A 72,089-nucleotide genomic window follows, 5' to 3' on the forward strand; every position below is an offset into this window, starting at 1 on the left:
ATTGCGACAAATTTACCTCATACAAAAACAAAGTGAAGCATTTTCTTTTAACTGTCGGGCTGTCTCAGACCCCCCACATTGGAATGGTTAAAAGAAAATTAGTTTTATTTGTTTTTGTATTGGGTAAAATTGGGTAAACACAATGATGGTTCGTTATGAACCTTTGGGTCATGTGACCCGAAGGCAGCACGAGGGTTAAAGTAAAACTGCAGAAGCGTGCTTTCCTACAGAAAACTGAAGTTTCTTGGTCACGAGGTGTCAGCAGAGGGTGTGGGGACAGACCCAAGTAAAATCTCTGCTGTTAAGAAGTGGGAGATCCCATCCAGTGTCAAAGAGCTTAGGTCCTTTTTGGGATGTTTGCGTGAAGGAAAAGTAGATAAGGGGAATCGTATGTTTAACCCTTGTGCTGCCTTCGGGTCACATGACCCAAAGGTTCATAACGAACCATCGTTGTGTTTACCCAATACAAAAACAAATTAAAATAATTTTCTTTTAACTTTCGCAATGAAAAAGAAAATGCTTCACTTTGTTTTTGTATGCGTTAAAGTTGTCGCAATACGACGGTGGGTCACAATGACTGATGGGTCAGAATGACCCGAAGATAACACAAGGGTTAAGTCAATGTGGACTCCTGAGTGCAGTCAGGCCTCTGAACAGTTAAAGGAGAAGTTTACTTCTGCCCCCATACTGGGTTTTGCTGATTTCACTTTCCCCTTTGTCGTTGAGACAGATGCTAGCCAGCATGGATTGGGTGCAGTGTTATATCAGCAGCAAGGTAACACCAAACGAGTGATAGCGTACGCAAGTCGCAGGCTACGCCATGCTGAGAAGAATGACCGTAATTACAGTAGCATGAAACTGGAGTTACTTGCTTTAAAATGTGCGGTCACTGAAAAGTTCAGGGGTTATTTGCTTGGATCAAAGTTTGTGATCCTTACAGATATTAATCCCCTCTGTTACCTTCAGACAGCTAAGCTGGGTGCCATAGAACAGCGGTGGGTGTCACAGCTGTCAGTGTTTGATTTCATCCACAGGAATGCATGGCATTGGCTACAATATGCAGGGTGTCTCTCATGTCATAGTTTTTACCATAGGAATATTCACAATAAAAAAGTTAGTCCAACCGCAAGTTTGCAATGTTCACAATGGAGATGTGAATTACAAAGATAACTACAAATGCACAGATCGTGCATTTGGGTTTGGGGAGGTCTTTCAAAACATCTGTAATCCACTTAATTGGGATATTAGATTCATACTGCTAACTTTGTCTTCACACTTCTCCCCTCAGAGAAATTCTGAGGGGAGAAGCACTGAGTTTTTTCAACCCATTTCATTGCATACTCTGAGCATCTTCTTTCATGCTTTATATTTATTTAAAGTTCCTTTGTGTAATGTTTGTAATTACTCTTGTTCTGTTATGCGTGTTTGTGTCGGTTGTGAGAACACAAATTCATAACAAACACATTGGTATGGCAACAATGAATGTTCTATAAATCCATGAGTTCAAATGAAAACCCTGACATCTTTAATTTTACATGTACAGATTTTTGTAAATTCAGAAATTTACTTTTTGATCCTGGAATTCCTTTCTGCAAATAACATACATACCCGATACATTCTGTTCAGTTATATTGTCAAGATTCCTAAATGATATCAAGATTAGTCTTCATCCATTAAAAAAACCAGCATTAATCTTCTGAATTTACAAAGTAATTATTAAATACATTTCTCTCACACATTCCTGCCTCAGTTGATTGTTATTTGGTAATCAGTCATTTGTCTCAGCCCACTTATGTATAAGTGGTTTCCATGTATTTGAGTATGCCATCAAATTAATCTACATTAGTGTTCATGGTCTTGCAAGGACCATGGTCCTTTTTCACAGAATAGCCATTATATTCTATTAATGACCTCTACGCATGAAAGACAAGGAGAAAAATATGGATGAGTTTATTTACTTCCACATTCAGCTCATTCCTGCATCGCTCAGACAAAGCATATTTCACAGCTCAAAAATCATCCTATCTTCCAACACGTGTCTAACTCCCAAATAATGACAATTTACTGTTATATTTCCACATACAAAATTACTGGAAACTGTTTTAGCTTTGACCTGATTACAGTTGGTAATTATCTGGACTTCAACTTCATATAACAGGAAAAGGCAACGCCTGAAAGCTGACTGTCGGTTTTCACTTGGAGGAGACTTCATCCAATTTAGGCTCTGAAAAGCACAGGGGATTAGGTTAAAGACCAATTGAAATACATGTGTCATTAATTATGATAAAATTGTCAACCGTTCAAATGGGTACAGTTTTAATAATATACTTTAATACATGACATGCCAACTAATTTAAACTAAATTAAATCACAAATTGGGTTGCTGATCAGTCTCTTAAAATCAGTAAATTTGCATCAATGTGCACGAAACAGGCATGAATTTGCCATTTCTCCTGTGTCACTCCATCACACATCAACCTGTAAATAGGCTATACTTCTCTATGTGAAATAATTGCCGGAGATTTTAGAATCACGGACGGATGGAGTCTGTCTGACAGTCTGTCTAAGAGGCAAGGCATGCCACTGCCCTTTACTTTGTCAGTTCTCAGTGACCCTGTCTTTTTAACTTGTAGGCTATCAGAGAAATAAAAACAAACTTGCATGGCAAACGAACACTCAAACTTTGAATTGAAAGCTTTAAAAAATGAAAATGAAGGAGTTGGTAGCGTGTGGAGCAGACATTGACTTCACAGAGATTTACTCTGTTTTGAAGAGTCTTTCGAGTCTCCTTGGTAATCTGGTCCAGATTTGACTACTTACTATGAATTGAAATGGTAATTTGTTAAATTTTCGCTACTGGAAATTGTTTACCATTACCAGCAGTCTCCATATTCAGGATTTTTCCTGCTTAAGAAAAAAACTCAGACAGGTGTCTTCATGGAAAACAATTTTCTAACAAGCGTTACTATCGGTGGATTTCTTTAGTTCATAACTGCAATCGCGGCATTACATCGGTGTGGTGGAGTTGTATTGTAATAAGCAAAGTGCACTGGGAAAAGCGCTGCCAGAGAACATTCTCCTAGAAGTTTTCAAAGGAAAAGCTTAAGAAACTCGTGCGTAACAGATACTTGTTATAGTGATACCCTTATTTTTCAGAAAATAAGCTGCATCGTGTATAAGCCCCCAGAATGAGCACTTTGTGTTTGTAAATCGGAGTATAAGCCGCACTGGAATATAAAACGCAGTTTGAAAGCAAACAACGATACCGTTGCGCCGGCTAACGTTGAGCAGACCAATGCTCACGATTGATTACTTGCCCAGACACACTGTTCAGCGGACACTGACGGACAGCTTGGATAGCCATCTAACTAAACAACATTCCCAATCAGGGTGAACACTCAAATTATCTAAACTTTATACCATGGTCTGGGTGAATACTCGATTCTGATTGGCTGCAGGGGTGTCCATTATCGGGTGATAACAGACACCTACTACGTAATTGCAGCAAAACTGTATTTTCACCGTTCAAAATTATTCTGCTGGCTACATAGTATATGAGCCTGTACAAAGTGTCTGAAATAAGTAACCATAACAAGAGGGACGGAGTCAAAGCCTCCATTTACAATTTTGAAATACTTTAACAAGCTAACTTGTATTTACAACAATGAGTGACTATTTATTTTAACCTATTTGAAAAATGTTACTTTTCTGAATGTAGTGTGTCAGTGTCACGTAACCGCTCATCTCATATCCCATTCGCTATTCACCTCGCTAGTCAATCTACTTCAGACAGGCTGCGGCCAACACGACAGTAGCAGCAACTCTACACATGGCCGATTATTTTCTTCTTAATCTTGATTTTATTTGGGGACAATGACATGGCTCGATAGCTGGCTAGTCATGTTGTTAAACATACTGTCAAATTATATTTACTGTTTGTCAACCGTACACAATGTTATTGCCTCTGAATCTTGCTAGCATAACGTTAGCTTTCGGGCTAATAGCTCAGCCAAGGGAAAGCCGGTGTTGGTTCTATGAGCTGAGCGGACTATAAAATATCAGAGTTGGCTAACTTTTAAAAACATTAGATTTCTTTTGCAAAACGCCTGAAAACATAAATTAATGTTTGTAAAAAAAAAAATCGTTGGCAAGTGACCATGGTATAAGCGGGATAATGCCCGACGAGGTGTCCAATATCACCTGATAGTGGACGATGCGGAGGCGTGAACTGTCCGACGCGCACCTGATAATGGCTTCCGCGGAGGCCATTATCAGGTGATATTGGACACCTGGAACCATATTATTAGGTGCATTATTTGTTGGCAGCAGCACTATTTTAATATGTGGAAGAGGACCCTGGAGGGGCGCAGCGTTGCGTACCAATGTACCAAAAAATGTCGCTCGCACACTCTGCGCGCTCGCATTAAGTGTGGAATTCCTTTCTGGCAAATCAAACCCAGAATACGTTGTTGTTTGGGCTAAGCCCCGAATGTTTACAACGTATGGCTCCGCGCCTGATTAACACTCAGATCGATAAGCAGTCTCAAAAATGGTAGCAAGATAAAAAAGTAATACGATCCCTTTCCGTAATCATGATACCCCCCAAGAAATGTTTGATGCACCCCTAGTCAAAGCAGGCTGCATCCGTGCCAGCTAACATCACAAACCTCACCAAAGAGAAGCAGTTCCAGCCATCACATTAGGGGTGAGTTAATTAAATGTTTGACCAAATATAGCAGGCACATTTTTAAGTTGATAATTCTGTACGGCCCCCGAATGATTTTATAAATATCCAAATGGCCCTTTCAGCTTGCCGCAGGACATTCTGGGTACCAAGAGCAATGCACGAGTATAGGCGATCTTTCAGCACTGTGTAACACACTTCGTTTGTGGATAGTATGTCCAGAAATAAAGCCAAGTCACTCATTTAGTGGCAGAATCCATTGTTACGTCTATATAGTATAAGTTTAGCTTCTATGTGACGGACAAGGGTGTTTTGTCCCTCGGGAGTTGCCATAAGCTTAATGCTGAAAGCATTACGTGAAATCAGTGAGGGCTGTTCGAATGGCGATGTCAAGAAGTGGTAAAATACAAGTTATGAAAAGAGTCTGTGTCTTATTGTCCACACGATCATAAACACTTATATGTTGTTAGCGATGCTAGCGTTATTTTGCTAGCTAGCCTATAACATTTCACTGGGTCTTGCAGCTGTTTAACTGAAATTATTATGAAATGTTGTGTTCTACTAGCCATTTACCTACTTTAGCAAGTCACTGTATTTCCAAGCCCTGATAGTGTAACTGAGACGACACAGTAAATAATTCCTCTTTCAAGTAATAAGCCCCCATTCAAGTGTTGAGCATTAAATAGAAATTAAAGCATTAAATTAAAAAGACAAAGCCACTTTTTTGTTCTAAAACCGGACTATAAACCGCTTCGAAATATAAGCCACACAAGAAAACTGTAAAATCGGAGTACAAGCCGTGGCTTATTTTCCGAAAATTACGGTACTTGTTGTAATGTCGCCATCAATGGACCAGACCAGGAGGCCTTGGACTACAAGGAGTTCATGAAAAGGTTTTATAAAACAAAAAATCGGAGGCTGAAATGTTCTGCATCCTCTGGTTGTGAACTGTGTAGGGGAAAACAATGGCTTTAATGCCATGTTCAACTACCCAGTAACAGCCACATTTTGCAGGTTACGAAATGTGTAAACAAAAGTTTAATAATATTACATGTAATAGGCTTTAACGTGATAATTGTCATTTTTAATCATAACTAAAGAGGGTACAATTTCTGGTTGCCGAAGGGTCCGTTTTGTTACTGAAATTTTACAACTGATATTTCTGTATATTTTAAATAAGTATGCATACTTATTATTTATGAAGACTGCATGGATTAAAAATCATAGGCTACATTTGATGCTGCTACAAGTGTTTTCTTGAGCCAGTTGTAGGCATGGTACACATGATCAGAATGTTACCACCTCCACCTAGATTTAAGCCAGGAATATGATATTGTTCATCATGACAAAATTAATTTATCTGTTTGCAAATCATCAGCAATCATAAATATGAAGGGCAAATTACAATATAGCAATTTTCTAATATGAGGTTGTGTCACTAACAGCAGTTTTTACAACATCCATCTAATGACATTGTTTCCATTATGACTTCATTATGTAAGACGAGGTGGACGAGGTGTCCAATATAATAAAACATTACATCTGGCTGCAATGAATGCCCATAATTGGTACAAACTGTCAGGCTAGTTGTTGCGTAACCCACCATCCACACGTGAAACTGTGTCCCAATATTACAGTAATAGCCTACAGAAAACCAAAATACACATTCTCAACCAGTATGATATTATCCACTGCCTATTACAGGCTACACTGCCTGTCTTGTCATTCCGAAAGTTGTTACATTAGGCTAAGCATCAACATGGAGGCAAACATCAAGTAAGCCTATAACTTAGAATTTCCACACACACTGGTGAAAAGGGGCTGTTGTCGGCCAAGGTCATTTCTCAGTTTTTTACATATTGTGGGTGCAGATTGTAAGCTTTCAAATTATGTCATACATTGAAATCGGAAAACAGTTGAATATACGCCTATCTGAATGTTGGTAAATCTGGAATGCTCTAGCAGAGAAATCCCCCTTGAAATATTTTAGACCTTTTCACACCTTCAGACAGGGTGCGATATCATGAGAAGCACCCAGCAGTGAAGAGAGAATTTCTTTTTTATATCTTCGCACTCGATAACATTAGTTAGCCCCCCCCCCCACATATTTTTTTACAAATATTTTTATTGCAGATCTACACAAATGACCTATTTTGGATCAAAAACTGCAAATTTCGCCAAAAGGTGATGAGTTTGCACCCCTGAAACAGAGAAGCTAGTTTAAAGCTAAATTCTTCCTGTGTCTGTTCAATTGCTGCCGGCTGCGCATTTGGACATTTTCTCCCTGCCTTCCTAGGCTGTGATTCGCTTTTCTATCAGCAGATGTCGCAAGGGCTCCCTTGCACAAATATGTAATTATGACAACAAAAGTAATTGAATTATATTAAGTGCATTTGCTTTACAACATAGCCATTTGTGTGTAGATGCAATTCTTATGTTACCACATTAGCGGAAGCAATAAGGACTTCATGAAGTAGCAGCCGGTTTTGTAAAGCGGATACACAACAAATAAATGAATTTCTGAAATATTAAGAGGTATAAATGAGTCTAGTGAGTTCCAATAAATGAGTATTCTACAACATCTTAGAAAGCTAAAGGAAATGTTGGCCTATTATTGAGGTGGTGAAAGCTGTGTAAGCATTGGAGTGCTTGGAATGTTGACAGTAACTTGACTATACGTTGAAGCGATCGCTCATTAGAAGGGGGATGGGATACGCACCTTCCAAACAGCCTGAAAGATGTATTCACGGTTTACCAGGTCAAACAAATAAATGTATCATGTGCACAATGCAATGCCAGAGATAAGCTTGTTCATTCTATTTAGTCCGAATAACTAACTACTTGTGAAACAATATTTAAGGTTACTTGACTCGAGACCAAATCTTCCAATTCACTACTTGGTGATTAGTAGTCAAATGACGCGCCTTTGCTCCGTGCAAGAAGCGCATCTAGTGACCATAAAGTGTCAGTAATAACGTCCCTGTCTGAAGACTCAGGGGTCATTTGACCGCGCTTCTAGTGTTAAGTAAGCAAGGCCAGTAGGACCGAGGCCCAGTTTCAAAATAAAAGCTTCAGAAAAACAATACTGCCACATATCCATTTGAAAATGGATATGTGGCATCCCTTTTGGCCAATATCAATATGTTTTTACTAGTGGTGGGCCGTTATCGGCGTTAACGCAGACTTATCGGGCGATAAAAAAAATATTGCCGTTAATCTATTCTCAAAGTTGGGTTGGGAGCTGGGTCTATACTACGCAAGCTATGATGACTTTCACCTTGATATTTTAGCGCAGATGTATACCTAGCCAAATTGCACTGTAGGGGGCGAGAACGAGTCTTCGAACCTGTGTGTATGCCTTGTGTATGAAATTATCACCTCAAACGTGACGTGCTAACATGGATGCAGCTATGAAGCCGCCTGGTTTGCTTCAGGGAAAATGTATTTTTAAGAAGCTTCCCAATGGAAACCTCGACAAGACTAAGGTTGTTTGCACCTTGTGCTATGCGGAATTAGTTTACTGTAGGAGTTCTTTCAGTCTCAAATACCACCTAAACGCAAAGCATCCCTTAGCTAATGCAGAAGATGCCGGGCCAAGCACTGATGTAGCGAAGGGGAAGAGTCGTCGTCAAACTACGATGTTTGAGTGCAACTGAGGCAAGCCCGTCAGCACAGCTCTATCAGCCAAGCTAACTAATCTAATAAACATTTACATTTAGTCATTTAGCAGACGCTCTTATCCAGAGCGACTTACAGTAAGTACAGGGACATTCCCCCTGAGGCAAGTAGGGTGAAGTGCCTTGCCCAAGGACACAACGTCATTTAGCACGGCCGGGAATCGAACTGGCAACCTTCAGATTACTAGCCCGATTCCCTCACCGCTCAGCCATCTGACTTATCATAGTAGAACAGCTTTCTCAAGCAGTTTGTGATGCATTTTGGAAACAGGAGATGAGCTCCTGGTCTAATGCGACACCTGGCTTGAGAAACCCGTTCTCAAAGACTTACTTTTAGTCATTATTTGGGTAGCACACATATTCTGAATGCCTTTGGCAGAATTCAAATGAGCCATTTTAATCTAGATTAACGCCAAGATTACAGTGAGATTAAAAAAAATGTATCTATGCCCACCACTAGTTTTTACAAACTTAGTTCAAAGTCAGTTCATCTTGAACTTAGTTAATGGTGATGTTTGGACAAACTGTCACTGATTTGTGGCCAAATTAGCTCCAGGCCTGTGGACGTTTGAAACTGGTGGCACCACCTATTGAGCGATATCAAAATAGTTTTACGGTTCAACATTGTAATGGGACATCCTGTGACTATTGTGATTATTAAACAATTTCTGATTTACAATCAGATTTGTGTTAAGCCACACCCATTTTCTTGCATTTGCCTCGTCCCTTAGTAGTTGATTTGAATGAAACTTTTAGGGAATGTTTCAAGTACTGTGGATTTATCCTGTGGGTTTTGTGATGACTCTACACATTTTAGGAAGTATTGTCTGATGTGTTAAGCCATGTCCATGTTTTGCATTTATACTTCCCCTTTACTGTGGGAGTCGGGTGCGCTGCTACACAGGTGGCAGTGCAGGCCAGGGGCCTCGAGGACCAGACCAAGGCGGCAAAGACTGGGGGGAAGGATTTTGTAATCATGTCGTTGGATCTGAGGCCGTATTTTTTAGACACTCGGGTGAAGAGAGGGGCTGAGCTGTCACCCGATCACTATCTGGTGGTGAGTTGGGTGGGGGGGAAGACTCAACCTGGTAAGCCCAAGCGAGTAGTGTGGGTGAACTGGGAACATCTGCGAGATCTTCACCTCACAGTTTCTCAGGCATCCCTGCGGAGGCTGGGGGCATTCAAGCGGAGTGGGCAATGTGCAGAGCTTCCATTGCAGAAGCGGTGGTGGAGAGCTGCGGCCTCAAGGTCTTACGTGCCTCAAGGGGAAGTAACCCACAAACACTGTGGTGGACACCAGTGTTTGCGTCGAAAAGAGCCAGTTGAGGTGGTTTGGGCATCTGGTAAGGTTGCTCCCTGGGTGCCTCCCTAGGGAGGTGTTCCAGGCACTTCCAGCTGGGAGGAGGCCTTGGAGATTATATCTCCACATTGGCCTGGGAACACCTCGCGGTCCCCCACTCAGAGCTGGTTAATTTGGCTCGGGATTGGAGAAGTTTGGGCCCCCTGCTGGAGCTGCTCCCCCCGCAACCCAACTCCGGATAAGCGGTTGACGATGGATGGATGAACTTCCCCTATAGGTCAATTTGAGTTAAATACCTGACAAACTCAAAAGTTTGTGGACATATCCTGTCAGATTTATGATGGTTAAAATTCAACCATTTGCCTATTTGCTGAACCACACCCCTACTGAAGTTCATTGGTCAATATCTTGGAAACGAAATCAAAACAGATGAATTGTCACCAATTTAGGTCCAGACCGTACACATCTGGAACTGGTGGCACCACCTATCAAAATAGGTCATATCAAAATAGTTTTACACACATGGTTAAACCTTTTCATGAAACATATCGGGGGTCAGGTGGCTGAGCGGTTAGAGAATCGGGCTAGTAATCAGAAGGTCGCTGGTTCGATTCCCGGCCGTGCCAAATGACGTTGTGTCCTTGGGCAAGGCACTTCATCCTACTTGCCTTGGTGGAATGTCCCTGTACTTACTGTAAGTCGCTCTGGATAAGAGTGTCTGCTAAATGACTAAAATGTAAATGTAAATGTTAAAAATATCCGGCGAGGCTTGCAATGACAAAATGTACACATGCACGTTGAGGCTCGTCAGGTTAGGACCGAGGTCTACAGTAACTCAACGGCAGTCTGTGGAAGCACCATGAGCCGGAGGACGGCTAGCCTCAGTCCTCCTCTGGCTGCTTTGACTTCAAAACCTAGCAGCTGGTGGGCCCGCGTCCATAGACATGGATGGTATTTAATATTGCAACCCCAATTCTCAAAGTTGGGACGCTATGTAAATAAAACCAGAATGCTATGAATTTGCGAATCTTAAAATCATGTCATTCACAATAGATAATTGAAAACATAAAATGTTTAAACTGAGGAAAAGTACAATTTTAAGAAAAAAAAGGGTAATTGTGGAGTCAGTTGGCTGAGCGGTGAGGGAATCGGGCTAGTAATCCGAAGGTTGCCAGTTCGATTCCTGGTCATGACAACTGACGTTGTGTCCTTGGGCAAGGCACTTCACCCTACTTGCCTCGGGGGAATGTCCCTGTACTTACTGTAAGTCTCTCTGGATAAGAGCGTCTGCTAAATGAAAATGTAAATTTCCAATTTGATGGGACAGGGGCAATAAAAGGCTGGAAAAAGTAAGTATTACTAAAAATCTACAACTGGAGGAGCATTTTGCAACAAACGAGGTTAATTGCAAACGGGTCAGTAAAATTATGTATAAAAAGAGCAACTTACAAAGGCAGTCTCTCAGAAGTCAAGATGGGCAGAGGTTCACTAATCTGTGAAAACCTGTATCTACATATTGTAGATCCATTTCAGAATAATGTTCCTCAATGCAAAAAAGGCGAATACTTTGAATAACTCATCGTCTACAGTACATAATAAATATTTCTCAGAATCTGGAGCAATCTCTGTGTAAGGGACAAGGGTGAAAATAAATACTCCCTGCCTGTGATTTTCAGGCACAGGTGGCATTGCATAAAAAACAGGCATGATTCTGGATAAGAGCGTTTGCTAAATGCCTAAATGTAATGGAATTTATTGCATGGGTTCAGACAACACCTCCAGAACTCATTGTCTGGGAACACAGTTTGCCTTGCCATCCACAAATGCAGGTTAAAGCTCCATCATGCAAAGAAGCCATATGTAGGGATGCTCCGATCTGATCGGCGCCGATCTATATCGGCCGATATTCCCATTATCTTTTTTTATCGGCGTTCTCAAAACGGACAATCAAACATGGCCGATCAGATGACATAAAATCTGCGAGAACTACTGAGACGTTTCAATAAAACGTTAGATAGGCATTTCAGGCCGCCAACGGTAAGAAATGATTCTTTAACCTTTAGATGCGTGAGTTCTAAATATTTCCGACGCTTCCACCAGAGTTTGTTTTCCAAAACGGAAGCTAGCTAGCTTTAGTTAGCTTCCGTTACCTAGCAACCTAGCATAATACTCGTAGCAATGCTACTACCTGCTAGTGTTACTTGTTAGCCTCTAATTGTAAATTTTGAAGCCATACTATAGCGTTTGTCATAGTTTTTGCCTATCGGAAAATAGTCGGTTGGAATTTTCAGAATCGCACATGTGCGACGTTACTCTGTGAGACCCGCATTCGAACGAAAACAGTCACGGACAGCCACTGCTTTTTGAAAGGCCAATAAAGACCTCTTTCCTGCTCTCGCACAAGCAGCACGAGTCTTCCTCTCCGCACCTTGTACAAGTGTAGATAGCGAGCGACTTAAGCACAGCAGGACATATTTTAGATAAGAGGAATAGGTTGACTCCTAAAAATGCTGAGATGCTTATATTAATCAAGGCAAATCTTCCAGTGATGCTGCTTAATCAGAAGTAAGGTTTGAATACTCTAGTATGCACCCTCTCCGAGTGAGTGCGTGCGTGAAGTGAGTGAAGTGAGAGAGTGAGTAAAGGATGTGAGTGTGAGTGAGACACTATACAGATAGATATACGTTTTGTTTTTTTGTTTAATTGCTGACTTCCTGTGCACCTTTTATCTTTATTCTGTCTGTTATCTCCTCCTAAATGCAGACAAATTGACTTGAAACTTATTGGATATTTGGCTATTGCCTGTTTATGTTGCAGTTAAGTTTGTATTATTTTTCCACAGGAAAGCTACTGTATAAGCTCCAAGTTCTCTTGAGAGCCTCTAGAGAGTGGAATGTTGCACATGAGCAGGAGTCTGAGCGGTTAGGGAATCGGGCTAGTAATCAGAAGGTTGCCTGTTCGATTCCCCGCCAGGCCAATGACATTGTGTCCTTGGGCAAGGCACTTCACCCTACTTGCCTCGGGGGAATGTCCCTGTACTTACTGTAAGTCGCTCTGGATAAGAGTGTCTGCTAAATGACTAAATGTAAATGTAATGTGATTCTATTGTTGTGATTTTTATTTAAAGATTTATATTTGTATTATTATTTACACATTTTATAGTAAGGGAGAGAGCTTCTACACTGGAATGTTGCACGTTCCCTGCAATAGAACGGATGGTTGTCAATTCATGATACTCTCTCGTCTCGTAATTTAAATACAATACCAATGTTGTTAAGAATAATAAATTTCATAAATAATGCTACACAATAAATAGAATGCTTCAATCGACACCGTGATCGGTGATCGGTATTATCGGATCGGCAGATACTGATTTCAGTGATCGGTGATTGGCACCAAAAACCTGATCGGAGCATCTCTAGCCATATGTGAACATGATCCAGAAACTGCCATCTTCTGCAATCTGATCATTTAAAATGGACTGAGGCAAAGTGGGAAAACTGTTCAGTGGTCACACAAATTGAAATTAATTTTGGAAACCATGGGCGCTGTGTCTTCTGGACTAAAGAGGAGGGACCATCCAGCTTGTTATCAGAGCTCAGTTCAGAAGCCTGCATCTCTGATGGTATGGGGGTGCATTAGTGCCTATACAATGGGCAGCTTGCACATCTGGAAAGGCACCATCAATGCTGAAAGGTATATACAGGTTTTAGTCAACATCTGTCTTTTTCAGGGAAAGCCTTGCATATTTCAGCAAGACAATGCTAAACCACATACAACAGCATCTGTTACAACAGCATGGCTTCGTAGTAGAAGAGTCTGGGTGCTGAACTGGCCTGCCTGCAGTCCAGCCCTTTTACCAATTGAAAACATTTGGTGGATCATGAAACAAAAAATATGACAAAGAAGACTCAGGATTGTTGAGCAGCAAGAATCCTGCATCAACCACAAAAAGGACAACATTCCTCTCCTACAACTCCAGCAAATGGTCTTCTCAGTTCCCAGACAGATACAGACTTATTAAAAGAAGAGGGGATGCTACACAGATACACATGACCTTGTTCCAACATTTTATAGACGTGTTGCTACCATCCAATTCAGAATTACTACTTGCATTGCTAATAACTGTTAGCAACAACATCATACTACAGCTTGCGGTTGTGATGAACATAAGGTCGGAACAGCACCTCTTTTCAGCAACAGCTTCATAGAAAATCCTGCTTTACATTGTCCCAGGTTTTCAAAACTGTCCTCTGAAATGGTTTGAGCAAATGTGTAATTCAGGGTCGAACTGCACAGGGATCTTCTCATAGACAAACATTACAGCCCGTCGAGTGTTTGGTTCCTTAGGAAGACTCAGAAAGTGTCAGCATTCCCTGTACAGCCTTGAACACTGCATTTACGATGGTCCATTTTTAATATCCTTTAAAAACTTCCAAACTTTCTCCTTTGTAATTCCCGTGGAAGTACACAGAGCAGCGCGCAGCTAAACTAGTGTCTGAGATCCTGGGCCAGAACACCAGAGGGCTGGTCTGTATGTAAATGTTGGGGCGTGAAAGGTGATGCTACATTTGTGACTCCAGCGGCACTGATAAACAGGCATGATTCTGTAATGGAAATCATTGCATGGGCTCAGAAACACCCTCCAGAACTCATTGTCTGTGAACACAGTTTGCCGTGCCATCCACAAATGCAGGTTAAAGCTCCATCATGCAAAGAAGAAGCCACATGTGAACATGATCCAGAAACACTGCCATTTTCTCTGGGCTAAAGCTAATTTAAAATGGACTGCCAAAGTGGGAAAACTGTACGGTGGTCAGACAAATTGAAATGTGAAATTCTTTTTGGAAACCTTGGACGCTGCGTACTCCAGACTAAAGAGGAGAGGGATCAACCGGCTTGTTATCGGAGCTCTGTTCAAAAACCTGCTTTTCTGATGGTATGGGGGTGCATTACTTTTACATTTAGTCATTTAGCAGACGCTCTTATCCAGAGCGACTTACAGTAAATACAGGGACATTCTCCCCGAGGCAAGTAGGGTGAAGTGCCTTGCCCAAGGACACAACGTCATTTTGCATGGCCGGGAATCGAACTGGCAACCTTCAGATTACTAGCCCGCTTCCCTCACCGCCCAGCCACCTGACTCCCCGCATTAGTGCCTAGTGGTCAGCTTGCACATCTGGAAAGGCAACATCAATACTGAAAGGTATATACTTATTATTTATAAAGATTACATAGATTTAAAAGCATCTTTTTTTTGCTGCTCATTTACAACTCAAAATACGAGTGAAGTGTAGAATGAAATAGATGTCTTCTCATTTCCCCTCCAAGAGGCAGCCCCATAGCTGAATCAAAACGAATAAATTTGGCAGACCGGTGTAAAAATTGACCTAATCTCTATGATTTAAACGTCCTTTTAAGTTTTTCCCTTCTCGTGATATTTTAAGGAATTTAGCCTACTCATATTGCATTCATTCATGAATAAAGAACCCCCTTTGAAGATTATTGTACAACGTTACCGGCAGTAGAAGATGGAATCGCGATTCAAACAGTACCATCTGCTAACTGAAAGTATGCCCCCAAAAACGTAAATAAACTTGACATTTATTTAGTGGAAAATCGCTTTCATAAAAAGCTCACTGGTAGCGATCATTGTCAGTAACAACGCCAAGTGCGATATAGCCGTGTGGAGAAGCTGCCCCGGTAAATTGTACTACTACTGTACAGTACTAGACTACTGCTGTGTTTGTCTTGGTAGCGATTGCGTTGGTTGAATTTGATTTCAGAATCAGAAAGGGATTTATTCTCCATGAAAGTTTGCACAGACAAGGAATTTGCTTTGGCAGGAAGGTGCATACAATAAACATATACCTAAAATTTAAATATGTGGACTAACTATACTAAGGGTACATAAACTAGCAGTACTAAGTGGGATTAGAATATAATTAAATATACAATAAAATATAAGTTGCCGTAAATTACAATATAAAAATACAAATATTACAAAAAATACAAATGTACAAGATACCATGTTGTAATGCAGTGCAAAAAGCAGAGTGTTTTAAGCAAGAAGTCATTTGAGTCAGTGTGGTCCCTTGGCCTTGTTGAAGAGGCCAACAGCGGAAGGGAAGAAACTGTTTTTGTGGCGTGAGGTATTGGTCCTGATGGACCGCAGCCTTCTGCCGGAGGGGAGTGACTGAAACAGGGAGTGTCCAGGGTGGGAGGAGTCGGCCACAATCTTCCTCGCTCGCCTCAGGGTCCTCGAGGTGTGCAGGTCCTCGAGGATAGGCAGATTGCAGCCAATCACCTTCTCAGCAGTACGGATGATACGCTGAAGTCTGCTTTTGTCCTTGGCAGAGGCAGCAGCGTACCAGACGGTGATGGAGGAGGTGAGGATGGACTCAATGATGGCTGAGTAGAAGTGCACCATCATTGTCTTTGGCAGGTTGAACTTCTTCAGCTGCCGAAGGAAGTACATCCTCTGTTGTGCTTTCTTGATGAGGGAGCTGATGTTAAGTTCCCACTTGAGGTCCTGGGAGAGGATAGTGCCCAGGAAGCGGAAGGACTCCACAGTGTTGACTGGGGAGTCACACAGGGTGATGGGGGTGAGTGGGGCTGTGTACCTCCTGAAGTCCACAACCATCTCCACTGTCTTAAGAGCATTGAGCTCCAAGTTGTTCTGGCTGCACCAGGTCACCAGGTTGGCCGCTTCCCACCTATAATCAGACTCGTCTCCACCAGAGATGAGCCCAATAAGGGTGGTGTCGTCCGCAAACTTCAGGAGTTTGACGGACAGATGACTGGAGGTGCAACTGTTGGTGTACAGGGAGAAGAGCAGAGGAGAAAGGACGCAGCCCTGAGGTGATCCGGTGCTGATGGACCGGGAGTCAGAGACTTGTGTTCCCAGCTTAAACCAGGGTTTGTCGTTGTTGTAGCTAACCCTGGTGCGTGTTGGTATACAGCAGTCCTCACAGAAGCTGATGTATGATGTCACAGCCTCTGTGAGCTCATCCAGACTATTGGTAGCAGTCGTGAACATGTCCCAGTCAGTGCAGTCCAAGCACGCCCGCAGATCCTCCATAGCTTCACTGGTCCACTGTTTTGATGTCCTCACAGCAGGCTTACAGCGCTTTAGCTTCTGCCTGTATGCAGGAATCAGGTGGACCATGGCGTGGTCAGAGTGACCCAGTGCTGCTCGGGGGACCGCATGGTATGCTTTGCTGATTGTAGAGTAGCAGTGATCCAAGGTGTTTCCTTCTCTGGTAGGGCATTTGATGAATTGTCTATATTTTGGGAGTTCTTGAGTGAGATTGCCTTTGTTAAAGTCGCCTAGCACAATAACCAAGGAATCCGGATTTTCATGCTCCACACTCAGTATCTGGCTGGCGAGCATACGTTGAGCCTCGTTGACGCTAGCCTGCGGAGGCATGTAGACGCCAACCAGAATGAATGATGCAAACTCGTGGCGAATAAAAAGATCTACAGTTAATAAAAAATGATTCCAGATCAGGAGAACAGTGCTGCAGAATCACTGTCACATCTTCACACCAGCCACTGTTAATGTAAAAAAAAAAAAACACCGCCTTTCGTTTTGCCAGAGAGCACAGGGTCATGATCCGCTCTCAGCAGTTTGAAACCTGCTAGCTGTAGCGCAGAGTCTGGGATCAGTTCACTCAGCCATGTCTCCGTAAAGCACAAAACAGAAGATGAATGAAAGTCTCTGTGTTTCCACACCAGTAGCTGAAGTTCATCCAGTTTGTTGCTCAGTGAACGCACGTTGGAGAAAAATATCCCCGGTAACGCTGTGCGTGCCCCACGCCGACGGAGTCGCACCAGAGCACCGGCTCGTTTGCCTCTCCTGCGGCGCTTCGCTGCTAGGACAAAGCCGAGGGTGGCTTTGACTATAATTCCCACTAATTCCGCCGCTGGAAGCAGAAAAGTGGGAAATAAATCCACAGGAGTTGTAGTCCTGATGTTTAGAAGTACTTCTCTAGTTAGAGAACCCCGGAAATCTTGGCAGAACACTGAATTAACAGACAAAACAAGACAAAAAAGAGCACACCTAACGACCGAGGCAGCCATCATCGGCGCCATCTTGGATCAACCAACGTTTAACGTTCCGTTGTACGGTTTAGGCTGAAATTAATTATTTTTATAAACAGATTGACAAAGTTTAGGCTGTGGCAATGACGTTAAGGTTGGTAGTTAGATAGATTTTTGATTTAAGTAAGGGGAGTGCCGAACATGTTCTGTCACCGTTTGACTTCCTACAGCTGTGTAATGTTTTTGTAGCGTCTCGCGTAGGCTACAGCGTTTCAGTGAGCAACACTGGTTTGAAACCACAGGTAATGATAATTTCACCCACAAATCGTTTACTTGTAATGTAATGTCATAATAAATCCTACAACGAAAATGTATTTGGGAGGAATGTTTATTTTAACGATTGAAAACAGATGCATCATAGACCACTGTAGTATGTGTTGCCTGGGCAACAGAGGCTAATGTCATGATGCTAATACTTCAGTGACATAGTAGACTGTTTCCGAAAGTAGATGTACTTCCTTAATAAAATCAGCCTATATTGTACATTACACGTCACAACTGTGTGTCATATCACAAAGTAAAATGAGTAAATAGTTATCACCCTGGCCTCTTTGCTTGTGGCGTTTCTGCAGCTGCCTTGCAGTAAAGCAGTTAGCTTAGCTATCTCCCAGAAGTTAACGAGCTGCTAAACTAATGTTCTGCCAGAGGTAGTCACGCGAGTTTTCGTGACGTTAGTGACGCAGTGACGTTAGTAACGTCAGTGACTGTGGCTAGCAAATTAGCCACCGTTAGCTTCACTTTTCGCCACAAAAACTTAACTTAAGCCTAAACCATGCAACGGAACGTAAATTCCAATAGAAGTAACTCAATCGCTACCAAGACGAAACTTTTGACACCTACGTTGTCTATGTAGGCCAAATATTGACTGAGTTTTAGGGGGGCAAAAAGAAAAAAAAGAAAATAATATATATGTGAGAGAACAAAGGTTGTGCCCTTGCCGAAGGCAAAGCACACCCAATAATATATATGTGAGAGAACAAAGGTTGTGCCCTTGCCGAAGGCAAAGCACACCCAATAATATATATGTGAGAGAACAAAGGTTGTGCCCTTGCCGAAGGCAAAGCACACCCAATAACATAATGGGTTTATAAGATTTGTTAATCATTGTATTCTGTTTTTTATTTTATTTTACACAACGTCCCAACTTTTCTGGAATTGGGTTGTTGTATGACAAGGTAAAATCGGTTTTGCAATCAATGACCCCTTTAAAATCTCAAAGAGCCCAAAACAGTTTGAAAGCATCCCAAAGTCCCATGACCAATTTTCTGAAACATGGCTCACCTGGGAACTTGAATTCTGGGAAAACTGTGAGATCTCCACCACCATACAGTCGCTGCAGTTTAGTCAACTCCTCTCCCAAGGCTTTTTGATAGTCAGCACCAGCATCAATCAAACCACCAGCAGCCCTGAAAGAAAGAAAAGTTTAATTGTTTGCTGTATGGAAAATGGAATTGTAGGATCAGGTAAAAAGGTATCTTACTGGCTCTTGTTGGAGTAGTCACGTATTGAATCAAGGAAGAGTTTCTGAATTGGGTCCAACTGAGCTGCAAGTTGGATACATAATTAATGTAAATGTTTGCGCAATGAGAGAACATTACAACCATGCATAAGGACATCACTTCAGTATGTCTTGAACCACATGATAAAATTACAATTTGGACAAACACTCATGCACAAAATTGCCCATGGGGTATCCACAGCAAGGCATCTATGAGGGGTAAGATAGGAAAAGACTAGTGAAAGACTGGACAAGAGAATAGCTTCTCAAGTGAAGTTTCATTCTAGGCTATTCCTAGGTGGAGCTCAAAGCATCACTTGGAAAAAACTGAAATGTCCAATACAACTTTGGCATGTAATAGTCATCGTATCAGTTAAAGTCAACAGCAAAATGCATGCCAACTTCCAATCTCACAGTCATGTACTTTAATTCCACACACACACACACACACACACACACACACGTCCAAGTATACTCAAATAATCAGACTGCACTGATCACAAAGAGGGGTAGGGAGAGTTGACATTGTCATACAATAAACACCAAAGAGAGGTACTGGGACCAATTATAGATTACTGATATCATGCAACTTCCAGAGAAGGTGTAAGAGCCACAGGCTTGAAATGAACGTGTACTCGGTGGCACTGGTGCTCCCAAAAAGTTATGGGGCACTGGCAAAAGATTTGAGCACACCGAAAAAATTCAAATTGTCTTTTCAGCTCATCACATTTTTACCGCGAGTTAGCTCTTATGTGACAACAGAGCGTAGTGACATTAAGTGATTGACATTAGATAATTTTATTATCCAATTATCTAATTTCTCTTCTGAGCCAGAAGAGAAAAATAAAGAATTTCACACTGGTGACCCCAAAAGGCTTCCTGCTTTTAGACACTAAAAGGAGGAAGCACAAGGCAGGACAAAAACATAGCAATAACAACCAGTAACCTTAACATTATCTTTCACAGTAGACTAACAAGTCGTTTTGACAATTTACAAAACTTTTAAGACTACTATATATATATATATATATATATCTCATTCAGGGATCTGAAAAGAGTTTATTTTCATTTATATTCAGCAATATGAGAATATGGGGAAATGCATGTAAACAGTAACACATGGCAGGTAAAAGCACCCAACAAAATGAAGGGACAGAGGCAAAATACGACAAACAAAACCATCAGAAGGATTAGTGTCTTGTACCACAGACAAAAACAGCAAACGATGGTAAGCAGAGCAGGCGAAAGCAGAGACCCATCACAAGTGAAGATGCAGTGCAGTTGGATTCAGTGGAGGCATGCACCTTTAGATGGTCATAGTAGTATAATTATAAATTAGACAATGAAAAATGTATACGGCACCCAAATACAAAGCAGGAAGGGGATGGTTGAGATTGGATTGTATGAACTGTGTTCGCATGACTGCTAACATGCACAGGTATTAGGGATGAAGGAGAAATGGCAGCTAGATAATGTAATAAATAGGCTAGGGATTAAGTTCATATAGGCCCCAGCACTAAACAGGAAATGGAGCTTTAGGCATCTGTCAGAGAAATGTATGAGCTAGCTTCTAAACATCCCTTTTAGCTCTTCCCCGCTGCCAGGGCATTAAGGAATAAGAGAATAAGATGCACAAAGAACAAAGTGCTTTTGTGATATCAGGTATAATTGCACATTATATCTATCAAATATTTATATTAGATGGAAATGTGACTGTTGGTAGACTGCTGGTTCCATAGAGAAGAAAAAAAGGTTTAGGGGAGTGTGGTGTGTACCCTCTGACGCCTCAACCGGTTCAGGTTCCGCCTGGGCTTCTGCCTGCAGCTCCTCTCCAGCAGCTTCAGCCACAACTGAGGCGTGGTCTACAAGCTCCTCTGCGCTCTCCACTGGGGCAGCTTCAGCTATGACTTCAGCTTCAACAGGGGCAGCCTCAGCATCAACCGTTTCTACAGGTGCGGCTTCGGCGGCGGCTTCTGCGGCGGCGGCGGCTTCTGCGGCGGCGGCGGCGGCTTCTGCGGCGGCGGCTTCTGCGGCGGCGGCGACGGCTTCTGCGGCGGCGGCGGCTTCTGCGGCGGCGGCGGCTTCTGCGGCGGCGGCGGCGGCTTCTGCGGCGGCGGCGGCTTCTGCGGCGGCGGCGGCGGCTTCTGCGGCGGCGGCGGCGGCTTCTGCGGCGGCGGCGGCTTCTGCGGCGGCGGCGGCTTCTGCGGCGGCGGCGGCTTCTGCGGCGGCGGCGGCTTCTGCGGCGGCGGCGGCTTCTGCGGCGGCGGCGGCGGCTTCTGCGGCGGCGGCGGCTTCTGCGGGGGCGGCTTCTGCGGCTTCTGCGGGGGCGGCTTCTGCGGGGGCGGCTTCTGCGGCTTCTGCGGGGGCGGCTTCTGCGGCTTCTGCGGGGGCGGCTTCTGCGGGGGCGGCTTCTGCGGGGGCGGCTTCTGCGGCGGCGGGTTCAAGCACAGCTGCTACAACAGCTGGAGCAGCTTCAGCCGTTGGAGCAGCTTTAGTAGCATGGGCAGCAGTTTCAGCAGAGGCTTCAATAGCAACTGGCGCTTCTTCACCTGCAGGTATAGCAGCTTCAATGCCAAGCTCAACAGCTGGGGCGGTGACTTCAGCTGCTGGAGCGACATCGGCAGCAGCGGGAGCAACAGCTGCTGGGCCAGCTACAGCTTCAACAATAGGAGCAGCTGCTTCAACTACTGGAGCAGACTCAGTTGTGTCAACAGCAACTGCAGGGACTTCAGCCACAGGGGCAGCACTTTCAGCTGCTGAAGCAGCAGCTACACCATCAACAGCTATGGGCTCAGCAGTAACGGCTTCAATGGCAGGCTTAAAAGTGGCAGCAGATTCTGCTGCTGCAGCAACTACTGCTGGGGAAACTTCTTTCTTGGGAAAATCCACATACGTTCTGTGCTGGACAAGTTTTTCTATATCGAAGTAAGTTTTGGACTCGTTTTTTTCTGGGACGGAGGGGCAAACAGACGAGATGTTAATTTCTATAAATTTGCCATGCGGCTCAGACCACAATACACCTCACCTTTGACATACAGCCCCCCCATGTTAAGACACTTACCTAGCAGCATGTGCACCATAAGGCTACTTCCAACGAATTTTGGAGGATGTCTCAATACACAACACATAAGGTGACTAGAAAATATTTTATTTTTATAAGATTATAAGTAAATGGGGCACAATGTTTATAATTTCTAAGATCATTTCTAAATGTATGAGGAGGGACAGTGTACACATTAACCATTTATACATTACAAGCATGGTTTTATTAAATGATTGTAAAATCTTTAGTTTGTAAACATAAGCATTTCAGAGAAAATGAACAGAAATATTAAAAGTCAACTAAGTGAATAAGCTACACCTGACATCTGTGGAGGACAACGTCACATTATTCTCATCAACATAGTTGATGAGAATCAAATGTTGTACAAGCACATCTGTGGTACAAATGGAAGCTGTGTTTCAAAAATCCAGGAGTTTTGCATTAACTATGCTAAATTAGGATTTTATAAGAGTGGAAAATTAAACATTTTGCTTCATGGACCAAAAGTTATTATAGAACCTTATATATATATATATATATATGTGTGTTTGTCTTGAGAATTGAATGCATTTTTGTGGAAAACCTTTTGTGTGGCTTTGTTTTAACAATATTGTAAAATATGGAAAGTCAAATGGAATATGAACTGGAATGGTATATTCAAATCAAATAGCTTTGTAAAAATAAATTATAAATAGGCATAATTAACCTTACGCATTAACTTCTTTAAATAGTCACCATAAGACCCAATTTACAGGAACATCGAACCTCAGTCTTGATTGCAGCAATAATTTGCGTACAACTTTACATTCACTGGAGAAAGGGAGTATGTAATAAAACGAAATGCTAAGGCAGATATAGCCTACTTGTTGAAAAGTGCTTGTACCCCAATATTCATTAGCTGGTGTTACTGAAAGTGTTTTTTGTTTCTCAAATGCTAGCCTTGTGACAATTATGTGGTAGGAAGTTCAGAAACTTACTTGAGCTCTTCTTGGATGGCTTCTTGGGACCACCAGATTTCGTGCAGAGAAGCGCTGCTGCAGGAGCTCTTCTCTGAGTGCTCCAGCTTTCAGCATGCAGACACTTACATTTTGACAAAACATATCCGTTCAAATTACACTGAAAATCACTTGGTTTGTGACGTGTCAAAGTACTAGGCCTTGGTATGAGTGTGGGCCCCACATTAAGAAAAGTGCTAGCAAGACTGACGACGTTAGATGGTATGTTGTGTACAGCATGCGTGACAGATAAGTATACTAATTATTGTCTTCCGTACAGTTGGTCTAGATTTTTACCTTTAAAACACGCCGTTCCAATAATTTCAAGGTATGACATTTGGGTATGCCTGCTAAAGCTAACAGCTAATGGCTAGATAACTAGAAAGCCAAGTTGCTATTGTGTTATAAGAAAAAAGAAAAGTATCACTTAAAAAATGACATTTGTAGAACACGACTAACCCAAAAAATATATTGGGGCTATTCCTTTGAAACTATAGCTAGATTTGTCGGGTGACATTTCATTACCTTGAGAGGGCAAAGTCGTCCTATCCTGAGCAAGGAAGCCGCCATCTTTGAGCTTTTAAAATGATTCCTGTTGAAACTGCAATGGGTTTTTGCTCACAATCTGCATGCACATAATATTTTAGGCATTAAGCAATCAAGTCTAAAAAGTCTGCGATGAATTGCAATAACGGGACAGTTGCATTTTTGCAAGGGCCACAATGGTATATTGCATGCCATTTTTACAACATTAGGCTACAGCAAGTTATTATTTAAACATTGGCACAAGAAGCGTAAATTCAATCGACCATTTACTCAGTTTTACAATGCAATTCCCTGCACACAGAGCTCAGGGTCAGATTGACATTGTCATAAATTACGCCATGGAAGTTTTACCAGTTGTCAGTGAAGTTCAGATGCTCCAGGAGTTTAAGTGGCAGGTTCCTCAAAAGATCTGTTGATTGTAAATAATATGCTCTTTAGGTTGAAAAGGACAATACTGCAGTAATTCGTTTGATGTGCAAGGAGGACCTGCTTCTGCACTAGTGATCCGAGTTCCTGAACAATGAACACTTTTATGTAACTGCACTACAGCACTACTGTCACGCCCCCTCGCCCGTGGTGGGACACACTATAGCCCGCCTACGGAGAGCCTGTCCACTCCCTATTAAACAGGGCTGCCAACTCTCACGCATTGGCCGTGAGACACACGCATTTCAACCATTTCACACCACCCATCGTGATGGGGTAAACGAAGCTTTCCGAAGCAACGAGCTATTTGACACAATTGTGTCGAAAAAGTATCGCTTTTTCGAAGAGTTCGATACATCTTCTCCATAGGGACATCTGCTGGTCGAATGGTATGGCGACTGTATCGAGCGATGGAAGGAATCAAGTGACGTAAAGTCCTCGAGACGTCAGTCTCACAATCGTCATTGACAACTTGATAAATAAAGGTTATGTGACAAATGTGTCGATTTGTTAGTGTCAAAAATATGTTAGAATATATCTTGTTGTATTATAAACAACGTAACGTCTATGCTATTTTACGTTCATAATATTTTTGTTCGGGTTCTTATAGCTATATTCTCAGATAAAGTGAAGGATTCTAATTCTTTGTGTCTATTCCAATATGTAATGATGGTATTCTATGACACAAATATGTGTTCTAGAAAGAGTGGTCTGGAGTCGCAGAGGTCCGATAATATCATCTTTAATGCAGCAGTTGGAAATCAACAAGTACAGAGCTCTGGGGTTGTCTACGTTTCCCTACCCGCAACAGAGTTTGGGCTGGTTCACGAAGTCCAACTGGCTATCTTTCCCTGCCCCAGCATATAATATACAGTGCAATTAAAACAGAAAGATGAAAAGAGGGTTGAGCTTGTTCTCTCGTGCATCAGGGAGTTGTTCTTGCCTCCGCGTCCCACCTGCTCGGGTGCCATCTCCACCCAGATTCAAGGTTGTTTCTGAAAATGAAAAGATAGAGACACAAAGAACAGCCTGCTTCCCACACTCAGTGTGAGACCCAATGTTTAAGCCTGAGCACACTTCTAAGTTTCATAACTTTAATAAGCACAATGCATAACTTTAATAAGCACAATACATAACTTTAAGACATGCCTCCTTCATAAATCCTGTTGTTATATTCACTCGTGCACAGTGCCCGTGATGCATTCAGTGATTAAAATGCCACACATATTAATAACTGGGATCATAGTTAGTGCCGTGCCTGATATGCAGCTGGTGATTACAGTTCTAGAATATGTGTTGTAATGTATTATATATTCTTTAAAAGTTAGGTACCGTATGGCCTCGTGGTAAGAGCTCTGCCTTATAGACTGATCTCGCGAGTTCGAGTCTCAGGGACCTCGTTTTAGAGAAAGTATATGCTAAATGAATAACTTATTGTTTGATAATGTAGACCAGGGGTCTCAAACTCAACTTACCTGGGGACCGCTGGAGGTAGACTGGGTGAGGCTGGGCCGCATCCAGTATTTCACAAAAAAAGGGTTTCAAGTATTCAAAAAAAAGTACAAATGATCCAATCTTTAGTTCAATTACAGTTCAGAACATGAACGGTTCTTCAGAACATGGCTTCTCTTGCCTACTCCTTGCTGCCAGAGACCTGGCAGCGCTTCCTCTCACACAGTTGCGCCACATTTGGCTTGAGGGAAGAAGCCGTTGAGACCCTCAGTATGGCTTGAAGATGCTCATCAGTAAGTTTGGACCTGTACTTTGACTTATTAAAGTTCATGGTGGAGAAGAGCTTTTCACACAGATATGTGCTCCCAAAAAGGCACATGGTCCGCTTGAACATCCTGGAAAGCTCAGGGAAAGTGGGGGGAAATTCTCTCAAAAATTGTCCAAGCTTGTCTGCTTTTCCACTCACCTCCCTGAACTTGGCTTTGAGTTCAGAATTGCACTGCAGGTCAATGAGCTCCATTTGAAGCACAGGAGAAGCATCTTGCACATCGAAGGAGAAGGGGTACGCAAAAATTTGAAAAGTGGCTCTGTGTGTCTTGAAGTCTGCAAACCTGTGATCAAATTCCTCCTGTAGCTTAACATTTACATTTAGTCATTTAGCAGACGCTCTTATCCAGAGCGACTTACAGTAAGTACAGGGACATTCTCCCAGAGGCAAGTAGGGTCAAGTGCCTTGCCCAAGGACACAACGTCATTTTGCACAGCCTGGAATCGAACCAACAACCTTCTGATTAATAGCCCGACTCCCAAACCGCTCAGCCATCTGACCCCCCTTTACCCAGCTTTACAATGGCATCAGCATACTTCTCACCACTGAATGGTGTGCCCACATCCATGAGTGCCTTGCATGCTGGGAAATGGCAGAGGTTTGTCTGAGAGAGCTGGGCTTTCCATAGCACAAGTTTTGTGGAGAATGCTCTGATGTTGTCGTAGGCAGCACTGACAAGCTGCCCCTGGCCTTGTAACTTCTTGTTCAGTACATTCAGCTCCTGTGTGATGTCAACAAGAAAAGCTAAGTCCATGAGCCATTTGGGATCACTTAGCACAGGAACAGCCATGCCATTCTTCTCCATGAAGGCTTTCACTTCTGCTCTCAACTCAAAAAACCTCTTCAAGACGTTTCCCCTGCTGAGCCAACGTACCTCGGTGAAGTAGAGCACATCCTCATATGCTGACTCTATTTCCTCCAAAAAGGCGCGGAACTGCCGATGCTTTAAGTCCCTGGATCTGATATGGTTGATGCATTTCACAACGACAGACATCACATTGTCAAACGTCAGGCATTTGCTGCAAAGGGCCTGCTGATGGATAATGCAGTGCAGAGCAATGGCCTCCTCCACACCCTCCTCTTCCAGTTTTCTTTGAACAAGTGCCACCAGTCCATTTCTCCTCCCTGTCATTGATGGCGCTCCGTCGGTTGTTATTCCAGCAAACCTCTTCCATGGTAAACCGGCATCCACAATGGTATCACACAGCTGACGGAATATCTCCTGAGCGGTGGTCTGGCCATGCATTGGAATCACTGTGAGCAACTCCTCCATCACTTCAAAATTGTCGTCAACACCACGGACATACATTGCGAGCTGCGCAGTGTCAGTGATGTCTGAGGACCGGCTATGACCAGAGATCTCGCTTGATGGCATCCGAAGCAGAACCAAAATGTCAGAGCATTAGCAACATTAGCAACAACATTAGCAAACCAAAACTCTTTCTAGCACGTGTATTGACAGGGAGAGCCTAACTTGTCAGCTGTGTTGTCGATGCCTCAAGAAAAAAGGAACTGAGAGTTTGCCGTCAAGCAGTATCTCTGGCCGTACAATGTGTATGACGTCATTGACATTTTAAAAGGCTTTTTAGAACAAAAAGGCGACTTTAAAAAAATCTGCACCCAGCAGTGTGTATTTTTTTTGGCCTCCCCTTTCGAATTCAACATTCAAATTACTAGACTAAAAATTTTATCCTGAGAAAAGTGGATTTTGAGGGGTGTAGCCATAGACATAATAAAGTATAATAATAATAAAGTAGACGCCACATCGAATGCAGGCAGGCATGCAAACAGGTGAGGGGTATGCAAACAGGTGAGGGGTAAAAAAGGTGAGAACGATACGGCCAACCCCCAACCCTCTAGGCCCTAGGGGGGGCTGGGGGCATGCTGCCCCGAAAGAAAATTTCTTACATTTGAAAGTTAAAAGCATCAATCTAGTGCACTTTGAGAGCAAAATTAAGAGGCTATATCAATGTATAAAACCTCTCCCCACTCTGCCCCTGATTGGCTGTGAGGTTTAGCCATTAGAAGTGACGATTGGTTCCAGAGCCAGTTGTAAAGTTGCGAAGCACGGGTAAAATGCTGTGTTGGCCGAACTGAATACCAAACTGATTTTGACGTGGTTTGCTTTGCTGCAAAGGTCATACATGTAGCTATGATACAGGACATGGTTATTCTTTTCACAAAATACAACCAATAGTATGGTAATGTTAAATCTTACTTAACAATAATCCCCCGAGCCCTGTTTGCGATTGTTCGCCGATTTGAAAATCAGTTCGGTATTCAGTTCGGTATGACAGCTCATTGCCCCAGCCAAACAGATTACACTGAGTGGAGCGGTTGCCCGTTCCAAGATGGCGGACCCACGGCTCGTCAGTGCCAGTAGCGGTCGATGCGGCGTCTACTCTTTATTATGTCTATGGGTGTAGCTCCATAGACCTCCATTCATTCTGCACTTGCCCGTTAGCGCCCTCATATTTACATTTACATTTTACATTTAGTCATTTAGCAGACGCTCTTATCCAGAGCGACTTACACTAAGTACAGGGACATTCTCCCCGAGGCAAGTAGGGTTAAGTGCCTTGCCCAAGGACACAACGTCATTTGGCCGGGAATCGAACTGGCAACCTTCAGATTACTAGCCCGACTCCCTCACCACTCAGCCACCTGACTCCTATGGAACTAGAGTGGAACTGCAAACAGTTCAGAAGCCGGATGTTTCCCGAGAGTGGCAGTTCTCCCCATATTGGACATTTAGGTGGTGGACCGAAGCTCAAAATCGTGCATTTGAGCGATCCCTGGCGATGGAGGAGCTGGATTTTTCTGTATCGCTTTTAAACTTTTCTACAACCCTTAAAAAAATTGTTGGCATGTCCAATTCTTGCACATTTTTCAAGGAACAAACATTTTGTTTCTTTATCGACACAGGCATGTTTTACGGACAACTATGGTCCGCATCCAATCAGAGCTCACATACTTGACACCTTCATAAAACCCACCAATCGCATACCCCGATATTCAAGGCGAGGCAAGTAGGAAGTAAACCAACCTAAACCCAAGGGTTTAGGTTGGTTGAGAGGCAGTTCTATGGGTGTATGTGAAGCCCTCTGTGACATGCTTGCGTGTAAAAAGGGCTATACAAATACATTTTGATTTGATTAAACATTCACATGTGCATTTTGGTGAGCCAGTATACTGTCAGTGGGTGACTGGGCTTCAAATGCATGGGTAAAAGTAAACCAAATGGGTAATTCAGGTATTCTGTAAATAAGCATAGCAAAATTCGACTTGAACAAGCATATTTGTTATATTATTCCGCTGCCATTAGTCAGTTGAGTGATAATAAAATGTGCAGAACATTGTTCAAATAAATGTACAGTACAGTATTGTTTTAAGTGTGTTGTACTTTGTGTGTTGTCTAAACATATAATAATGACATTAATAAATTATGTACATAATTATAATTATTATAATTAGCCTAGAGGTATACCACATCAGTGATACTTATATTGACATCTCTGCAGACTTGGGAAGTTGGAAAACAAACCTCATTAGCATAATACCCGCATGTGCACAATTAATTTTATTGCTAGCAGTGTATTCAAGGCCACATGTAAATCAGTGTAGCAATCATGGAATGGTGTATGCATGTAGGTAGCAAACCAACAGATGTTATCTACCCATTTAGTGAAGCAAGTGGGTCCAAATTTGTTCAGTGTGCATTAGAATGGCAAGATCTTAACAGCAAGGAAAGCATTCTAGCACAAAAAGCAGTGGAAAGATTTGATTTAAATTCAGCACCTCAGCACAACATGCTAGGTAATGTTGGATTTCACAGGGAGTGCTACAGTAACTTCATCAACACTACCAATATATCTAGAGCACACAAGAGGATAGAAAAGGCAGCTGTGGAGAAGGTTTTCCAAACAGAAGGTGTGTATGAAATTCAGTATTTTTTATGGCAAGATGTACAATGGAGTCAGTGTATACAAATAACTTACAGAATCAGTTTTGCTGTTACAATCTATGTGCACCATACATTTTATTAGAAAATGAGTTGACATACATTGCATGCTTAATAAGGGACAGGAGGGTTAGGGCAGAGGATGGGAAGGACAAAGATGGCTTGTAGCAGGACAGAGAACGTAGTCTTGATTAAACAAATCGTATACATAACCTTGCCACTAGTCAACCACACAACTGAACACGTTCAATTCATTGGAAGTACATTATGTGAATATATTATTATTAATAATAAGTAAATATTTAGTTCAAGAAATGGATCTAATCTAAAAGAACTACTCTCTTTCCTTCTGTTTTGTCTTGCAATACAAAGAGGTACAAGCCCTAAAAGATCCTTTACCTGAGGAATCACCAACAACAACAATTCGAGCCCTATGCTCAAGCCTTATTGGAGTTGGTGTATCAAAGCGAGCTAGCCATCTGCTCCCATTAAACTGCATTATATGCAAAAGGGAAAAATACAAAACAGAAATTTAGCAGAAAGACACTAAAGGAAAAATGTATAGTGTGTGAAACACTCATAGCTGGCAAGCTGCTACTTGCTGCTGAGAGGAGGATGGATGAAAACCTCTTACTGCATATCCGTGGCAGGGATCTGGTTGCTTCAGAGGCAAGGTACCACTTAAGTTGCTTCATTTACATTTACATTTAGTCATTTAGCAGATTCTCTTATCCAGAGCGACTTACAGTAAGTACAGGGACATTCCCCCGAGGCAAGTAGGGTGAAGTGCCTAGCCCAAGGACACAATGTAATTTGACACGGCCGGAAATCGAACAAGCAACCTTCTGATTACTAGCCCAATTTTCTAACCGCTCAGCCACCTAACTCCCTGAACTACACAAGATGCTTCAGGGACTACACAAGATGCATCTCCACAAAAACAGAGGATAAACATTCCGATAACCTTTATGAAGCTGGATACCAACATTTCTCTGAAACAATAGTAAAACAAAGGTTGCTGAGGAACAGGGAAATATTAAGGTTGTCCAAGCTCAATGTCCTGTTTAAAAAAAGTTGTTAAAGAAACAGTTGGAGTTGACATCGCTTCTTAAAAATCATTTAATTTGAAGGTCAGACTTCAGAAATCATACCCATTTCTGCGATTTCAAAAAACATCGACTTGTACATTTGTTTATGTGGAGGATCTTACTGCAGCAGAAGTTGTACACGATGCAGCAGCATCTTCATCTGAAGAAATCAGTGAGACAGAAGACTTAATTGACACAAATCACAGAATCACCACACGAGAATGATACTCGTCTTTTGTATCATGCATCAATAATGCTCAATGAAATTATAAAAAAACAATGTCGTACAAGTAAAAAAATGTCATGGCCTCCCACAGCACAATACTTCACACTGGAGGCTGCCAATAACCTTGTGCCAAATGAACTTTTCAATTTCATTGCATGGACAGCTGGCATCACAAATGAGCCCACTTCAGAGGGCAAGCAAACGTGGATGGTGAAGACTCCAGAAAGATAGTGTCAACTTGCCAGGACTTGATCAGCCTTGCAACAAGGGGAAGGTGGATAATGCCAAAGCATTGTTCCTTAGCCATGGCAGTTAGACACATGACAGGATCTGCAAAGCTGATAGGTCTGTTAAATGGCCTTGGACACTGTTCCTCTAAAGGCCGCAGTATGCTTCTCCGACTCCGTTAACGGATAGACTTTGATTTACATGTACTGTTTAGCTGAAATATGAATTGTAAAAACTTACAGCAATGGCGGTCAAAGGATTCTGTTTGTCCTGTTTATCACGGCAACCCCGACGCAAGCGGTTCTTAATACTGACCAATCACAGCCAAGGGGGTATCCGTAACTATCCGAAATTACGACGGATAGTTATAAAATTCAGGAGGTGCACATCGAGCTCTCCGGGGCTCTCCGAGGGCTCTCGGAGCGCTCGGAGAGAGCGTTCCCCGTAGAGGAGGGCGTTCCCATGTGTCCAAAAAACGGACACATATATCGGCCTTAACTCCCAAGTTCTGGAACATGACACAGGTCTTGCTGAAATGCAAATAGAAAGAGGTGACACCTACATCCCCCCCAAACATAATTGCAAAAGTTCCAGCAACAATTGTTTTGGACAATAACGACTTTGGTGAAGAAACTCTGTCTGGAAAGGGTACAACCCACAACACGAATGGAATTATAATTCAAAGAATGATTTCCTCGGATGTGCCTACCTCTGACACTGTATCTCTACAGAGAACAAGAAAGAGCTCTCTTAGGCCACCTCCACTGAATCTTGTACCCTACACAAGAGGGAAAAGGTCAGGCCCACAACCATTTGGATCAAATGTAGAACTGGGCCAAGAGAAGTACACACATGCACAAGACACTGGACGAGGTTTAGATTGTGCTTACTTCTTCATGAAAATCTCAAATCCATGGAAGTGTCCTACCAGGTTGGACCGGTTACAACACCCTGCTTCAGAGAGGTCTGATTCCACCACCTTCCAGTGTGGGATATCTTCCTGTCATTGATTCCAGTCCAACAGACCTAAACACAGTCCACACAATACTTCACCGCTCAACAGAAATAGCTGACAAGTTGGAGCTAAGTGAGGTTGTACTGGTGATGGACCAAGCAATATATGGCAAAGCTCAGTAAATACGTTGGCAAAACAATTTCTACCAAGACAGAATTGTTTTGAGAATGGGAGAGTTTCACACAGCAATGGCATACCTGTCATGTATTGGGAAGCGCTTTGCCGATGCTGGCCTTCAAGATGTCCTCATTGAATCTGAGGTTGTTGCAGCAGGATCTATGGAGGGAGTAATGTCTGGCCATCACTATAACAGGAGCATACGCTCTGTTAAGTTAATGTGTGAGGCACTCCAGAGACTTCGCTGGCAGGCATACTTTGTCACACTTACAAAAGAAGGTCATGAAGAGGCTTTACAGACCATAGACATCATGCAAGCAAGACTCCCTGGAGAAGAGTTTGAACTGGTGGCAAGGTCTGACACCTTCCTGAAATTGAAGACAGGATATGAGAACTTCATCAAAGTCAACAAAAACAACAAGACATTCCACTTTTGGAGCTCTTACATCTCTATGACAGAAACCTTATTGCTGTTCATCAGGGGAACAAGAGAGGCTAACTGGATTTTACATCTATCCAGTGTCCACTGTATGCTCCCATGGGTTTTCTCATATGATAAGGTCATCTATGCAAGATACCGCTCTTCATACTGGCTGGAGATGAACAGTCTGGAGGACACACAACCTGTCATACACCAACAGGTACAATCTGGGGATTTTGTTGTTCAGAGACAGCAGGAGTATGAGTTTGCAAACACTGCCCTTGATCAAGTCATAGAGCAAACAGCAAACAGAGACTCCAAAACCAAAGGAGGACTGACTGGATTCTCCTTAAACAAAGGTGCAGTTCATAGATGGACACTCACCCAGCATGAGAGCTGCGATCACAATGGAGTGTAAAGACATGGCCGGTCAGAACGCAACATCACTCCAACGCAGTGAGCTGCATGAATCAAGAAAAGAAAAAGATGAAAAGGATATTCAAAACATCATGTCAACAATCAATTGTATGATAAACCAAACCCATTTGACCAGACCTTGGAGGGAGAAGCACTATACCACATAACATCAGGTAAACTAGCTTCAGACGCATTTGTCATCGATCTTTTTGAGGCTGAAGAGAGAAGAGACAATGCCTTTGTAGAGTTTGTCCAAAAAAAGGCTACAGAGTGATTCCAGAGGATTCCACAACCCCAGGGTTTTTCCTGGGTCAAAATGGGTCTTCGGTACTCCAAAAAAAAAAAAACAAACAGTGTTACCGTGTCACCTTATTAGCAGACATCTATGTATTTTTTACTATTTCATAAATAATGGAGGCTATGCTGGAGGAAATCATTTTGCTTCGACTTTAGATTAAAATAGATAGGCTAATAGATTGACAATAGTTAAAGACCCATGGTTCTATCATGTATGGTTCAAATATTATCAAGGTTTACCTCTTTACATATGCAAACTACTGAAATGTATATCAATAGAATCTAGAACTAACCAGTGGTCAGAAATGGAACACACAAATTATGAAATTCAAGTTTATCTAACTATCTAACCGCCAACTGATGAAGTCAGGATTCCGCAGGTTGATAATTGGGTGCTAGCTTAGAAGCAAGCTATTGTTCGCGCACATGAAAGTTGCGTCTTGATCAGACAAGAAGACACACTTGATCTTTCTATCAACGCGATTACTATTGATCAAAACAGAATGAGGGTTCGGCTGATTCAAATGAATGGTCGTTAACAGGCTTCTGCATAACTAGATAACGACCCATTCATTTGAAACAGGTGTGTTGGAGCAGGGAAACATCTAAAACATGCAGGACAGGGGGTACTTGAGGACCAGGGTTGAGAACCACTGTTCTAATCAATGTATTTATTCCCAGGTGTTTTGCAATTTCCTTTTTATTTTCTTTGTGCCTACACTATATATTATCATTCCAGGTTAAGAATAGCCTACCAATGGAGGCTGGGTTGGAAATCGTTAAATATCCTGTAAAGTCAATTCCATGATTTGCTTCTCAGTACATTATATACGTGTGAAATTAGTTTCTGAAAGCATGTGCAAAGCGCAAATGTGGAGTTAGACCGTAGAACAGTTTCTCTTCCGTTTTCAGATCAGGTTTTAATGGGTGGGGCCAAAAAGTTACCCATCTACGTCATTTCGACCCATCTACGTCAGATCACTGAATTGCTCCTCCTGCTGTACTGTTATTGTAGCCTACATCAGCTAGCTAGCCAGCTTCAGGATGTCTTCCTCCACCTGCAACTGCATCTTCCCTGGATTTTCCCCCTTAATTTCCCTATTGATGAGGAAAGGAAAAATAGGTGGATTGATTTTGTGAAGAGCCACGCTGATGGAAAGCTTCGGATAAACTCCAACAGCAGTGACCATTTCACGGCGGATAGTTTTAACATGGACCAGAGACAGACGGGGGTTCGTGGACACACGGCTCTTGCAGCGCTGAGCCGTACCGAGCATCGCCCTCCCGGCCGTTCCTCCTCCGGTCGCACCTGGACCATCCACCGCCGCCAGCAGTTCATCACTCAGTTCTGTGTGCTTCTTATAAATTATACTAGATAACTTTTCCAGAGGTATCTCTGCTATGAGTTAGTGGTACTGGTACTACTTGGTGTAGAATGATGGTATTTTGGTGAAATGGTAGCTAATGTGCTAGAAGTAGCCTAGTTGGAGAGCTCACTGTCCGCTGTCTCTAGTGTCAATTTTTACTGTTACAGCTCAGGGGAACATTTCATTTATATGCATCTGTATGTTTCACTCATTGAACAAATAAATTCTAATTCTATACGGTTTTGTTCGGCTTGACGTCGTCCATTATCTGGGTCGTAGGTAGGCAGCGAGGGGCGGAGCTTCAGCTCCTTAAGGCGACACGCCCCCCCAGTCTCAAGCAGAGAAGACTGCTGATTTTCTCACGATTTCAAAGCCTAATTTAACATACTTGTCAGTGTTTTTTTTCCATTCGAATTTGGATGGGTAGTTAATAACACATTATTCTGTGGTGTGGTGAACTTAAACCTCGTTTTCAATTCCACTTTACAGGATCTTTAATCAAACTTTTGTCAGCATTTTGAGTGGAAATTTCATTTGCATTTGTACAGCTGTATTCGTGCACGTCGGGCTGTCCCTCGCAGCGGAACGACAGTTTTCTGGCCGCTCTGTACATTCGCGCACCTCACCGTTGCGTATTGATCAGACAAGACACGCTTATCAACTCGATTACTATTGATCAAAACAGAACGAGGGTTCAGCTGTAACCTACTTGAAACATACTATTGAGAACATATTCGCTGACATGCATTGCACGCGTGATGAACCCAGTTTCACAGCTTCTTTTTTTTATCGCAGACTTTTTTTGCCTTAGGCGCTCGAGATTTGTCATAGGCGCTCGGGAAAACGGCTTGGGCGCGCGCCTACATTTTCTCTATGCAGGAAAAACCCTGGACCCTATCAAAAAACAGAATCTTAAGACTTTTAAGGACACAGCAAGAAAGACAATAACAAAGGTTAAAGGTCCGGAAATAACTTTAAGAGCAGACCGAGACCTATTTGCTCGACTGATTGTTGTTGGCGCAGTCAGGAAAATAGACATCAGCGAAATTCTTGTACATAGTTTAGGTCCCTTACCTGCATCCCTTGCGAACTTTGATGGCTCACTGGTAAAAACCAGCAAGGCAAAGCTCATGCACCCCCTGGAGGCATCAATTAGTCCACAAGCAATAGTGAGGAAAGTTCCAGATGGGTCAACATGGATTTGGGATGCCATGGCTCTAATTCAAACCCTGAAACCCCAACCAACTTTTGCATTATTTGCAGACTATGTTCTTCGGCATATTGTCAATGTAGCCGAATCAAGCAATTCAAAAGTGGTGCATTTTTTCCCAGACACCTACAAAACACTGAGCATCAAGAATGCAGAGCGAGGTTGTCATGGTGTCAATGGCTCACAAGTCTCTAAAATATATTCTGATGACCAGAAGTCCCCAAAGCAGTGGTCAAAGTTTTTGACATGTGGAGAGAATAAAGAAAATCTGTTACAGTTCTTTTTTGAGAGATGGTGCAAGTCAGGGAGGAATCGGATCAAGGATCTCACCGACTGATTGTAGGACATGGAGAAGAGTATCATGCTTTACGGATGAATGGAACAGACCTGGAGTTCTCAGCAATGACAGGACTGTTTACAATACAGGAAGAAGCAGACACACGACTTGTTACATTGTGCACATGCAGCACATTACAGTAGACATATAGTCATCAAAAGTGTTGACACAGATGTCTTTGTGCTTGCACTTGCCTTTGTGAAGGAGGTTGGGGTTCCTCTGTACTTCAACTCTGGAAGAGGAGGCAACACCCACATTGTTGATGTGGGTTCAGCTGTTGCAAAGCCACTTAGGTGACAGGTTTGTGAGGCTCTAATTGGTCTTCACTGCTTCTCTGGTTGTGACACTGTAAGTGCACTACATGGCATCGGGAAAGTAAGAGCTGTGAAAACACATGTCAAGTAATGAACATTGCTCAACATTTAGGAAATTGGGAATGGCTTTCACCCTGACACCAGAAGTGTATGAGGAGGTGGAGGTCTTTACCTGTGATCTGTATAATCAGAAGGAATGCAGAGATGTTAATAAAGCAAGAGCTCAGATTTTCAAATCAGGGAAGTGCTCAGCGAGAGAACTGCCACCTAACAAAGACTCCGTATACAGGCACATTCAGCGTGACAATTATCAGGCGGCCATTCATAAAAGGAGCCTCGAAAGACAGCCAGACATTCCGCCACCTATAAACCATGGCTGGAAGATAGGAGACTTCTTTGAACTGGACTGTATGACATTACCTCCAGCACCAGAAAGCAATCTGGAGCTTTTTCACTGCTCTTGCAAGAAAACACACTGTGTGCAAGGAAGATGCACATGCAAGCAACAGGAACTACCATGTACAGACATGTGCCTTTGTGTAAACTGCGAAAATTGTGCATCTGTTTAAATCAGGGCACATTGTGCAAATTCACCAACCCATCTCCTACCACCTCAGTCTCCCATCTTCAGCCAGTTATGTCTCCCATCTCGTTAGCTCAGTCCCATCTTCAGTCAGCTAAGTTCCCCATCTCCAGCCAGCTCAGTCTCTCATCTCCAGCCAGCTCAGGGTCTCTTCACCAGCCAGCTCAGTATACAGTATCTCAACAAGAGGTAGACACAAGACAGCTTACACTCGCCAACTGGAACACATTATATCATCAGATGGTAAAAAAACAACCTCTAACTCAAATGTTGTGTGTTACTTTTGACAGTTTTTTTATGGATCACAAAAAGAAGAAAGAAAATAAGGAAGAAAATAAGGTAAAATATAGCTGCAAGCAGCAATGTGGTGGCCAAGCAGGTCAGATAAACCAGAAGAAACTTTCGACATCTAGCGACTGCGGTGTACCTGGCTTCCTTTGCAGTGGCTTATAGTCTCGCTAAACAGAGAATCAGAGACATGACAAGCTTGTCAGCTTTGGCTGGATTTGAACCTCTGACGTTGACGTTGCCAGGACACCAATTTATCCTAGTGAGCTATTCTCAGTGCTGGAAATCAGATTTCAGTGACTGCGTAAAAATATAAGGAATTTTTCCTGGGGCAAGCGGTTGTCAGATTTGTCCCAAGTTTAAACAGATGTAATTCAGTTCTATTTTGACATGTCAAGGTCAGGTCAGGGAGTCAGATGGCTGAGCGGTGAGGGAGTCGGGCTAGTAATCTGAAGGTTGCCAGTTCGATTCCCGGCCATGTCAATTGACATTGTGTCCTTGGGAAAGGCACTTCACCCTACTTGCTTCGGAGGGAATGTCCCTGTACTTACTTTAAGTCGCTCTGGATAAGAGCGTCTGCTAAATGACTAAATGTAAAATGTAAATGTCAAGGTGATTGTGGTCTGAAGATACTCTGTGCCAAATTAGGTGAATATTTGGTATTCACCAAAAACGTTTTATTCATTCATTCAAAATGGCGGCCACATCAATTCAGCTGTATGACTATGTTTAGCCTGTGTTCTGCTCTTCTCTCTCACCAACCGTCTCTGGAGGAGGGGATCCCTCTCTGAATGGCTCCTCCCAAGGTTTCTTCCATTTTTTTCTCCTGTTGAGAGTTTTTTGGGAGTTTTTCCTTGTCTTCCTTGAGGGTTTAGGTTGGTTGAGGGGCAGTTCTATGGGCATATGTGAAGCCCTCTGTGACATGCTTGCGTGTAAAAAGGGCTATACAAATACATTTGATTTAATTTGATTTTATGGTGGCTTGGTTGACGACTTTGATTGGCTGTTCCAGTCAAAAGTTTTAGATAATCAAAAAACATGTGATGTCTTTTGTGAGGCTTGGTCTGAAGATGATCTGTGCCAAATTTGGTGAAGATTGGACAAACCTTATAGGAGAGGTAGCGAAAAAACGTTATATTCAAAATGGCGGCCACATCAATTCAGCCACATCAATTTGATTGGCTGTAACTAACAAACGGTTGCGAAAATCAAAGCTCCAGGGGATAACTTTTGTGAGGCTTGGTCTGAAGATCATCTGTGGCCATTTTGAAAAAGATTCGACAAGAATTGTAGGAGGAGTAAAAAAACGCTTTTCCTTAACATACAAAATGGCGGAGAATATATATAACTGGGTATGACGTCATAATTGGACTCGTCTTGATCCAGGGAATACAACAATACCTCATTTTGGAAAATGAGGCATATGGTTCAAAAGTAACGTGTGTAAACACACCTTCAACTTTGACCCATTGGTGGCGCTAGATGGTTGGAATGGGAGACATGAAACTTGGTGAAATTGATGAGGGGACTGGTCCCAAAGAGTGTGCCAAGTTTCACAACTTCTGACAATAAGGTTCTAGGGGCTGCCATAGACTCCCATGGCAGATGTATAATAATAATAATAAATATAGCTGCAAGCAGCAACGTAGGGGCCAAGCAGTCCAGAGCAGGACATGGCCTCCATAGCACTTGTGCAACAATTAAGTCACAACAACCTGTTGCACTCATGCAACACACCAAGATGGGTTGAAATATATGTTTGCGTTCAAGAGTACTGAGAGTTCAAAGTTATTTTTCTGGTATAACACTGCAGGCCTCCTCTGCTCCTCATGGGAACGATGGAACCCAAGTTTGGTGACAATCGCGCAAATGGTTGCTGAGATATGCTCTTGCGCCTCGTTTGGCGGCTTTGCCACCGCTTTTGATCGTCTCTACCGAACAAACGTTTTTGAAAATTGAAAATTCATCTGATTGCTTTTGTGAAACTGGGTCTAAAGATCATCTTTGCCAAATTTGGTAAACATTGGATACAAATTGGGGCGTGCAAAAGGTTTTTACACTTTTCCATGAGATCCAAAATGGCGGCCACGTCCATTCGAATGTTATGAAAAGTTATTAATAGTCAGGCTTGATATCTCACAAGACATCAACAGACAAAGAAATTACTTTATTAAGGTAAACACTTCAACAGTTATTAGCCAAAACACGTTTATGCTTCCAGCCACGCCCCCTTTTAGTCACATGACACAATCTTTGGAGGACATCTTTAGAATAAAGTTCCGAGTAGGCGTAACAACTTTGGTGTCACTGCCTCAAAGAACTGCTGAGATATGGTTTCACTTCCTGTTTGGCGGCTTTTCTGCAGATTTTGATTGGCTGTACCGGAAAAACGGTTGTGAGGATCAAAATTATTTTCGATAACTTTTGTGGGGCTTGGTCTGAAGATCATATCTGGTAATTTTGAAGAAGATTTGACAAAATTTCTAGGAGGAGTAGGCTTTCAAAGGTTTTTGATAAAACCGGAAATAGCGGAAAATCTATAAACCGGAAATTGACGCCATGGTGTGCATTGAATTCGGCTTGATCCAGAGAATCGAATGGTACCTCATTTTTGAAAATGGGTCATACGGTTCAAAAGTTGCGTGTGTAAACACAACTCCAACTTTGACCCATTGGTGGCGCTAGAGTGCCAAAGTATGGGACATGAAACTTTGTGAATTGGACCAGGGGACTGTCCCCAATGAGTGTGCCAAATTTCACAGCTTTCTACCAAGCGCTTCTAGGGCCTGCCATAGACACCCAGTCTTAAGAATAATAATAATAAATATAGCTGCAAGCAGCAATGGCGGATTCCTCCTAACATTGCGAACCATTGAAAAATGTATATTCTTCACAAATTGTCACTGTATAGAAACATCCATGCTGTAGACTTACCAATGGGATACCAAATCTGAAATGCAATGCCATCAAGATCCACAAGGGCTTTTATTTCAAGCCAAGGAGTGAAGGGAGGGGGCTTGGTGAGCCTACCCATTCCAGAAAGCCTTGTATCTTTGTGTATCAGGGCGTGGCCTGTAGCGTCACTTATAGGTAATATTGGGCCATTTGTGGTGTGGTAGTTACTCTTGGCCTATACTATCAATGTTTCAGGATTTTGAGAACTTTTTACCATTGCATACAAAATCGGAAATGCAATACCACCAAGATCCACACGGGCCTTTGCTAAAGACCAAGCAATGAGTGGGGGCTTGGTCAACCCACAATTGCCTGAAATGTTGTGTATGCGAATGGCATCACTTTGTAAATGGACAATTGGGGCTTGGCCGTAGCGCCACCTATGGATAATGGTGTGTCATTTGTGGTGTGGTAGTTACTCCTGGCCTATACTATCAATGTTTCAGGATTTTGAGAACTTTTTCTAAAATGCATTACCATCAAGATCCACAAGGGCCTTCACTTCAAGCCAAGGAATGAGTGGGGGCTTGGTCAGCCCACAATTGCCTGAAATGTTGTGTATGCGTCTCGCCAAGCCCGCGCGTGTGTCAAGGGAAAGGCTGAGTGTGTGAGAATGTGGAGCGCGCGCGCTGAGGAGCAGAGGGAGACATTACATTGAAAATTTCTTTAGCAATTAGCCAAGCATGCATGTTTCAAATATTCACCAAAAATCGACTTTTCATGTTACAGTCAACTTTTCATCAGATTTGTGTACTAAACATTCTCAAGAGTCTTCATATGAACTTGTGATTGAATCAGAGTATCAGTTTTTTACTGGCGGATGTGTAAAGCATTATTTTAGTGTTAGCGATAAATTCGATTTGCTTTATATCAACCATTTTTGGAGATATGAAATAGCCTTTGCATATGGTAACATGTTGTAGTGTCGTCCACCGATATACCAAGTTTAGTGTTGATATCTCAAAGATTTGCTGAGATTTGACCCAACTTCCTGTTTGGTTTCTTTTATTGCTGATTTTGATTGGCTGTGCCGGACAAACGGTTTAGAAAATCAAAACGCCATGGGATAACTTTTGTGAGGCTTGGTCTGAAGCTCATCTCTGGTCATTTTGAAGAAGATATGACAAAAATTGTAGGAGGAGTAGGCTTTCAAAGGTTTTTGATACAACCGGAAATAGCGGAAAATCTATATAACCGGAAATTGACGTCATAGGGTGCGTTGAACTCGTCTTGATCCAGGGAATCCAATGCTACCTCATTTTTTTAAATCAGTCATACGGTTCAAAGGTTGCGTGTGTAAACACAAGTCCAACTTTGACCCATTGGTGGCGCTAGAGTGGTCTGATGGGATACATGAAACTTGGTGTAGGTATAGAAGGAACTGTCCTTAATGAGTGTGCCAAATTTCACAAAAAGTTATCCAAGGGTTCTAGGGGCTGCCATTGACTCCCATGGAACTAGAATAATAATAAATAATAATATAACTGCAAGCAGCAATGGCGGATTCCTCCAAACATTGCAAACCACTGAAAAATTTATATTCTTCACAAATTGTCACTGTAAAAATCCATGCTGCAGACTTACCAATGGGATACCAAATCTGAAATGCAATACCATCAAGATCCACAAGGGCTTTTATTTCAAGCCAAGGAGTGAAGGGAGGGGGCTTGGTGAGCCTACCCATTCCAGAAAGCCTTGTATCTTTGTGTACCAGGGCGTGGCCTGTAGCGTCACTTATGGGTGATATTGGGCCATTTGTGGTGTGGTAGTTACTCTTGGCCTATACTATCAATGTTTCAGGATTTTGAGAACTTTTTACCATTGCATACAAAATCGGAAATGCAATACCATCAAGATCCACATGGTCCTTTGCTAAAGACCAAGCAATGAGTGGGGCTTGGTCAGCCCACAATTGCCTGAAATGTTGTGTATGCGTCTCGCCAAGCTTGTGCGTGTGTCAAGGGAAAGGCTGAGTGTGTGAGAATGTGGAGCGCGCGTGCTGAGGAGCAGGGGAGACATTTCATTGGAAATTTCCTTAACAATTAGCCAAGCATGCATTTTTCAAATATTCACCTAAATTCAACTTTTCATCTTACAGTCAACTTTTTCTGAGATTTGTGTACTAAACATTCTCAAAAGTCTTCATGAACTTGTGATTGAATCAGAGTTTTTTGACTGGCGGATGTGTAAAGCATTATTTTAGCGTTAGAAATAAATTTGATTTCCTTCATTTCAATCATTTTTGAAGATATTAATTTGCCTTCCTACATGGGAACATGACGTAGTGTCTTTCACGTGACACACCAAGTTTGGTGTTGATATTTCAAAGATTTGCTGAGATTTGATCCAACTTCCTGTTTGGTTGCTTTGTTGACGATTTTGATTGGCTGTACCGGACAAACGGTTTTGAAATTCAAAAATCTGTTAAAGAATTCAGTGAGGGTTGCTCTGACGATGATACCTGCCAATTCTGGGGAAGATTGGACAAGAATTGTAGGAGAAGTAGCAAAAAAACGTGTTTCCTAAATCTTTATTGTACAAAAACATCCAATATGGCGGCCGTTATAGGTTATTGAGGCTTTTTTGTTCCTCATGAGAAATAAGGCATATCTAATGAATTTCAGAATTTTGGGACAAATGGGATGCGAATGGCATCACTTTGTAAATGGAAAATTGGGGCTTGGCCGTAGCGCCACCTATGGATAATGGTGCGTCATTTGTGGTGTGGTAGTTACTCCTGGCCTATACTATCAATGTTTCAGGATTTTGAGAACTTTTTCTAAAATGCATTACCATCAAGATCCACAAGGGCCTTCACTTCAAGCCAAGGAATGAGTGGGGGCTTGGTCAGCCCACAATTGCCTGAAATGTTGTGTATGCGTCTCGCCAAGCCCGCGCGTGTGTCAAGGGAAAGGCTGAGTGTGTGAGAATGTGGAGCACGCGCGCGCTGAAGAGCAGGGGAGACATTTCATTGAAAATTTCGTTAGCAATTAGCCAAGCATGCATGTTTCAAATATTCACATAAAATCGACTTTTCATGTTACAGTCAACTTTTCCTCAGATTTGTGTACTAAACATTCTCAAGAGTCTTCATATGAACTTGTGATTGAATCAAAGTATCAGTTTTTGACCGGCGGATGTGTAAAGCATTATTTTAGCGTTAGCGATAAATTCGATTTGCTTTATATCAATCATCTTTTGAGATATGAAGTTGCCATTGCACATGGTAACATGTTGTAGTGTCGTCCACCGATATACCAAGTTTAGTGTTGATATCTCAAAGATTTGCTGAGATTTGACCCAAGTTCCTGTTTGGTTACTTTTTTGCTGATTTTGATTGGTTGTGCCGGACAAACGGTTTAGAAAATCAAAACGCCATGGGATAACTTTTGTGAGGCTTGGTCTGAAGATCATCTATGGTCATTTTGAAGAAGATATGACAATAATTGTAGGAGGAGTAGGCTTTCAAAGGTTTTTGATACAACCGGAAATAGCGGAAAATCTATACAACCGGAAATTGACGTCATAGGGTGCGTTGAACTCGTCTTCATCCAGGGAATCCAATGGTACCTCATTTTTGTAAATCAGTCATACGGTTCAAAAGTTGCGTGTGTAAACACAAGTCCAACTTTGACCCATTGGTGGCGCTAGAGTGGTCTGATGGGATACATGAAACTTGGTGTAGGTATAGAAGGAACTGTCCTTAATGAGTGTGCCAAATTTAACAAAAAGTTATCCAAGGGTTCTAGGGGCTGCCATTGACTCCCATGGAACTAGAATAATAATAATAATAATAATAAAACTAACAATAACAATAGGTTTCCTCCTTACGGAGGAATCCTAATAATAATAATAATAATAATAAAACTAACAATAACAATAGGTTTCCTCCTTACGGAGGAATCCTAATAACTGCAAGCAGCAATGGCGGATTCCTCCAAACATTGCAAACCACTGAAAAATGTATATTCTTTACAAATAGTCACTGTAAAATTCCATGCCGCAGACTTACCAATGGGATACCAAATATGAAATGCAATACCATCAAGATCCACAAGGGCTTTTATTTAAAGCCAAGGAGTGAAGGGAGGGGGCTTGGTTGAGCCTACCCATTCCAGAAAGCCTTGTATCTTTGTGTATCAGGGCGTGGCCTGTAGCGTCACTTATGGGTGATATTGGGCCATTTGTGGTGTGGTAGTTACTCTTGGCCTATACTATAAATGTTTCAGGATTTTGAGAACTTTTACCATTGCATACAAAATCGGAAATGCAATACCATCAAGATCCACATGGGCCTTTGCTAAAGACCAAGCAATGAGTGGGGGCTTGGTCAGCCCACAATTGCCTGAAATGTTGTGTATGCGTCTCGTCAAGCTTGCGCGTGTGTCAAGGGAAAGGCTGAGTGTGTGAGAATGTGTAGCGCGCGCGCTGAGGAGCAGAGGGAGACGTTTCATTGGAAATTTCCTTAACAATTAGCCAAGCATGCATTTTTCAAATATTCACCAAAATTCAACTTTTCATCTTACAGTCAACTTTTTCTGAGATTTGTGTACTAAACATTCTCAAGAGTTTTCATGAACTAAAGGCAAACAAATCAACAGTTATTGGCCAAAAAACATTTTTGGTTCCTGCGGCCATGCCGATCACATGACACGATCACATGACACCAAATTGATTGGACATCCTCAGAAGACGGTTCCGAGTCATCTTACCAAGTTTGGTGTTGATATTTCAAAGATTTGCTGAGATTTGATCCAACTTCCTGTTTGGTTGCTTTGTTGACGATTTTGATTGGCTGTACCGGACAAACGGTTTTGAAATTCAAAAATCTGTTAAAGAATTCAGTGAGGGTTGCTCTGACGATGATACCTGCCAATTCTGGGGAAGATTGGACAAGAATTGTAGGAGAAGTAGCAAAAAAACGTGTTTCCTAAATCTTTATTGTACAAAAACATCCAATATGGCGGCCGTTATAGGTTATTGAGGCTTTTTTGTTCCTCATGAGAAATAAGGCATATCTAATGAATTTCAGAATTTTGGGACAAATGGGATGCGAATGGCATCACTTTGTAAATGGAAAATTGGGGCTTGGCCGTAGCGCCACCTATGGATAATGGTGCGTCATTTGTGGTGTGGTAGTTACTCCTGGCCTATACTATCAATGTTTCAGGATTTTGAGAACTTTTTCTAAAATGCATTACCATCAAGATCCACAAGGGCCTTCACTTCAAGCCAAGGAATGAGTGGGGGCTTGGTCAGCCCACAATTGCCTGAAATGTTGTGTATGCGTCTCGCCAAGCCCGCGCGTGTGTCAAGGGAAAGGCTGAGTGTGTGAGAATGTGGAGCACGCGCGCGCTGAAGAGCAGGGGAGACATTTCATTGAAAATTTCGTTAGCAATTAGCCAAGCATGCATGTTTCAAATATTCACATAAAATCGACTTTTCATGTTACAGTCAACTTTTCCTCAGATTTGTGTACTAAACATTCTCAAGAGTCTTCATATGAACTTGTGATTGAATCAAAGTATCAGTTTTTGACCGGCGGATGTGTAAAGCATTATTTTAGCGTTAGCGATAAATTCGATTTGCTTTATATCAATCATCTTTTGAGATATGAAGTTGCCTTTGCACATGGTAACATGTTGTAGTGTCGTCCACCGATATACCAAGTTTAGTGTTGATATCTCAAAGATTTGCTGAGATTTGACCCAAGTTCCTGTTTGGTTACTTTTTTGCTGATTTTGATTGGTTGTGCCGGACAAACGGTTTAGAAAATCAAAACGCCATGGGATAACTTTTGTGAGGCTTGGTCTGAAGATCATCTATGGTCATTTTGAAGAAGATATGACAATAATTGTAGGAGGAGTAGGCTTTCAAAGGTTTTTGATACAACCGGAAATAGCGGAAAATCTATACAACCGGAAATTGACGTCATAGGGTGCGTTGAACTCGTCTTCATCCAGGGAATCCAATGGTACCTCATTTTTGTAAATCAGTCATACGGTTCAAAAGTTGCGTGTGTAAACACAAGTCCAACTTTGACCCATTGGTGGCGCTAGAGTGGTCTGATGGGATACATGAAACTTGGTGTAGGTATAGAAGGAACTGTCCTTAATGAGTGTGCCAAATTTAACAAAAAGTTATCCAAGGGTTCTAGGGGCTGCCATTGACTCCCATGGAACTAGAATAATAATAATAATAATAATAATAATAAAACTAACAATAACAATAGGTTTCCTCCTTACGGAGGAATCCTAAATATAACTGCAAGCAGCAATGGCGGATTCCTCCAAACATTGCAAACCATTGAAAAATTTATATTCTTTACAAATTGTCACTGTAAAAATCCATGCTGCAGACTTACCGATGGGACACCAAATCTGAAATGCAATACCATCAAGATCCACAAGAGCTTTTATTCCGAGCCAAGGAGTGAAGGGAGGGGGCTTGGTGAGCCTACCCATTCCAGAAAGCCTTGTATCTTTGTGCATCAGGGCGTGGCCAGTAGCGTCACCTATGGGTGATGTTGGGCCATTTGTGGTGTGGTAGTTACTGTTAACCTATACTATCAATGTCTCAGGATTTTTAGAACTTTTTACCATTGCATACAAAATCGGAAATGCAATACCATCAAGATCCACATGGGCCTTTGCTAAAGACCAAGCAATGAGTGGGGGCTTGGTCAGCCCACAATTGTCTGAAATGTTGTGTATGCGTCTCGCCAAGCTTGCGCGTGTCAAGGGAAAGGCTGAGTGTGTGAGAATGTGGAGCGCGCGCGCTGAGGGTCAGGGGAGACATTTCATTGGAAATTTCCTTAACAATTAGCAGAGCATGCATTTTTCAAATATTCACCAAAAATCAACTTTTCATCTTAGAGTCAACTTTTTCTGAGATTTGTGTACTAAACATTCTCAAGAGTCTTTATGAACATGTGATTGAATCAGAGGTTTTTGACTGGCGGGTGTGTAAAGCATTATTTTAGCGTTAGATAGAAATAAATTAGATTTCCTTTATTTCAATCATTTTTTAAGATATTAATTTGCCTTCTCACATGGGAACATGATGTAATGTCTTTGAAATTCAAAAATCTGTTGAAGAATTCAGTGAGGGTTGCTCTGACGATGATACCTGCCAATTCTGGGGACGATTGGACAAAAATTGTAGGAGAAGTAAAGAAAAAACGTGTTTCCTAAATCTTTATTGTACAAAAAAATCCAATATGGCGGCCATTATAGGTTATTGAGGCTTTTTTGTTCCTCATGAGAAATAAGGCATATCTAATGAATTTCAGAATTTTGGGACAAATGGGATGCGAATGGCATCACTTTGTAAATGGAAAATTGGGGCTTGGCCGTAGCGCCACCTATGGATAATGGTGCGTCATTTGTGGTGTGGTAGTTACTCCTGGCCTATACTATCAATGTTTCAGGATTTTGAGAACTTTTTCTAAAATGCATTACCATCAAGATCCACAAGGGCCTTCACTTCAAGCCAAGGAGTGAAGGGAGGGGGCTTGGTGAGCCTACCCATTCCAGAAAGCCTTGTATCTTTGTGTATCAGGTCGTGGCCTGTAGCGTCACTTATGGGTGATATTGGGCCATTTGTGGTGTGGTAGTTACTCTTGGCCTATACTATCAATGTTTCAGGATTTTGAGAACCTTTTACCATTGCATACAAAATCGGAAATGCAATACCATCAAGATCCACATGGGCCTTTGCTAAAGACCAAGCAATGAGTGGGGCTTGGTCAGCCCACAATTGCCTGAAATGTTGTGTATGCGTCTCGTCAAGCTTGCGCGTGTGTCAGGGAAAGGCTGAGTGTGTGAGAATGTGGAGCGCGCGCGCTGAGGAGCAGGGGAGACATTTCATTGGAAATTTCCTTAACAATTAGCCAAGCAAGCATTTTTCAAATATTCACCTAAATTCAACTTTTCATCTTACAGTCAACTTTTTCTGAGATTTGTGTACTAAACATTCTCAAGAGTCTTCATGAACTTGTGATTGAATCAGAGTTTTTTGACTGCCGTATGTGTAAAGCATTATTTTAGCGTTAGAAATAAATTAGATTTCCTTTATTTCAATCATTTTTTAAGATATTAATTTGCCTTCTCACATGGGAACATGACGTAGTGTCTTTCACGTGACACACCAAGTTTGGTGTTGATATTTCAAAGATTTGCTGAGATTTGATCCAACTTCCTGTTTGGTTGCTCTGTTGACGATTTTGATTGGCTGTACCGGACAAACGGTTTTGAAATTCAAAAATCTGTTGAAGATTTCAGTGAGGGTTAATCTGACGATGATACCTGGCAATTCTGGGGAAGATTGGACAAAAATTGTAATAGAAGTAGCGAAAAAACGTGTTTCCTAAATCTTTATTGTACAAAAAAATCCAATATGGCGGCCGTTATAGGTTATTGAGGCTTTTTTGTTCCTCGTGAGAAATAAGGCATATCTAATTGAATTTCAGAATTTTGGGACAAATGGGATGAGAATGGCATCACTTTGTAAATAGACAATTGGGGCTTGGCCGTAGCGCCACCTATGGATAATGGTGCGTCATTTGTGGTGTGGTAGTTACTCCTGGCCAATACTATCAATGTTTCAGGATTTTGAGAACTTTTTCTAAAATGCATTACCATCAAGATCCACAAGGGCCTTCACTTCAAGCCAAGGAATGAGTGGGGGCTTTGTCAGCCCACAATTGCCTGAAATGTTGTGTATGCGTCTCGCCAAGCCCGCGTGTGTGTCAAGGGAAAGGCTGAGTGTGTGAGAATGTGGAGCACGCGCGCGCTGAAGAGCAGGGGAGACATTTCATTGAAAATTTCGTTAGCAATTAGCCAAGCATGCATTTTTCAAATATTCACCACAAATCGACTTTTCATGTTACAGTCAACTTTTCCTCAGATTTGTGTACTAAACATTCTCAAGAGTCTTCATATGAACTTGTGATTGAATCAAAGTATCAGTTTTTGACCGGCGGATGTGTAAAGCATTATTTTTGCGTTAGCGATAAATTCAATTTGCTTTAAATCAACCATTTCTGGAGATATGAAATAGCCTTTGCACATGGTAACATGTTGTAGTGTCTTCCTTGTGACATACCAAGTTACGTGTTGATATCTCAAAGATTTGCTGAGATTTGACCCAAGTTCCTGTTTGGTTACTTTTTTGCTGATTTTGATTGGCTGTGCCGGACAAACGGTTTAGAAAATCAAAACGCCATGGGATAACTTTTGTGAGGCTTGGTCTGAAGATCATCTCTGGTCATTTTGAAGAAGATATGACAAAAATTGTAGGAGGAGTAGGCTTTCAAAGGTTTTTGATACAACCGGAAATAGCGGAAAATCTATATAACCGGAAATTGACGTCATATGGTGCGTTGAACTCGTCTTGATCCAGGGAATCCAATGGTACCTCATTTTTGAAAATCAGTCATACGGTTCAAAAGTTGCGTGTGTAAACACAAGTCCAACTTTGACCCATTGGTGGCGCTAGAGTGGTCTGATGGGATACATGAAACTTGGTGTAGGTATAGAAGGAACTGTCCTTAATGAGTGTGCCAAATTTGTCAAAAAGTTATCCAAGGGGTCTAGGGGCTGCCATTGACTCCCATGGAACTAGAATAATAATAATAAATATAGCTGCAAGCAGCAATGGCGGATTCCTCCTAAGATTGCGAACCATTGAAAAATGTATATTCTTCACAAATTGTCACTGTATAGAAAAATCCATGCTGTAGACTTACCAATGGGATACCAAATCTGAAATGCAATACAATCAAGATCCACAAGGGCTTTTATTTCAAGCCAAGGAGTGAAGGGAGGGGGCTTGGTGAGCTAGACCCCGAAGCCATTTGTTTTGAGAATAATGGCTGGCTGATGAAGTTATTGGCTGGCTAGCCAGCTCAGCCAAAACCTAAATGGCTGCTGCAGCCGCCAAAATGTTAATAGCTACAAATGCCTGAAGCTGCCACTTCATGTCTACAGATGTTTATGTTATACTGATTTACTAGATCTCAATATTTCCAAGTTTTAAAAGAGTACAAAAATATCGACAAAACCCTAGTCCTGACAAAACGGCATTCTTACTTCCAAAAACGGAAGATCTAACAAACGTCTGAGTATGCAACATAGAAATTAAGAAAGTATGTGAGAACAACACAATTACCTTTTCTAGTTGTTTCCGCCATTTCAGCTCAGCGTGAGAGAAAAACGCATTGCTTCTTTTACTGTCTATGTCTATGATCATCACTATCGGAAAACGCACAATTTTAATTGGTCATCAATTCACTGTGAGTCCTGTGTATCATAGCAACGAGCACAAGACTGTGGCGAATCCGGTGTGCAAAATTGATTTAGTTTATCATTGATTTTTTGTGTGTGTATGTCTCTATGTGATAGATATAATTATTGTTTGACGCAAATAATTTCATCTTGCTAAGCCAAAAAATATCAGATGGTGGCTCAATTTGGCTTACAAAATATTAGCTGGCTTTGGCTGAAACTCAAATGGCACCGCTTGGTGGCACTTGGCGTCGGCTTCAGGGTCTATGGTGAGCCTACCCATTCCAGAAAGCCTTGTATCTTTGTGCATCAGGGTGTGGCCTGTAGCGTCAACTATTGGTGATATTGGGCCATTTGTGGTGTGGTAGTTACTCTTGGCCTATACTATCAATGTTTTAGGGTTTTGAGAACTTTTTACCATTGCATACAAAATCGGAAATGCAATACCATCAAGATCCACATGGGCCTTTGCTAAAGACCAAGCAATGAGTGGGGGCTTGGTCAGCCCACAATTGCCTGAAATGTTGTGTATGCGTCTCGCTAAGCTTGCGCGTGTGTCAAGGGAAAGGCTGAGTGTGTGAGAATGTGGAGCGCGCGCACTGAGGAGCAGGGGAGACATTTAATTAGAAATTTCCTTAACAATTAGCCAAGCATGCATTTTTCAAATATTCACCAAAATTCAACTTTTCACCTTACAGTCAACTTTTTCTGAGATTTGTGTACTAAACATTCTCAAGAGTCTTCATGAACTTGTGATTGTATCAGAGTATCAGTTTTGCACCGGCGAATGTGTAAAGCATTATTTTAGCGTTAGAAATAAATTAGATTTCCTTTATTTCAATCATTTTTGAAGATATTAATTTGCCTTCTCACATGGGAACATGATGTAGTGTCTTTCACGTGACACACCAAGTTTGGTGGTGATATTTCAAAGATTTGCTGAGATTTGATCCAACTTCCTGTTTGGTTGCTTTGTTGACGATTTTGATTGGCTGTACCGGACAAACGGTTTTGAAATTCAAAAATCTGTTGAAGAATTCAGTGAGGGTTGCTCTGACGATGATACCTGCCAATTCTGGGGAAGATTGGACAAAAATTGTAGGAGAAGTAGCAAAAAAACGTGTTTCCTAAATCTTTATTGTACAAAAAAATCCAATATGGCGGCCGTTATAGGTTATTGAGGCTTTTTTGTTCCTCATGAGACACAAGGTATATCTAATGAATTTCAGAATTTTGGGACAAATGGGATGCGAATGGCATCACTTTGTAAATGGAAAATTGGGGCTTGGCCGTAGCGCCACCTATGGATAATGGTGCGTCATTTGTGGTGTGGTAGTTACTCCTGGCCTATACTATCAATGTTTCAGGATTTTGAGAACTTTTTCTAAAATGCATTACTATCAAGATCCACAAGGGCCTTCACTTCAAGCCAAGGAATGAGTGGGGGCTTGGTCAGTCCACAATTTCCTGAAATGTTGTGTATGCGTCTCGCCAAGCCCGCGCGTGTGTCAAGGGAAAGGCTGAGTGTGTGAGAATGTGGAGCACGCGCGCGCTGAAGAGCAGGGGAGACATTTCATTGAAAATTTCGTTAGCAATTTGAAAAGCATGCATGTTTCAAATATTCACCACAAATCGACTTTTCATGTTACAGTCAACTTTTCCTCAGATTTGTGTACTAAACATTCTCAAGAGTCTTCATATGAACTTGTGATTGAATCAAAGTATCAGTTTTTGACCGGCGGATGTGTAAAGCATTATTTTAGCGTTAGCGATAAATTCGATTTGCTTTATATCAATCATTTTTTGAGATATGAAGTTGCCTTTGCACATGGTAACATTTTGTAGTGTCGTCCACCGATATACCAAGTTTAGTGTTGATATCTCAAAGATTTGCTGAGATTTGACCCAAGTTCCTGTTTGGTTACTTTTTTGCTGATTTTGATTGGCTGTGCCGGACAAACGGTTTAGAAAATCAAAACGCCATGGGATAACTTTTGTGAGGCTTGGTCTGAAGATCATCTCTGGTCATTTTGAAGAAGATATGACAAAAACTGTAGGAGGAGTAGGCTTTCAAAGGTTTTTGATACAACCGGAAATAGCGGAAAATCTATATAACCGGAAATTTACGTCATAGGGTGCGTTGAACTCGTCTTGATCCAGGGAATCCAATGGTACCTAATTTTTGAAAATAAGGCATACGGTTCAAAAGTTGCGTGTGTAAACACAAGTCCAACTTTGACCCATTGGTGGCGCTAGAGTGGTCTGATGGGATACATGAAACTTGGTGTAGGTATAGAAGGAACTGTCCTTAATGAGTGTGCCAAATTTCACAAAAAGTTATCCAAGGGTTCTAGGGGCTGCCATTGACTCCCATGGAACTAGAATAATAATAATAATAATAATAATAATAAAACTAACAATAACAATAGGTTTCCTCCTTACGGAGGAATCCTAATAATAATAAAACTAACAATAACAATAGGTTTCCTCCTTACGGAGGAATCCTAAATATAACTGCAAGCAGCAATGGTGGATTCCTCCAAACATTGCAAACCACTGAAAAATGTATATTCTTTACAAATTGTCACTGTAAAATTCCATGCTGCAGACTTACCAATGGGATACCAAATCTGAAATGCAATACCATCAAGATCCACAAGGGCTTTTATTTCAAGCCAAGGAGTGAAGGGAGGGGGCTTGGTGAGCCTACCCATTCCAGAAAGCCTTGTATCTTTGTGTATCAGGGCGTGGCCTGTAGCGTCACTTATGGGTGATATTGGGCCATTTGTGGTGTGGTAGTTACTCTTGGCCTATACTATCAATGTTTCAGGATTTTGAGAACTTTGTACCATTGCATACAAAATCGAAAATGCAATACCATCAAGATCCACATGGGCCTTTGCTAAAGACCAAGTAATGAGTGGGGGCTTGGTCAGCCCACAATTGCCTGAAATGTTGTGCATGCGTCTTGCCAAGCTTGCGCGTGTGTCAATGGAAAGGCTGAGTGTGTGAGAATGTGGAGCGCGCGCGCTGAGGAGCAGAGGGAGACATTACATTGGAAATGTCCTTAACAATTAGCCAAGCATTCATTTTTCAAATATTCACCAAAATTCAACTTTTCATCTTACAGTCAACTTTTTCTGAGATTTGTGTACTAAACATTCTCAAGAGTTTTCATGAACTAAAGGCAAACAAATCAACAGTTATTGGCCAAAACACATTTTTGGTTCCTGCGGCCACGCCGATCACATGACACGATCACATAACACCAAATTGATTGGACATCCTCAGAAGAGGGTTCCGAGTCATCTTACCAAGTTTGGTGTTGATATTTCAAAGATTTGCTGAGATTTGATCCAACTTCCTGTTTGGTTGCTTTGTTGACGATTTTGATTGGCTGTACCGGACAAACGGTTTTGAAATTCAAAAATCTGTTGAAGAATTCAGTGAGGGTTGCTCTGACGATGATACCTGCCAATTCTGGGGAAGATTGGACAAAAATTGTAGGAGAAGTAGCAACAAAACGTGTTTCCTAAATCTTTATTGTACAAAACAATCCAATATGGCGGCCGTTATAGGTTATTGAGGCTTTTTTGTTCCTCATGAGAAATAAGGCATATCTAATGAATTTCAGAATTTTGGGACAAATGGGATGCGAATGGCATCACTTTGTAAATGGAAAATTGGGGCTTGGCCGTAGCGCCACCTATGGATAATGGTGTGTCATTTGTGGTGTGGTAGTTACTCCTGGCCTATACTATCAATGTTTCAGGATTTTGAGAACTTTTTCTAAAATGCATTACCATCAAGATCCACAAGGGCCTTCACTTCAAGCCAAGGAATGAGTGGGGGCTTGGTCAGCCCACAATTGCCTGAAATGTTGTGTATGCGTCTCGCCAAGCCCGCGCGTGTGTAAAGGGAAAGGCTGAGTGTGTGAGAATGTGGAGCACGCGCGCGCTGAAGAGCAGGGGAGACATTTCATTGAAAATTTCGTTAGCAATTAGCCAAGCATGCATGTTTCAAATATTCACATAAAATCGACTTTTCATGTTACAGTCAACTTTTCCTCAGATTTGTGTACTAAACATTCTCAAGAGTCTTCATATGAACTTGTGATTGAATCAAAGTATCAGTTTTTGACCAGCGGATGTGTAAAGCATTATTTTAGCGTTAGCGATAAATTCGATTTGCTTTATATCAATCATTTTTTGAGATATGAAGTTGCCTTTGCACATGGTATCATGTTGTAGTGTCGTCCACCGATATACCAAGTTTAGTGTTGATATCTCAAAGATTTGCTGAGATTTGACCCAAGTTCCTGTTTGGTTACTTTTTTGCTGATTTTGATTGGCTGTGCCGGACAAACGGTTTATAAAATCAAAACGCCATGGGATAACTTTTGTGAGGCTTGGTCTGAAGATCATCTCTGGTCATTTTGAAGAAGATATGACAAAAATTGTAGGAGGAGTAGGCTTTCAAAGGTTTTTGATACAACCGGAAATAGCGGAAAATCTATATAACCGGAAATTGACGTCAAAGGGTGCGTTGAACTCGTCTTGATCCAGGGAATCCAATGGTACCTCATCTTTGAAAATCAGTCATACGGTTCAAAAGTTGCGTGTGTAAACACAAGTCCAACTTTGACCCATTGGTGGCGCTAGAGTGGTCTGATGGGATACATGAAACTTGGTGTAGGTATAGAAGGAACTGTCCTTAATGAGTGTGCCAAATTTAACAAAAAGTTATCCAAGGGTTCTAGGGGCTGCCATTGACTCCCATGGAACTAGAATAATAATAATAATAATAATAAAACTAACAATAACAATAGGTTTCCTCCTTACGGAGGAATCCTAATAATAATAATAATAAAACTAACAATAACAATAGGTTTCCTCCTTACGGAGGAATCCTAATAAAACTAACAATAACAATAGGTTTCCTCCTTACGGAGGAATCCTAATAAAACTAACAATAACAATAGGTTTCCTCCTTACGGAGGAATCCTAATAATAAAACTAACAATAACAATAGGTTTCCTCCTTACGGAGGAATCCTAAATATAGCTGCAAGCAGCAATGGAGGGGCCAAGCAGTCCAGAGCAGGACATGGCCTCCATAGCACTTGTGCAACAATTAAGTCACAACAACCTGTTGCACTCATGCAACACACCAAGTTTGGTTGAAATATATGTTTGCGTTCAAGAGTACTGAGAGTTCAAAGTTATTTTTCTGGTATAACACTGCAGGCCTCCTCTGCTCCTCATGGGAACGATGGAACCCAAGTCTGGTGACAATTGCGCAAATGGTTGCTGAGATATGCTCTTGCGCCTCGTTTGGCGGCTTTGCCATCGCTTTTGATCGTCTCTACCGAACAAACGTTTTTGAAAATTGAAAATTCATCTGATTCCTTTTGTGAAACTAGGTCTAAAGATCATCTTTGCCAAATTTGGTAAACATTGGACAAAAATTGGGGCGTGCAAAAGGTTTTTACACTTTTCCATAACCTCTTCAGAATCCTGTTAAATTTGCCTGAAAACGCCTAAACAGCATACCCAAAGTAAATTGGAAGCTGTTCTTGAACCATTTGGAGTACATGCATGTAAATGATCTCTTTTGAAAGCTGACACTCTGAAGTTATGTCCCCTGTTGTCAGGACCCCTGTCAGTCCTACTAGTGTTGAGTAATAGAAGCTTGAACACAAGGAAAGTGAAAATTTCTATTTCCGTCTAGATTTTGTTTTGAAAACAGAGGCCTGAAGAGGCCTAGAGGTGGTAGGTATTAGCTGGAAGACTAAATTGGACCACAGGTTGAAGCCTTACCCAATTCAAATCAAAAGTCAAACATAATACCACAATATATTCATATTTGACACATGTTTTTATAAGAGTACATCCATTCATTTTCTAAAAGGGCCTTTTGGAGACTCCAAAATGACCCTTTGTAACCAAGGTCAAATACTCAGGATAAAAGGTATTATTTTTCATAATTGTTATCTCTAATGAAAGGTGGTACTTAGAACTATCATATATAATAGCTAAATCCCTAATTAGTATTACTGAAACACAAAAATTGAAGCATGAACACATTGGAGTGCTTTATCTGATTCCCAGGATTGGCGCACAAAGAAAACTGATTCTTTCAACCCTATTGCGCAATCGACTTTTATTTTGACGGCTCCACAGACACATACAAATGAGGTATTGGCATTTTCAGCTAGCTTTCAGCTACAAGGCTAACGAGCTCATTTCAGAGCCAGTCGAAGCCAGTTCGAGAAATTTGTTTAGAAAGAGTGTGGGGGGGGGGGGGGGGGCGGGGGGGGGCAGGACGCACAGACCTAATTGGCTTTAGAGGACTGTCAACGGGGCATGGAAGGTCCTATTGGGTCAAACAAGGTGTCAATCAAAAGGGGAGGGTTCAACGGACATTTTGATCCCTCCATATCGTATTTTCTCCGTTTCTAACCGGAGGAATGTGCACTTTTATTTGAACAAGTTGTTTCTTCCGTCGGCTAACTTGCATAATGAAACAAAGGATAATGGCTATTCATGAACGTAAAACATTGTATTTGGAGAATTACTTTACATGGTTAGATACTTTGAACCCTTGGGAATGTACGCAGATCAAGTTTTGATGTGTTGTTTGCATACCTGGACGACACAGAACCTTTGAGGGTAAGTAGAGACGTTTGGCTTTGTAAACATCACCAAAGTGGTGACTGGACAAAGACGTTGACTAAACTTGTTGTTGTGACTCGATCTTGAAATGGTTTACATATCTACAAGCACAAGAATCGTAGCTTTCCAATGATGTATAACATGTGTAGCGTCTAAAAAATATATTTGTTAGAATTTAGTGCGTCGTAACTGAGGAAGGGGGGGCAGCATTTTTGTAACGCGGGCGATACAGGAACGTCAACAGGATAAAATCCCAAATGGCGGCCACGTCTATTTGAAGTTTATGAAAAGTTATCAATAGTCAGGCTTGATATCTCACAAGACATCAAGAGACAAAGAAATTACTTTATTAAGGTAAAAACTTCAACAGTTATTAGCCAAAACACGTTTATGCTTCCGGCCACGCCCCCTTTTAGTCACATGACACAATTCTTGGAGGACATCCTTAGAATAAAGTTCCGAGTAGGCGTACCAACTTTGGTGTCACTGCCTCAAAGAACTGCTGAGATATGGTTTCACTTCCTGTTTGGCGGCTTTTCTGCAGAATTTGATTGGCTGTACCGGAAAAACGGTTGTGAGGATCAAAATTCTTTTTGATAACTTTTGTGAGGCTTGGTCTGAAGATCATATCTGGTAATTTTGAAGAAGGTTTGACAAAATTTCTAGGAGGAGTAGGCTTTCAAAGGTTTTTGATAAAACCGTAAATAGCGGAAAATCTATAAACCGGAAATTGACGCCATGGTGTGCATTGAATTTGGCTTGATCCAGGGAATCCAATGGTACCTCGTTTTTGAAAATGGGTCATACGGTTCAAAAGTTGCGTGTGTAAACACAACTCCAACTTTGACCCATTGGTGGCACTAGAGTGCCAAAGTATGGGACATGAAACTTTGTGAATTGGACCAGGGGACTGTCCCCAATGAGTGTGCCAAATTTAACAACTTTCGACCAAGCGCTTCTAGGGCCTGCCATAGACACCCAGTCTTAAGAAGTATAATAATAATAATAATACTAATAATAACAATAGGTGCCTCGCTTCTTGGCCCCTAATAATAATAAAACTAACAATAACAATAGGTTTCCTCCTTACGGAGGAATCCTAATAATAATAAAACTAACAATAACAATAGGTTTCCTCCTTACGGAGGAATATTAAATATAACTGCAAGCAGCAATGGCGGATTCCTCCAAACATTGCAAACCACTGAAAAATTGATATCCTTTACAAATTGTCACTGTAAAATTCCATGCTGCAGACTTACCAATGGGATACCAAATCTGAAATGCAATACCATCAAGATCCACAAGGGCTTTTATTTCAAGCCAAGGAGTGAAGTCAGGGGGCTTGGTGAGCCTACCCATTCCAGAAAGCCTTGTATCTTTGTGTATCAGGGCGTGGCCTGTAGCGTCACTTATGGGTGATATTGGGCCATTTGTGGTGTGGTAGTTACTCTTGGCCTATACTATCAATGTTTCAGGATTTTGAGAACTTTTTACCATTGCATACAAAATCGGAAATGCAATACCATCAAGATCCACATGGGCCTTTGCTAAAGACCAAGCAATGAGTGGGGGCTTGGTTAGCCCACAATTGCCTGAAATGTTGTGTATGTGTCTCGCCAAGCTTGTGCGTGTGTCAAGGGAAAGGCTGAGTGTGTGAGAATGTGGAGCGCGTGCTGAGGGTCAGGGGAGACATTTCATTGGAAATGTCCTTAACAATTAGCCAAGCATGCATTTTTCAAATATTCACCAAAATTCAACTTTATATGTTACAGTCAACTTTTTCTGAGATTTGTGTACTAAACATTCTCAAGAGTCTTTATGAACATGTGATTGAATCAGAGTTTTTTGACTGGCGGATGTGTAAAGCATTATTTTAGCGTTAGATTGAAATAAATTAGATTTCCTTTATTTCAATCATTTTTTAAGATATTAATTTGCCTTCTCACATGGGAACATGATGTAGTGTCTTTCACGTGACACACCAAGTTTGGTGGTGATATTTCAAAGATTTGCTGAGATTTGATCCAACTTCCTGTTTGGTTGCTTTGTTGACGATTTTGATTGGCTGTACCGGACAAACGGTTTTGAAATTCAAAAATCTGTTGAAGAATTCAGTGAGGGTTGCTCTGACGATGATACCTGCCAATTCTGGGGAAGATTGGACAAAAATTGTAGGAGAAGTAGCAAAAAAACGTGTTTCCTAAATCTTTATTGTACAAAAAAATCCAATATGGCGGCCGTTATAGGTTATTGAGGCTTTTTTGTTGCTCATGAGAAATAAGGCATATCTAATGAATTTCAGAATTTTGGGACAAATGGGATGCGAATGGCATCACTTTGTAAATGGACAATTGGGGCTTGGCCGTTGCGCCACCTATGGATAATGGTGCGTCATTTGTGGTGTGGTAGTTACTCCTGGCCTATACTATCAATGTTTCAGGATTTTGAGAACTTTTTCTAAAATGCATTACCATCAAGATCCACAAGGGCCTTCACTTCAAGCCAAGGAATGAGTGGGGGCTTGGTCTATGGCGTGAAATTAGTGCCAGGAGAGCGAGCTCTGTAAAAACGATTTGTAACTTGCAAAAAAGATTTGTGTCTCTGTAGAAAATGATTCGTGTACTTGCAAAAAAAAGTTTTGTGTCTCCGTAGAAGAAAAAGATTTGTGTACTTGCAAAAAAGATTTGTAACTTTCAAAAAAGATTTGTGTACTTGTAAAAAAAAGTTTTGTGTCTCCGTAGAAGAAAAAGATTTGTGTACTTGTAAAAAAAAGTTTTGTGTCTCCGTAGAAGAAAAAGATTTGTGTACTTGTAAAAAAAAGTTTTGTGTCTCCGTAGAAGAAGGCGGGAACACTGCTCCCAAAACCATCTAAGCCAATCAAATATAGCCATTTCTGTGTTTAATATTATTGGACATTTTCGTCTGTCTATCACACAAAGAACGTCAGCGAATAAGAACAAAACTAGAATGCTGATGATTTCAACGGTGAGTATTTGGTAAGTAGTTCAAAATATCCATGGGCATGTACCTTTAATGCAACATTTAAAGATTATTCGGTTAGCACACTCTTAACAGTATAAGGTATCCAGTATATGGATAAGAGTCGTAGTAAGTTGAATAGTTTTTTAATGTAAATATTTATACGGATATTTAATTAGACGACCAGTCATTACTGGCAGTAAATAATACACTCTAGAGTGAAAGATCCATATCTTTTTAATTTTTTGCGCTTAACTTTCCCAGCCAACATTTGAGATCAGTGTGTCCAGCTCATGTTTAGTTAAGCATGGCAAATACACCAACATTGCAGCCGGTAAGCATCATACTAAGCGTTCACAACTTTACATGTTTTTTAATGTAACTAATGTCACTTTTTAAAATCAAAGTAATGCTGTAACTGACCTCTGAATCTTGTTATTACAGGACATTTTTGTTCAAGATTGTACGTCAAGGCTAATGACAAGACTGCAGCATGCCCTCAATGACAACCCGCTAGACCTTGACTACTTAAAGTATATGGTCACACAGGAGAGGACTTTCCTCAGTGCAGCAGGCCAAATCCTGCCAAATGGAATCAGTGAAGCCCTTGAACATCTCTATCATTTGCTTATGAGGCAAACTCATTCTTCACCCTCACCATCCGTGACATGGCAGATTACACCCAATGGACGTCTGATACTTGAAGTTTCAGAAGAACACATAAGAAGTCTGCTTGATCTTGGCCTTTCTGCTACCTGCATTGCAGAAGTAACTGGGGTGTCGAGAAGAACCATCTTTCGCCGGATGAGTGACTTCAACCTGTCAGTGAGAAGTCAGTATTCCACCATGACTGATGATGAACTAGACGGTAAAGTGAGGGCAATCAAGTCAAGACTCCCCCACACAGGTTACCGCCTTATGAAAGGGTGCCTGCAGTCAGAGGGCTACCATGTGCAGTGGGAGAGAGTGAAGGCTTCCATGCACCGTGTGGATACAGCTGGGATCTTGGACAGGTTGACAGGCATGGGCTGTGTTGTTCATCGTGTATATTCAGTTCGTGGACCAAGACACTTACAGCACATAGACACAAACCATAAACTCATCAGGTATATCACATCAAACCTTGGCTTTGTTACTGATCAACCAGATATAACATATCTAAATAGTGACAATGCTTTAAATTTTCTATTTAGATACAACATAGTGATCTTTCGTGGGATCGACGGGTTTTCACGCAAGGTACTGTAATTTGTCTATTTTCTTTGTCCATTTGTTCATTTGGGGCACAAGCTAGAGGTTAATGCATTGTCCTACTTACTGTTAACCATCATTTTGCATTCCTCACACACATGCTATCTTGACAATCTATTTGCAACTTATAGACTGCGCTAAGTGTCACATCTTCTGTTCAAGAATGTATATCTAATTTTTTGGTTATCTATGCACCATTTCCTAATCTTTGATACATACTTTTATGAGTCAATGTTCTAAATTGGGATTTTTATTTCCCTACAGATCATGTACCTTAAAACAGCCACCAACAACCGTGCTGCCACTGCCTTTGACTTTTTCATGGAAGGTGTTATGATGTTTGGTTGGCCTTACAAGTAAAGTTTTTCTCACCTCTTAGTTTTGTAAATGGTTCAATTTACGATGAGTGATTGTCATAGTGTTTTCAATAATTAATACAGCATGTTTGAAATGTCCTTTACTATTGCAAAACAGATCATAGACTTTCTCTTTGAAGGGTGAGAGCTGATCAGGGTGTAGAGAATGTTGACATTGCTAGAGCAATGTTCACCACCCGAGGAACTGGACATGGAAGCTTCATATCTGGAAAGAGCGTCCATAACCAGAGGTAATACCAGCACACTCAACTCAGCCTTGTCTCAATGTGCCAGCTTTTTGTAACTTAACACATGTAAGTGTGAATCGTAAAGCCGGACACACTTTGTGTTTGTCCCCACTAGAAAAGTTGTCTAACGCATACAAATTCAAATAGGATCATTAATCAAGGCTGCAGTAGACCAAGTGTGCCTTTGCAAGACAAGGAAATCTGTTAAACACCTACACACATTAAGGCAGATCAATTGACATTTATCCAATTGAGTTAAGAATCATTCTAAATACATTTTTAGATTACTATTATTATCTACAGAAAGAAAATGTCCCAACGTGATTAGATTCATGTTATATTGTACAAACTGATTCTTCTATCATGGCCTTATTTTAAAGGATTGAACGCCTATGGAGGGACGTGTGGACTGCAGTGACCCATGTCTACTACGATGTCCTGCACAGCTTAGAGGATGAAGGACTCCTGGACCTTGCTGACAGTTTGCATCTGTTCTGTGTACACTTTGTCTTTGTACCTCGGCTGCAGCAGGACCTTGAACATTTTGCTAAAGGCTGGGATGACCACTCTCTGCGCACAGAGAGGCCGGACCCCAAACCAGCTTTGGCACTTGGGTCTCATGGAGAATCCAGTTACCGAGCCAGACGCTGCAGAGGTAATTCACTTAAAGGCCTAATTACAATAAGCCCTGTCAGCACACTGAAATAACAGACTGTTGGAAAAATTGAAGATGTCACAACTTTTATTCTGTATAAAATGATACTGTGCTTAGCATTCTTTGTCAGTAGATAAGAGAGACTCCCTTAACAAACTCTAGGCTTTTCTTATAACTCTGGGGGATGGGTGAGTATTTGTTAAGACTAGATGTTGGGGGTTTTCGTTGTTTTAAGGAGATACCGTGTGACAAGGACTAGGTGGAGACGCAAGGTCTGGTGACCATTTGCTTGACATCATGTCGTAAACACGCACACACGTAAACATGCATGCACACGCGCGCCAGGTCTATGCAAGGGAGTCAATGAAAGAAGGGCCATGGGACATTTGCATGCCTGTGTATGAACCAATGACTGTTTAGCATGGTGTTGCTTAAATAGTTTAGCTAGCACAACATACTGACAGACAAACTTTGTATTGCGATCAGATTTTGTCTCTTTGCCGGCAAGCATTGAACCATTGTACTTTCTTTGAATCCGACAACTGCATTACTTGAGAAATTATCCTAACACAGATCCTGGAACCCATTCGATTGCTAAAGGGTTTTAAAATTGGAAGTATTTCTAATGATCTGTTCTCCATTTTAGGGAATGCAGATTGATGACATTGACTGGGATGCCACAGGATTTGAAGAAGATCCAGACAGTGGAGTTGTAGTCCCAGACATCGACTGCCCATTAGACCAGGCCGCCATTGCGGAGCTGCGCATGGCTGTACAACCTACTGCACATTCAGTCAGTTTTGGCAGGGACATTTACCTAATGTGTGTCAGGCATGCGTCACATCTTGCTGGTAGAGTATAGTATCTTTGACATGGCAATCTGATAATTGAATGAATCCTGACAATGAAAAATATTCTGAGTGTTTAATTTGTGAATAAAACCTTGTACAAAAACGAAACGTTGAATGAAATGGTACATTTGTCTAGACCTAGACCTTCCTAATATATATATTGCAAATTGAACAAGCCCGGTGTATTCCTGGCCTTAGACGAGACCAAAACCTGTGTCACAGGTTGATATGCAGGACTCCAGTGACAAGCTGAACATGGCATAATTGTCATAGTTTCCAGGCAACTTCAGGGACTGGAAACAAGTGGAAGATCGAGGGTGCGAGCCATGGACCACCTCCATGTGGAGATCCTCTGTTGGGACGTCCCATCCTGTCCAAAACCGAAGCAGGGCCCTCAAAGACTTTTGTGACGCTGAGTAAGAAATCTAAATTCAATACATATTACAGGAAGCTTCCTGCCTTTTACTTTTGCCTGGTTGATGTGCAACTTTGAATGCTTAAAACCTCACAACTAAAAAAGAATATCTTTATGTGCTACACCTTTAAGCAAGCATAATAGGCAGATGTAACAAAAACCTGTCTCAATGAATTGGCGGAGGTATCCTGCTACAGTGCATCTAATTTCCAGAGAGTAGGGCTCATCCTCCTCCTCCTCCATTGGTTTCTCCACAGGCCAGATAATGCGATCAAGGATCGTCTGATGTATAAAAAAAACAAAAAAAGCATGTTGAACCATTCCAAATGTTAGTCACTTTCATTGTACTCATCTGCACATGATTACACTAAAAGGTGCTAAGAGGAAAATGACTAAATAGGTGCAAGTCCATTGTGACTTCTGATTTAAACAAATGTATATTCAAATTATAGATTCAATACCAACAAAGTATATTACCAACATTTTTAAATGACTTACTGACACACAACAACCTTATTTTACCTCAGGGCTGATGGCCACATCGGCCAAGCGGGGAAACATCAATCTGGCTGTTGCTCTTTTGGTGGATAGCAAAGGCCACACTCCAGTCTGTTTGATGCCTTTTCTTAACTGTACTATCTGTTGTGCAGTTCTACCAAGGACCTAAAAAACAGTAAAACATAGGTAACATGATCATAAAAGTTAAGGCAAGACAAATATCAATGTGAGACGCTAGTGTGGTCTGGTGACCATCCTCAAGTCTAGTACAGTAGGAACTAACTTCTGTGAAGAACTTGATATTAAATTGACAGCTCCGTGTCTTAAGATGTGTAATGTTTTTTGGATGGAAAGATAAATTCTGCCTCTGTTTAAATCTGACTAGATATGTAGAGTACCGCATGTTGTAGAAGGCGGTGGAACAGCCAGTGGCGGGTCTCCTCTGTGAGGAACTGTCTCCCTATCTCCCAGCTCTCCGCCAACTGCTTTACAGCGCTCTGTTCTTCCTCGCTTAGATCTGCTTGACCCTCCAGCTTCAAACAACCAAGTCACTTAATTAAAGCTCAATGTGTAGTTTAAATGTGCTCTTTATGCATAGGATGAATACACCGCCATAACATTATGACCATTGTCATGTGACGTGAATAAAACTGATAATTTCATTGTCATAGACCCTGTCAGTGGTTAAGATATATTGGTCCGATCCAACAGACGGAATCTTATCGTTTAAAAAATCAGTTAACCTGGACCATAAAATAACAAAACAATGTTTGTTATTACTGTTATACATACGGATGCAATAATCTTCCGCATGTCCATATCAGGAACATCATCCAGGGTGATGGTAGTAGCGTCTGGCTTGTCTCCCAAGAGCACGCACACCACGGCTGGACATAGTCCGGCCAGCACAGGGCCTCCATGAAGGAAGGAATGTCCCAGAATCCTCCCAGCCATGAGGAAGAGGTCACTATCCAGAAGAAGTTGAGAAGCACAGGGCACTAAGTGGTCCTGCTGCCCTTCAAAAAGTATGGTTACATCTCCGTTACCTGAGTAAAAAAGTAATGGAGATACGGGAGATAAAAACAGCATTAAGCACTTATCATAAAAGGACTTTCCAGATGACAGAAACTTTGATTATTGGGCCACATACCATAGTTCACATGGAAGCCAGTTTGGAGAGTCTGAACTGTTAGGTTTAGGACATGACGGTTCACACCTTCACCAATGGCAGAATCCCCTGTGAGTTAGGTAGATTATGATAGAAATAAATAGATAGATATAAGTGAGGGTAATAATGTTGTATTTAAATCAATCTATATTACATGATGTCTAGTTCTGGCCAAATGCTAGCCCCCTCAGATCCTTTTCATGATAAAGTAAATATCTTTTCACTTAAATAATACTGTTAAAGCTATGAAAATGTATGGTGTAAAGAGAGCTATTGTTGACATATGAAAAGTTGACCCATCAAATTCAATGAAAGTGTTAAAAAAGAAAGTGCTGTAGATTCCCAATTTCATATTGATATTGCAATAAATGGTTTGAATATATGAGCTACAAAAGTCCAAATGCTTTGTGTATGTATACACACGATAATGGGAGGATGACCATTTGCGAATAGGTCTGTTTCAAAAGTGACATCCTACCTTCCAGCCAGCACCGAAGAGGTCTAGCCCAGTTTGTGGTGTTGGCCTTGTAAAAGCAGATTATGGCCCTCTCTCTGTCCTCAACACTCTGTCTGAGATCCAGGCTAAACTTGAGCGGTTCGCCGTCAACCTCCTTTGCCAATAAACTCCTTTTGAAAAGCACTGCTGCTCGTTGGGGGCACTCAGTGAGCATCCAGTCTTAAATGTAGCCAAAAAGTGTACTTATGATATTTTTTTTAACTGGGAGGAATTCAGTACCACAATTATACAAGACATCTAAAAGTATACCTACAAAGAACATCTATCCTAAGACTTGTTGACGCGAGAAATGGGTTAACATCAAGTATCACTGCAATCACAATCTTTTAAATAGGTAGTACGAGTTTGAGATGGCAATATGCTTACCCGGTGTTGGTTCAGTAATAGACCTGCCAGGCCCAAATGCAACCTCTTCACTGGGACCTCCCGCTTCAGCTCCTCCTCTCTGGACCCTACTGGGACCTCCTGCTTCAGCTCCTCCTCTCTGGACCGTACTGGGACCTCCTGCTTCAGCTCCTCCTCTCTGGACCGTACTGGGACCTCCTGCTTCAGCTCCTCCTCTCTGGACCGTACTGGGACCTCCTGCTTCAGCTCTCTGCTCTCTATCTCCTCCTGCCACAGTTCCTCTTAATATACCGCCTTCCGGAGATGCAGAAGGATCTTCTTTGTCATCCGCATCAATTATCAGACTTGCATAAAACAATTTGCAGTCACAATCAAGACAGATCAAATAACTTCAGATTTCAGATTTTATGTAAGGTTATACTTACATGTCACCACAGGAGCTGGCATGGAGCTCTATGAAGGCTTTTAAGAATTATTTTCCACATGTTGGACATCTCTCCTAAAAGAATATGTAAAATGCTCATGAAAATATTTATATGTCAAATATTTATTATCACACTACAAAATATTGTATGCCAAGATACTTCGGACAAAAAAGCTTTTGCTTACATTTTCCACTTTCCATGCCGGTGTAGCCTCTTCAGTTACCTCCTCTTCAGTTACCTCCTTAATGTAGTCTACCTCAATGATCTCTTCCATGCACTGTTCAATATGCATAGGCAGGAATGGAAGAGGCATGGTCTTGCCACATGTGTTGCAAATTGATTTAGGCATTCTTGAAAATTCTGGTGATGTGTGTGGCAGTGGAGATGTGTCCAGACTGTTTTGTAAAGGTACTATGTAAAGAATGTTCTTTCCGTTCGTGGTTGCAGCTTTCAGCATGGTGGCATTATACCCTTCTGTTTCCGAAGGTATCACGGACGACTTTCTCTGTCCACTACCACCTTAATTTGGAAAAAAATATGAATATTCTATCAAAGAGAGAATTCATGATGAATTGTAACAGCATTAGGTATAATATCCATCACTGCACTGTCATCGGACCCTCCTAACAATGACTTTCTTGGCCTACAAATCATTACATTTTACCTGCCGCTTTATAGAACAGCCATCCCCCCGATAACAGCTTTAGTTTCGGATAGGTGTCTTCAAGAAGGCCGACAATCTGAACACATTCAAACAAAAATAAATATTTTGACTATGATGGCAAACCATCACATTTTCACAAAGTCTCCACATCACATTAACAGTTAATACCGGTAACCATCACATCCCTACACACAACATTCTACAACGATATTCAACATACCAAAAGATACATTTTACAATACCTCTTCATATTCAGCTCTCTCCGGCATATTAATGGTCCTTCTCCCAAGGCCCGCCTCAAGGAGTTGGGTCTCCTGTTTTGGTTTTGGAGTCTTGTCCGTGACCTCCGCCATCAGTATGAACTGCAACCTGATGTATTTCACTGGTTGAATCTTATTTGATGGCGGAGGCCTCCTTCCAGGCACCCCCTTCCTCCGCTTTCCGTAGTATGGAAAGGATCTGAGTAAAGATTCAAGCAATTTCAAGAATTGATAACAGTTTACATGGAGACAACATATGAAGATAAACAATGCTGTTCAATCTGTTATAACCTCTCCATCTCCTCCTGTACTGATGGATGGCCACGGCCACCAGCTGGGACTAGGTGGTGAGTAGGTGGCGGCTGGTGTACTAGATGCAGGCTTGGGCTCGCACCACGGCCACCAGCTGGGACTAGGTGGTGAGTAGGTGGCGGCTGGTGTACTAGATGCAGGCTTGGGCTCGCACCACGGCCACCACTAAATGCAGGGCCAGGAAGTGATTGGGAGGGGGTGTCCACCAGGGATGCGGTTGGGCTGCTGGTATGTCTGGCCAGCAGAGAGAACAGGTTTTGAGCTGCATCCTTGATTTGGTTCTGTAGCTCGTCCTGAAAAAGATAATTATGTTGATGTGGCTGACGTTAACACTAGTAGAGTTTATTAATTAAAACATTAGTTAAGCTATATAACAACACTTAACTAACATTCAGCTGGGCCACTAGTTAGCTAACCAAAAGATTGGTAATAGTTCAATGACACCATAGCAATGGTGGTTATGTAAGCTGTGAACGCTTAGTATGATGCTTACCGGCTGCAATGTTGGTGTATTCGCCATGCTTAACTAAACATGAGCTGGACACACTGATCTCAAATGTTGGCTGGGAAAGTTAAGCGCAAAAAATTTAAAAGATATGGATCTTTCACTCTAGAGTGTATTATTTACTGCCAGCTTTCATTTCGAATGAAAACCACTAACTACATTGAGTGATTTCGCGGCAGTTCCTTGCCATTTAGCTGCACATTGTCCAACTAATGCTAGGTTTAATGACTGGTCGTCTAATTAAATATCCGTATACATATTTACATTAAAACACTATTCAACTTACTACGACTCTTATCCATATACTGGATACCTTATACTGTTAAGAGTGTGCTAACCGAATAATCTTTAAATGTTGCATTAAAGATACATGCCCATGGATATTTTGAACTACTTACCAAATGACTCAGCATTGAAATCATCAGCATTCTAGTTTTGTTCTTATTCGCTGACGTTCTTTGTGTGATAGACAGACGTAAATGTCAAAAGATATTAGACACAGAAATGGCTATATTTGATTGGCTTAGATGGTTTTGGGAGTAGTGTTCCCGCCTTCTTCTACGGAGACACAAAACTTTTTTTTACAAGTACACAAATCTTTTTCTTCTACGGAGACACAAAACTTTTTTTTACAAGTACACAAATCTTTTTCTTCTACGGAGACACAAAACTTTTTTTTACAAGTACACAAATCTTTTTTGCAAGTTACAAATCTTTTTTGCAAGTACACAAATCTTGCCTTCTTCTACGGAGACACAAAACTTTTTTTGCAAGTACACAAATCATTTTCTACAGAGACACAAATCTTTTTTGCAAGTTACAAATCGTTTTTACAGAGCTCGCTTTCCTGGCACTAATTTCACGCCATATTGGTCAGCCCACAATTGCCTGAAATGTTGTGTATGCGTCTCGCCAAGCCCGCGCGTGTGTCAAGGGAAAGGCTGAGTGTGTGAGAATGTGGAGCACGCGCGCGCTGAAGAGCAGGGGAGACATTTAATTAGAAATTTCCTTAACAATTAGCCAAGCATGCATTTTTCAAATATTCACAAAAATTCAACTTTTCACCTTACAGTCAACCTTTTCTGAGATTTGTGTACTAAACATTCTCAAGAGTCTTCATGAACTTGTGATTGTATCAGAGTATCAGTTTTGCACCGGCGAATGTGTAAAGCATTATTTGAGCGTTAGAAATAAATTAGATTTCCTTTATTTCAATCATTTTTGAAGATATTAATTTGCCTTCTCACATGGGAACATGATGTAGTGTCTTTCAAGTGACACACCAAGTTTGGTGGTGATATTTCAAAGATTTGCTGAGATTTGATCCAACTTCCTGTTTGGTTGCTTTGTTGACGATTTTGATTGGCTGTACCGGACAAACGGTTTTGAAATTCAAAAATCTGTTGAAGAATTCAGTGAGGGTTGCTCTGACGATGATACCTGCCAATGCTGGGGAAGATTTGACAAAAATATAGGAGAAGTAGCAAAAAAACGTGTTTCCTAAATCTTTATTGTACAAAAAAATCCAATATGGCGGCCGTTATAGGTTATTGAGGCTATTTTGTTCCTCATGAGACATAAGGTATATCTAATGAATTTCAGAATTTTGGGACAAATGGGATGCGAATGGCATCACTTTGTAAATGGAAAATTGGGGCTTGGCCGTAGCGCCACCTATGGATAATGGTGCGTCATTTGTGGTGTGGTAGTTACTCCTGGCCTATACTATCAATGTTTCAGGATTTTGAGAACTTTTTCTAAAATGCATTACCATCAAGATCCACAAGGGCCTTCACTTCAAGCCAAGGAATGAGTGGGGGCTTGGTCAGCCCACAATTGCCTGAAATGTTGTGTATGCATCTCGCAAAGCCCGTGCGTGTGTCAAGGGAAAGGCTGAGTGTGTGAGAATGTGGAGCACGCGCGCGCTGAAGAGCAGGGGAGACATTTCATTGAAAATTTCGTTAGCAATTAGCCAAGCATGCATATTTCAAATATTCACATAAAATCGACTTTTCATGTTACAGTCAACTTTTCCTCAGATTTGTGTACTAAACATTCTCAAGAGTCTTCATATGAACTCGTGATTGAATCAAAGTATCAGTTTTTGACCGGCGGATGTGTAAAGCATTATTTTAGCGTTAGCGATAAATTCGATTTGCTTTATATCAATCATTTTTTGAGATATGAAGTTGCCTTTGCACATGGTAACATGTTGTAGTGTCGTCCACCGATATATCAAGTTTAGTGTTGATATCTCAAAGATTTGCTGAGATTTGACCCAAGTTCCTGTTTGGTTACTTTTTTGCTGATTTTGATTGGCTGTGCCAGACAAACGGTTTAGAAAATCAAAACGCCATGGGATAACTTTTGTGAGGCTTGGTCTGAAGATCATCTCTGGTCATTTTGAAGAAGATATGACAAAAATTGTAGGAGGAGTAGGCTTTCAAAGGTTTTTGATACAACCGGAAATAGCGGAAGATCTATATAACCGGAAATTGACGTCATAGGGTGCGTTGAACTCGTCTTGATCCAGGGAATCCAATGGCACCTCATTTTTGAAAATCAGTCATACGGTTCAAAAGTTGCGTGTGTAAACACAAGTCCAACTTTGACCCATTGGTGGCGCTAGAGTGGTCTGATGGGATACATGAAACTTGGTGTAGGTATATAAGGAACTGTCCTTAATGAGTGTGCCAAATTTAACAAAAAGTTATCCAAGGGTTCTAGGGGCTGCCATTGACTCCCATGGAACTAGAATAATAATAATAAATATAACTGCAAGCAGCAATGGCGGATTCCTCC

General features: G+C 41.6%; 2 protein-coding genes and 1 long non-coding RNA gene across 5 annotated transcripts; all 3 read right to left on the reverse strand.

The window, feature by feature from the left end:
• Nucleotides 1–1,934: 1,934 nt before the first annotated feature.
• On the reverse strand, nucleotides 1,935–24,339 carry LOC136958630 (transcriptional regulatory protein AlgP-like). Of its 3 annotated transcripts, none has more exons than XM_067252677.1 (7): nucleotides 24,198–24,339; nucleotides 23,826–23,901; nucleotides 23,283–23,385; nucleotides 21,038–22,210; nucleotides 19,245–19,308; nucleotides 19,046–19,170; nucleotides 1,935–2,224 (listed from the first exon to the last, which is right to left on the reverse strand). In XM_067252677.1, the coding sequence occupies exons 2-7, from the start codon at nucleotides 23,868–23,870 to the stop codon at nucleotides 2,193–2,195; spliced, it is 1,542 nt and encodes a 513-aa protein (XP_067108778.1). In that variant the 5' UTR covers nucleotides 23,871–23,901; nucleotides 24,198–24,339; the 3' UTR covers nucleotides 1,935–2,192. The 3 variants fall into 3 exon arrangements, with proteins under 3 accessions (XP_067108778.1, XP_067108771.1, XP_067108786.1); XM_067252670.1 differs by having other exon boundaries at nucleotides 23,826–23,925; XM_067252685.1 differs by having other exon boundaries at nucleotides 23,826–23,892; nucleotides 24,198–24,327.
• A 40,207-nt stretch (nucleotides 24,340–64,546) lies between these two features.
• LOC136932626 (uncharacterized) lies at nucleotides 64,547–65,374 on the reverse strand. The gene is made up of 3 exons (XR_010874755.1): nucleotides 65,116–65,374; nucleotides 64,755–64,875; nucleotides 64,547–64,590 (listed from the first exon to the last, which is right to left on the reverse strand). It is a non-coding gene; the product is annotated as an uncharacterized lncRNA (long non-coding RNA).
• A 1,669-nt stretch (nucleotides 65,375–67,043) lies between these two features.
• On the reverse strand, nucleotides 67,044–69,302 carry LOC136960686 (uncharacterized). Its single transcript, XM_067255077.1, has 6 exons — nucleotides 69,276–69,302; nucleotides 68,762–69,075; nucleotides 68,453–68,669; nucleotides 68,211–68,286; nucleotides 67,143–67,402; nucleotides 67,044–67,049 (listed from the first exon to the last, which is right to left on the reverse strand). The coding sequence occupies exons 1-6, from the start codon at nucleotides 69,300–69,302 to the stop codon at nucleotides 67,044–67,046; spliced, it is 900 nt and encodes a 299-aa protein (XP_067111178.1).
• Between the last annotated feature and the right edge of the window lie 2,787 nt (nucleotides 69,303–72,089).

Source organism: Osmerus mordax, chromosome 2 (genome assembly GCF_038355195.1).
Source record: "Osmerus mordax isolate fOsmMor3 chromosome 2, fOsmMor3.pri, whole genome shotgun sequence".
Taxonomy (NCBI): domain Eukaryota; kingdom Metazoa; phylum Chordata; class Actinopteri; order Osmeriformes; family Osmeridae; genus Osmerus; species Osmerus mordax.

Coding starts and splice junctions, on each gene's coding strand:
- LOC136958630 (XM_067252677.1), bottom strand. CDS start 23,870: ATGGCGGCTTCCTTGCTCAGGATAGGACGACTTTGCCCTCTCAAG. Junction 19,309..21,037: donor ACCGGTTGAGGCGTCAGAGG/GTACACACCACA, acceptor TCCAACTTGCAG/CTCAGTTGGACCCAATTCAG. Junction 2,225..19,045: donor CCCAGAATTCAAGTTCCCAG/GTGAGCCATGTT, acceptor TGTGCTTTTCAG/AGCCTAAATTGGATGAAGTC.
- LOC136960686 (XM_067255077.1), bottom strand. CDS start 69,302: ATGGCGAATACACCAACATTGCAGCCG. Junction 69,076..69,275: donor ATACACCAACATTGCAGCCG/GTAAGCATCATA, acceptor TATCTTTTTCAG/GACGAGCTACAGAACCAAAT. Junction 68,287..68,452: donor AGAGAGCTGAATATGAAGAG/GTATTGTAAAAT, acceptor GAATGTGTTCAG/ATTGTCGGCCTTCTTGAAGA.